The following is a 72,089-nucleotide window of genomic DNA, read 5'->3' on the forward strand; positions in this document are numbered from 1 at the left end:
TTAGAGTTGTATGCTTCGTTGTCATGGTGCCTAATATTCTAGAAGGTTGTAGAATATACTAGTGCCTAGACTATTTTACATTCCAGAATGATCTAAGAGACCCAGGGCATTTGAGCGATAAACCTAGAATATTCCAGATAGATCTTTTTGCATTGATATTTATTTGTCCCCTCAGAGACCAGAGATTGAAATTATAATGTATTATGAATCGTATTATACACAGTACACTTTGTTATAGACGACTTGCATATCATTTGCTACTTTGATGAACACAACAATGTCATTCCAACACTGGTGGAATGACCTCATTGATGAACACAATAAAGTCATTCCAACACTGGTATATATTTAGAGAGAGGCTTAACTGATTCCGGCATTTTCGTCATGCTTTGGGTTATTTGCTGCATTTTGATTCAGGAAATCCTCAGCTTCAAAGGGTGTATATGGACCTGACCTGCGGCCGTTGGTGCCCAAGAATGATAACAGCGCCGGATATGCTAGCCATGGCTTGTAGCCGGCTTTGTACAGCTTTTGCATCACTTCTTTGTATGGTTGACGTCGGATGATGGCCTCTCTGCTCAAATCTTCGTAGATAAATATTGGTTTATCACCATACTTCAGCTTCCCACGTTGGTTGCGACCAACGTGGTTGCGTTGGTACAACCATCTCTTATGCATTTCATGATTGTTAAACAAGGTGAAAATGGCCAAGAGAACATTAAATATTTAATCTATGAACATAATACTGTTCTGACAATATTGATGTAATTAAGTTTGCAGATTTTATTTTGTAATGCATAGGTTTATACAATAGGCAGAATTAATTGGATTTATGTCCAGTATGAATGCGCTGTTGAGTATATAGATTCATGAACGCTTTTGATATTGCAGTTGCTGACATTTTCACTAGAGGGCAGCACATAAGAATGAACGGACACCCCCATGAGAGACTTCATTTAGCACTAAATGCAGTCCATTTACACTTTACCATGAGTACAGCCCTGTTCTCATACAATAGAGCCAAGAGTTGAGCAGTTAGCTGCTTGGAACTGATTGGCCAACATTGTGGTCTTTATTCAGTGCGCGTGCACGTATGCGAGATAGTGCAGAGAGCGATGCCGAGCGTCGCTATACTAACAGAACTTGGTTATAGTCATAACCTAACGTTAGCTGCTTGGAACTGATTGGCCAATCAGAAGAAGAATAGACTCCCCACCCATCAAACACATGGTGATATTTCCTCCTCCAATCACCTTGGAAGACAACTATTAGGCTACACTTTGTACAATCACTATGCATCACGGCACTATCTGCATATATTTTAGTTTAATTTGTACATATTTCACTTCAAATATATAAATACTCTTTCTCTTACAATATACTGGTTGAGCTGATCAGAGGCAAATTGAAGTTCAATTTTAAGCTATTGCCCATGAGAGGTATTACCCTAACCCTAATCAACAAGCGAAGAAAATAAACCATGTGGAGCTAGACTGCATTACCAGGGAAGTTAGTGTAGAGTTATGTGTAAAAAGAGGAAATTGTCAAAAAATAAACAGGCAAATTATTAATAAACCACCACTAGACACAAACCAAATCAAAATTGTTATACAACAGTCAAATGTACCTACTCTCAGCAATCTAAGTGACTCAAAGCACAATGAAACAAGATGGCTACTTTTTATTGTAGTTGGTTCATGGTACAAATTCAATGTAACTATCAATAACATGAACTAGTTATTTTTGGATCTCGATAGCTAATTGTATCGTTAGCGCCCTGATGTGCCTGATCAGCCTCTAGATACCAAAGCAGACAGGGCCAAACCCATAGTTTAGGTTGTACCAAACTCGTAGCCATATTGTAAGAAAGAAAACTACACAAGATTCTGTGCAAAGCCCTCTATTTCTTAGCCCAGGGCTACATTTGTGAATGCTATTGTTAATCCTGCATTGGGTCTAATCCTGCTTTAGAGCAAGTCTTGCTAGCTCAAGGCTAAAGTCAGGATTATCCCAGTTTAGAACGTGCCAGTGAGAAATCTCTTACAGAAAAGTATCATGGTATTTATGTCAATAAAAAATTATGTAAACACCATATTACCATCAGTATCATCGTTTAAATTGGATTATACAGTGGTATTATTTAACTACAAAGGTGGTACCAAGGCTATACATGCCTTTTACCATGGCAGTAACTGTAGTTCCAATACCAATTAACATGTGATAGGGCAACAAAAAACATCCTTGTTCATGTGTTTTTTATTAGATGTTAAGACAATTTCCTCTTTTTACACATAACTCTACACTAACTTCCCTAGTAGTGCAGTTTAGCCCCACATGGTTTATTTTCTTTGATTGTTCATACATTGTTTATTTGAGTTATGTATATTACATCCAGTTGACTGCATCCCTCCTTCATTGTGGTCTGCATTTAGGCCTTGTATGAACACAGCAGAAGAAAGGTCAGAGCATAGTCATGGACCTGCTGTCTACAACACCTGTTCTACATCTCCTCCTGCTGAACATCTCAAACACTTTCAATGTTGCCATCAAACTGAACACAGGGGGAGGTGGGCTAGCTCGTTTTAAGGCTGCTAGCCAGCCTTTGAGGGCTAGTTTACGTTTGAAAGGCAATGAGTTGTAAATTAAATCAAATGTATTTGTAAAGCCCAAGATCACAAGGTAATGCCCCCATGGGCTGGACCAGTCTTGTCAAGAAGAAACACCACAATCAATCAAGAACAAAAAACACCATACAATCCAAATATGCAACACTCCCAGACAAAATTACCCTTTAAATACACTTTTTGATATTGCAATTGCTGACATGTTCACTAGAGCACATCATAATGAATGGAAACTCCCATAAGAGACTTCACTGTGGATAAAAGCGCTATATAAATGCAGAGTACTTCAGTCTGGAAAACAGCCCGGTTCTCATACAAGCCATTCGAGCCAATAGTTGAGCAGTTCGCTGATTTGAACTGATTGGCCAATCAGAATAGACACCCCATCCATCAAACACAAGGCGATATTTCCTCCTACAATCCTCTTGGAAGATCATTATTAGGCTACACTTTGTACACTCACTATGCATCACTGCAATATCTGCATATATTTTACTTTAATTCTTCACATATTTTAGCAATCTTCTCTCTCTTGCAATAAACTGGGTAAGCTAATCAGAGGCAAATTAAATCATTACGTAAGTCGAACACTGTTGAGAGGGTTGATGGGGACATGTTCAATCACATGTATTTCCTTCTAAAAACACAACATTACTGATGACATACCAGAGCCAATGGCCTGAGCATAACGTAATAAGCATTTGTATAGCAGTGGGATACACTCCTCTTAATTTATTTGCAATTGAAAAGTTAATGGGAGCAGACTGGAGCACCCTACAGATGGTCGAATGGCTGAAATGGTGGTAGTATTGTTCTCACAGAAAAGCTACCAAATACCTCTGATGGGCAATAGCTTAACATTACGCCTAAATTTACATGACAGTCTGCCATCCTTTCCTTCCAATGCTCGGTGCCGCGCCCCTACTCTGCCTCTGACCCTCATCCCCAGGTGGGATGACAATAGGGAACATATCACGGCCTGTATTGATTCTAAATAGAACTCAAGATTTAATTGTCAAAGACGGGACAATTCTGTATTTTATGAGAGTCTTCTAGGCACTAGTTCTTGTCTAATATTAGTTGTACTTTAAATAACAAAAGTGTAGTTTACTGTTGCAAATTAATAGTTTGTTTCTCACTTGCAAATCTGTTGTTGTATTTGGACTATTGTTCACTATTAAAAATACTGAAATTGTAAAAGGAAAATATCAAAAAAAATGTATCTAAAGCATTTGATACAGTGGATCATCCTTTGCTCTTATGAAATGATATAACATTGATATGAAAAGCCTGTGACTTGTTTCAGAATAATTGAAAAATGCCAAATCAGAATTCTTACAGATAACAAAGGGTGTTGCACAGTGTTCCATCCTGGGTCCAGTCCTCTACACCTTTATATAAATGATATTGTCCATTTACACGTGGATGATGGCCTGGGGATAGAAGCTCCTTCTGAGTCTCTGTGCTTGCCATGAGACTCCGGTATCGCTTGCCTGACCGCAGCAGTTCAAAGAGGCAGTTGTTTGGGTGGCTGGAGTCTTTGATTATTCTCTTAGCCTTCCCCCTGCACCGCTTGTTGTAAATGTCCTGGAGAGTGGGAAGCCCCCCTCCAATTGTGCGTTCGGCTGAACGGGCCACTCTCTGTAGTCTGCTACGGTCTTGTGCAGTGCTATTCCCAAACCAGGAGGTGATATTGCCAGTCAGGATGCTCTCTATTGTGCATGAGTAGAAGTTCTTAAGGATCTTCATGGTACAATGGGTACAATAGAGTACGGCTCATTACAGACAATTGTTAAGGGGATGCAGACCAGAGAAAGACTTTCGTCTTGTTTACATTAGGTAACGTTTAACTTATCATCTAAGTATTCTCTCTTGTTTGCTTATGAATGTCTCTGCTAAGTAAACAACTTTATCTTCCTCATTTATATATTAGATTTGATTATAATTGTATAGGGTACAATGAGTATGAAGTATACATCTAACCAGACTAAGGAACAGCAAAGTGCATTGTAGTAAATAGGAGTAAATATGCTAAGCTAATGTGTGTACAGTATTATTATAAACAGTAGGATGAATATGCATACACTATAACCAATCTAGCCAGTGGTTTAAATAATAGAGTAAGAGTATATATATGTATATACAGTGTGTACAGTGTTACATGGATAAGCTATAGCTCTGTTGCCTATACTCAATTTAAATACCTACCTACTGCTTTCACTGTCTACAGCTGCCCTACACTGTCATCATAACAATCACAACTACCTGCCTCATACTATAGTCTAACCATATAACTCTCCAAAGACTCTGTAATGAAGCATGTGGCAATACAGGCCAAGGATGTTTAGGGTTTCCACCCGTCTCATAAAATACAGAATTGTATTTGACAATTAAATCTTGAGTTCTTAAAACATGTAAAAAAGTAAGAACTAATGTAAAAGCTAGATGTGTTTACATTTTGGGAGTTAAACTATGGAATAGCCTTAGTGACGGGTTGTTGAAGTTCAAAATAAACTATATAAATTCAGTTCCATTTAGAATCAATACAGGATGTGATATGTTCCCTATTGTCATCCCAGCTGGGGATGATGGTCAGAGACAATCAGAGGCAGAGTAGGGGCAGATTGTAGGATGGCAGATTGTCATGTAAATTGAGGCGTAACGTTAAGCTATTGCCCATCAGAGGTATTTGGGTAGCTTTTCAGTGCAAACAATGCTACCACAATTTCAGCCTGGTTTGGTTTCAGTGCCATTAAACCATCTGTAGGGTGCTCCAGTCTGCTCCCATTGACTTTTCAATTGCAAATAAATTAAGAGGAGTGTATCCCACTGCTATACAAATGAGTATTACATTATGCTTGGGCCATTGGCTCTGGTATGTCATCAGTATTGTTGTGTTTTTAGAAGGAAATACATGTGATTGAACATGTCCCCATGAATCCTCTCAACAAAACGAAAACAAATAAAAAATGCTTTATAAAACATCAATAATCTAATGGAATCTTTAACTTGTTCAACATAGTACTTACATATTTTCATCCTAAATCTAGTAATACTGAGTTGAGACTTTTCAATGGAAGAACCAAGAACATATCATTCATCAATTATGTAATTTTACATAATGAATAAATGTGAGGCTTAACAAGTCCTCCACCTGTCCTAGGAAGGCAGAGTGCATCTCATTCTGGAGTGACAAACCCTCTTCACCCTGAGACCTGAAGACATACAAACTTCTCTTAGGCATTTCCTGGTTGTTAAACAAGGTGAAATGGCCAATAGAGAACGTTAAATACTTCATCTACAAAATAACACTGTTCTAACAGGACAGTAATGATGTAAGAGGGAGATTTGCAGATTTTATTTTTAATTTGCATACAGTCATCAAATAGGCAGAGGTAAAACACAGTCCAGGTTTGCTCAACAACAAAAATAAATGATGGAATAATGACACTGGCCTCTGATAGCACATGGTCTTAAGAAGGTTTGGAAATGTGAAACATAGTGTCAATTTTAACCATTTCCAGAATGACTGAAGCCCTTCCTACATTGGTCACAGTGGTAGGGACTCTCTCATGATAAGCATCATATTTTGAGTAACATAATGAAACAATTGTAAAAGGCATATTGTATTATTATATTTTATTATAGCATATAGTTATTTGGCTTAAAGATGCACTATGGAGTTTTCTTTTCATTTATAATAACACAAGAGAGAAGAAAAACAGTAAATGTATTTAGCAGGCTCTGCAAACAAACAAAAAACTTTCAGAAACTGCGTAGTGCACATTTAAAATAATATCTAAAATGGAAGACATTTCCTTTAAAATGAAACCATTGGCACATTTTTTAAATCAATTATGGATTTTAGTGAAAACGGTGAAACAGTGAACATTTTTTAATTTCATGCATGGATTACTAGATTTCAAATAAAGTATATACAGCAGTATTTTAGGCATTTCCTGGTTGTTAAACATGAAAATGGCAAAATAATTTAAATGCATATGTTTATACAATAGACAGAGGAATGTTTTATATATGTCCAGTCTGAATGCGCTGTTGAGTATGTAAAAGGTTTTAAGCAGATTTATACTTATTTTTAGTGTTTGACACCTGTATGAATACGCTGGTGTCTCTTTAAGTTTCCATACCTGCTGAAGCTCTTCCCACACTTGTCACAGGGATAGAACTTCTCTCCTGTATGACGGTTCTGGTGTTTCTTTAAGTTTCCAGACTCACTGAAGCTCATCCCACATTGGTCACAGTGGTAGGGCTTCTCTCCTGTATGAATATGCTGGTGTGTCTTTAAGGTTCCAGAGTGACTGAAGCCTTCCCCACACTGGTCACAGTGGTAGGGCTTCTCTCCTGTATGAATACGCTGGTGTGTCTTTAAGGTTCCAGACAGACTGAAGCCTTCCCCACATTGGTCACAGTGGTAGGGCTTCTCTCCTGTATGAATACGCTGGTGTCTCTTTAAGTCTCCAGACTTACTGAAGCTCTTCCCACATTGGTCACAGCAGTGAGGCCTTGACTCAGCCATTATTGTATTTGTTGTTGGGGAACAATTGTATCTGGAATAGAGAGAAACATTGCAATGAAGATTTCAGATTGGTAGAATGTGTAATTCCGTATTGTTTATATATTTAGTTTTTTTTTCTGATGTGTGGGTTGGAGTTTAGTAACATATTATAGTTTCTCCAGACCTCTCTTGGCAGAGCCTGAGGTGTGTCCAGCCATAGCAACACCTTCCTTATCCCTACTCAATTACAAGCCACACATCAGAGAAACATGTGCACTATGGGCAGTGCAGTATCAAGCAGGGCTCATTTACCTAGAGGTCACTGTTTGGTGGCATTACAGATTCTACATTTGAAAGTGAATCTGCTCCATGGATGGGTATTGAAAACAGCATTAGCTAAAATACGGTGCACAACCCAATGGACAGTTATCTTTAATTTGTCATTGTGGTTGTTACTGTACAAATATACCTTTACATATACATATATTGAAGAGAAATAAACAACAGATTCAAACTATTAGACAGCATATTTAGACAGAAAATAAGTGAGACTCTGCAATGCCATGGAAACAATCAAATACATAATTATACTTACTGATGTTGTGGTGTCAAAAGTCTGATATATGTTATCAGAAGCAAGTTTGGATCCAGATGGTTTTAGTATAAAGTCTTGTTCCAGTAGAGAATGTGTTCTGCCACAGAGAGGGGTTCAAGTCAACCAGCAGACTATCCAGTGTTTTTGGTTGAATGAGTAGTTCAGTCTGGAAAACAGCCTGTTCTTATACAACAGAGCCAATAGTTGAGCAGTTAGCTGCTTTGAACCGATTGGCCAATCAGAATAGACACCCCATCCATCAAACACAAGGTGATAGGTCCTCTTATAATCATCTAGGAAGACAACTGTTATGATTTGTACAATCACTATGTATGTATACAGTATTTACAACTGCATATATTTTTATACTTTCATTATTTCAATCTTCTCTCTTACAAGATACTGGATGATCAGAATTTTGGATTTAGAACAAATCACAGCACTATTTCAGCGGTCACATTAATTACAAATGACATTATATCTGCCTTAGATAACAATAAGCATTGGGCTGCTCTTTTTGTAGATATATCTAAAGCATTTTATACAGTGGGTCATCCTTTGCTCTTACAGAAATGATATACCATTGAGTATGAACAGCAAAGTATGAACAAGTATTCATCAAATAGTACAACCATCTCTTATGCATTTCATGATTGTTAAACAAGGTGAAAATGGCCAAGAGGACATTAAATATTTAATCTATGAACATAATACTGTTCTGACAATATTGATGTAATTAAGTTTGCAGATTTTATTTTGTAATGCATAGGTTTATACAATAGGCAGAAATAATTGGATTTATGTCCAGTATGAATGCACTGTTGAGTATATAGATTCATGAACGCTTTTGATATTGCAGTTGCTGACATTTTCACTAGAGGGCAGCACATAAGAATGAACGGACACCCCCATGAGAGACTTCATTTAGCACTAAATGCAGTCCATTTACACTTTACCATGAGTACAGCCCTGTTCTCATACAATAGAGCCAAGAGTTGAGCAGTTAGCTGCTTGGAACTGATTGGCCAATCAGAAGAAGAATAGACTCCCCATCCATCAAACACATGGTGATATTTCCTCCTCCAATCACCTTGGAAGACAACTATTAGGCTACACTTTGTACAATCACTATGCATCACGGCACTATCTGCATATATTTTAGTTTAATTTGTACATATTTCACTTCAAATATATAAATACTCTTTCTCTTACAATATACTGGTTGAGCTAATCAGAGGCAAATTGAAGTTCAATTTTAAGCTATTGCCCATGAGAGGTATTACCCTAACCCTAATCAACAAGCGAAGAAAATAAACCATGTGGGGCTAGACTGCATTACCAGCTGTCTACAACACCTGTTCTACATCTCCTCCTGCTGAACATCTCAAACACTTTCACTGTTGCCATCAAACTGAACACAGGGGGAGGTGGGCTAGCTCGTTTTAAGGCTGCTAGCCAGCCTTTGAGGGCTAGTTTACGTTTGAAAGGCAATGAGTTGTAAATTAAATCAAATGTATTTGTAAAGCCCAAGATCACAAGGTAATGCCCCCATGGGCTGGACCAGTCTTGTCAAGAAGAAACATCACAATCAATCAAGAACAAAAAACACCATACAATCCAAATATGCAACACTCCCAGACAAAATTACCCTTTAAATACACTTTTTGATATTGCAATTGCTGACATGTTCACTAGAGCACATCATAATGAATGGAAACTCCCATAAGAGACTTCACTGTGGATAAAAGCGCTATATAAATGCAGAGTACTTCAGTCTGGAAAACAGCCCGGTTCTCATACACGCCATTCGAGCCAATAGTTGAGCAGTTAGCTGATTTGAACTGATTGGCCAATCAGAATAGACACCCCATCCATCAAACACAAGGCGATATTTCCTCCTACAATCATCTTGGAAGATCATTATTAGGCTACACTTTGTACAATCGCTATGCATCACGGCACTATCTGCATATATTTTAGTTTAATTTGTACATATTTCACTTCAAATATATAAATACTCTTTCTCTTACAATATACTGGTTGAGCTAATCAGAGGCAAATTGAAGTTCAATTTTAAGCTATTGCCCATGAGAGGTATTACCCTAACCCTAATCAACAAGCGAAGAAAATAAACCATGTGGGGCTAGACTGCATTACCAGGGAAGTTAGTGTAGAGTTATGTGTAAAAAGAGGAAATTGTCAAAAAATAAACAGGCAAATTATTAATAAACCACCACTAGACACAAACCAAATCAAAATTGTTATACAACAGTCAAATGTACCTACTCTCAGCAATCTAAGTGACTCAAAGCACAATGAAACAAGATGGCTACTTTTTATTGTAGTTGGTTCATGGTACAAATTCAATGTAACTATCAATAACATTAACTAGATATTTTTGGATCTCGATAGCTAATTGTATCGTTAGCGCCCTGATGTGCCTGATCAGCCTCTAGATACCAAAGCAGACAGGGCCAAACCCATAGTTTAGGTTGTACCAAACTCGTAGCCATATTGTAAGAAAGAAAACTACACAAGATTCTGTGCAAAGCCCTCTATTTCTTAGCCCGGGGCTACATTTGTGAATGCTATTGTTAATCCTGCATTGGGTCTAATCCTGCTTTAGAGCAAGTCTTGCTAGCTCAAGGCTAAAGTCAGGATTATCCCAGTTTAGAACGTGCCAGTGAGAAATCTCTTACAGAAAAGTATCATGGTATTTATGTCAATAAAAAATTATGTAAACACCATATTACCATCAGTATCATTGTTTAAATTGGATTATACAGTGGTATTATTTAACTACAAAGGTGGTACCAAGGCTATACATGCCTTTTACCATGGCAGTAACTGTAGTTCCAATACCAATTAACATGTGATAGGGCAACAAAAAACATCATTATTCATGTGTTTTTTATTAGATGTTAAGACAATTTCCTCTTTTTACACATAACTCTACACTAAATTCCCTAGTAGTGCAGTTTAGCCCCACATGGTTTATTTTCTTTGATTGTTCATACATTGTTTATTTGAGTTATGTATATTACATCCAGTTGACTGCATCCCTCCTTCATTGTGGTCTGCATTTAGGCCTTGTATGAACACAGCAGAAGAAAGGTCAGAGCAGAGTCATGGACCTGCTGTCTACAACACCTGTTCTACATCTCCTCCTGCTGAACATCTCAAACACTTTCACTGTTGCCATCAAACTGAACACAGGGGGAGGTGGGCTAGCTCGTTTTAAGGCTGCTAGCCAACCTTTGAGGGCTAGTTTACGTTTGAAAGGCAATGAGTTGTAAATTAAATCAAATGTATTTGTAAAGCCCAAGATCACAAGGTAATGCCCCCATGGGCTGGACCAGTCTTGTCAAGAAGAAACATCACAACCAATCAAGAACAAAAAACACCATACAATCCAAATATGCAACACTCCCAGACAAAATTACCCTTTAAATACACTTTTTGATATTGCAATTGCTGACATGTTCACTAGAGCACATCATAATGAATGGAAACTCCCATAAGAGACTTCACTGTGGATAAAAGCGCTATATAAATGCAGAGTACTTCAGTCTGGAAAACAGCCCGGTTCTCATACAAGCCATTCGAGCCAATAGTTGAGCAGTTAGCTGATTTGAACTGATTGGCCAATCAGAATAGACACCCCATCCATCAAACACAAGGCGATATTTCCTCCTACAATCCTCTTGGAAGACTATTATTAGGCTACACTTTGTACAATCACTATGCATCACGGCACTATCTGCATATATTTTAGTTTAATTTGTACATATTTCACTTCAAATATATAAATACTCTTTCTCTTACAATATACTGGTTGAGCTAATCAGAGGCAAATTGAAGTTCAATTTTAAGCTATTGCCCATGAGAGGTATTACCCTAACCCTAATCAACAAGCGAAGAAAATAAACTATGTGGGGCTAGACTGCATTACCAGGGAAGGTAGTGTAGAGTTATGTGTAAAAAGAGGAAATTGTCAAAAAATAAACAGGCAAATTATTAATAAACCACCACTAGACACAAACCAAATCAAAATTGTTATACAACAGTCAAATGTACCTACTCTCAGCAATCTAAGTGACTCAAAGCACAATGAAACAAGATGGCTACTTTTTATTGTAGTTGGTTCATGGTACAAATTCAATGTAACTATCAATAACATTAACTAGATATTTTTGGATCTCGATAGCTAATTGTATCGTTAGCGCCCTGATGTGCCTGATCAGCCTCTAGATGCCAAAGCAGACAGGGCCAAACCCATAGTTTAGGTTGTACCAAACTCGTAGCCATATTGTAAGAAAGAAAACTAAACAAGATTCTGTGCAAAGCCCTCTATTTCTTAGCCCGGGGCTACATTTGTGAATGCTATTGTTAATCCTGCATTGGGTCTAATCCTGCTTTAGAGCAAGTCTTGCTAGCTCAAGGCTAAAGTCAGGATTATCCCAGTTTAGAACGTGCCAGTGAGAAATCTCTTACAGAAAAGTATCATGGTATTTATGTCAATAAAAAATTATGTAAACACCATATTACCATCAGTATCATCGTTTAAATTGGATTATACAGTGGTATTATTTAACTACAAAGGTGGTACCAAGGCTATACATGCCTTTTACCATGGCAGTAACTGTAGTTCCAATACCAATTAACATGTGATAGGGCAACAAAAAACATCATTATTCATGTGTTTTTTATTAGATGTTAAGACAATTTCCTCTTTTTACACATAACTCTACACTAACTTCCCTAGTAGTGCAGTTTAGCCCCACATGGTTTATTTTCTTTGATTGTTCATACATTGTTTATTTGAGTTATGTATATTACATCCAGTTGACTGCATCCCTCCTTCATTGTGGTCTGCATTTAGGCCTTGTATGAACACAGCAGAAGAAAGGTCAGAGCAGAGTCATGGACCTGCTGTCTACAACACCTGTTCTACATCTCCTCCTGCTGAACATCTCAAACACTTTCACTGTTGCCATCAAACTGAACACAGGGGGAGGTGGGCTAGCTCGTTTTAAGGCTGCTAGCCAGCCTTTGAGGGCTAGTTTACGTTTGAAAGGCAATGAGTTGTAAATTAAATCAAATGTATTTGTAAAGCCCAAGATCACAAGGTAATGCCCCCATGGGCTGGACCAGTCTTGTCAAGAAGAAACATCACAATCAATCAAGAACAAAAAACACCATACAATCCAAATATGCAACACTCCCAGACAAAATTACCCTTTAAATACACTTTTTGATATTACAATTGCTGACATGTTCACTAGAGCACATCATAATGAATGGAAACTCCCATAAGAGACTTCACTGTGGATAAAAGCGCTATATAAATGCAGAGTACTTCAGTCTGGAAAACAGCCCGGTTCTCATACAAGCCATTTGAGCCAATAGTTGAGCAGTTCGCTGATTTGAACTGATTGGCCAATCAGAATAGACACCCCATCCATCAAACACAAGGCGATATTTCCTCCTACAATCCTCTTGGAAGATCATTATTAGGCTACACTTTGTACACTCACTATGCATCACTGCAATATCTGCATATATTTTACTTTAATTCTTCACATATTTTACTTTAAATATAGCAATCTTCTCCCTCTTGCAATAAACTGGGTAAGCTAATCAGAGGCAAATTAAATCATTACGTAAGTCGAACACTGTTGAGAGGGTTGATGGGGACATGTTCAATCACATGTATTTCCTTCTAAAAACACAACAATACTGATGACATACCAGAGCCAATGGCCCGAGCATAACGTAATAAGCATTTGTATAGCAGTGGGATACACTCCTCTTAATTTATTTGCAATTGAAAAGTTAATGAGAGCAGACTGGAGCACCCTACAGATGGTCTAATGGCTGAAATGGTGGTAGTATTGTTCTCACAGAAAAGCTACCAAATACCTCTGATGGGCAATAGCTTAACGTTACGCCTAAATTTACATGACAGTCTGCCATCCTTTCCTTCCAATGCTCGGTGCCGCAGCCCTACTCTGCCTCTGATTGGCCCCAGGTGGGATGACAATAGGGAACATATCACGGCCTGTATTGATTCTAAACAGAACTCAAGATTTAATTGTCAAAGACGGGACAATTCTGTATTTTATGAGAGTCTTCTAGGCACTAGTTCTTGTCTAATATTAGTTGTACTTTAAATAACAAAAGTGTAGTTTACTGTTGCAAATTAATAGTTTGTTTCTCACTTGCAAATCTGTTGTTGTATTTGGACTATTGTTCACTATTAAAAATACTGCAATTGTAAAAGGAAAATACCAAACTTTTTTTTACCTGCATTCCAGCCACTTAAAGGGGAATACCACCCATTTTCAACACTGAAATATGTATTTGTTCGTTCATTATTATCCTCTAGTGAAAATGTCAGCAACTGCAATATAGAAAGCTGTATTTAAAGGGCTATTCTACTGAAATCTACTCTTAGGTTGTAATTCCAAGTACATGTAATAACAATAATAATATAATACAATTGTATTTGTATAGCAAGTTTCATAAAGGAACTGCAGTTTCAAATTGCTTCACAACAGAAAAAAGACAGGAAAATGAGCACATAAAGTGCAGATATATAAAATCACAGTTTTTCACATTAGGATAGGACTGATATTGTAAACAGTTGCATAATAATAATGTGTCAGAGCCAGGAGTGAAATAATTGAGCAGCATTTCAGCACCCGCCCAATTATTTTTACAAACGAAAAGCTAACCTTTCCAATCTTTTAGTCAAAACTGATCTTCCCATAAGGAAACCCACACATTTTATGTCCAACATCCCTGATGGTAATTTCCCCTGTCAGGCCTGTGTACAATGCCACGGCATGATTAAAGATAGATTCTATGCACACCCAAAAACAGGCAAGCGTATACCTGTCAAAGGGCGTATTACTTGTAATTCCTCAAATCTAGTGTATCTGTTGAAATGTCCTTGCAATTTTTCTTATGTGGGTAAAACAACTAGAGCTTTTAAATCTAGAATCAGTGAACACAAATGTTCAGTCAGAAATCTAGATGTCAAGTCATCCGTAGCTCTCAATTTTTCCAAATGCAATCATACTGTCAACGATCTGAAATATATGGGACTCGAGCTAGTCAACAGGCCCTCTAGAGTGGGAGACAGGCATAAGCTGCTATTGCAATGCAAATGTTATTATATTCATTTGTTTAATTGTATAGAACCAAAGGGAATGAATGAAGATAATGTGTTATCCTGTTTCCTATAATAAGTTACTTTTACCATCATTATTAGGATTATATTATTATTATTATTTTTACGAATGAGGAAATGTTTTCCTTCTGTTTTTGTTGTTATTTTCTTTGAAAATTTTGGTTTACAAATATTGCAATTGGCTCATTTATTTAGAGCTATGGTGAAGTTTATTTTGTTTCTGGTATTTTATTTTGAGTTGACACATTATAATGTCCTTCCTACGGTCAAAGTTGACTAGTAATTCCAGGCACCTCTGCATTGATGTCACTTCCTGCCCACCTTGTACATAGCCACCATCTTTACAAGCTCACATTGCTAGCCATTAACACTGACGAAGGAACACCTGTTCCGAAACATGTTTGTATTCGGCTGCGATTAAAACTTGTTGAACCTGAGAGTGCTGGTCCGGCTTCCTGCTTTCTTCAACTTTAATCTTCGGGATTGCAGCACCCAGTGTCAAATATTGAGAGCGTGGTCTATCTTGACTTTCATTTTCACTAAATAAATGTAACTCTGCTATAAGAACAGCTAAATCCAGCTTCTATCTGGACCAATTCACAACCTCATATACAAACTTGACAATCTTCTGGAAGGTGGTTCATCAGCAAAAACAGGTTGAATGTGGTGGCTGTTTTCACTCCATAGACTCCAGTTAGATTGAATGGACTTTCGGCTCTAGTTATTGCAGAACAGTTAGTTAGCGTATGTATTTAATATTTCTATTTCAACGGGCGAGTTTCCTTATGCTTGGAAATTTACCAATGTGACGCCCCTTCATAAGAGTGGAGATAGAAGTTACTTAAACAATTACACCCAATATTCAAGCTACCATGCTTGTCTAAAATCATGGAAAGAAGTCTTCAACCAGCAGACTATCCAGTGTTTTGGTTGAATGAGTTACTTCAGTCTGGAAAACAGCCTGTTCTTATACAACTGAGCCAATAGTTGAGCAGTTAGCTGCTTTGAACCGATTGGCCAATCAGAATAGACACCCCATCCATCAAACACAAGGTGATATTTCCTCTTATAATCATCTAGGAAGACAACTATTATGCTTTGTACAATCACTATGTATGTATACAGTATTTACACCTGCATATATTTTTATACTTTCATTATTTCAACCTTCTCTCTTACAATATACTGGATGATCAGAATTTTGGATTTAGAACAAATCACAGAACTATTTCAGCGGTCACATTAATTACAAATTGCATTACATCTGCCTTAGATAACAAGAAGCATTGTGCTGCTCTTTTTGTAGATCTATCTAAAGCATTTGATACAGTGGATCATCATTTGCTCTTATGAAATGATATAACATTGATATGAAAAGCCTGTGACTGGTTTCAGAATAATTGAAAAATGCCAAATCAGAATTCTTACAGATAACAAAGGGTGTTCCACAGTGTTCCATCCTGGGTCCAGTCCTCTACACCTTTATATAAATGATATTGTCCATTTACACGTGGATGATACAATTATAACAAGTCCTCCACCTGTCCTAGGAAGGCAGAGTGCATCTCATTCTGTAGTGACAAACCCTCTTCACCGTGAGACCTGAAGACATACAAACGTCTCTTAGGCATTTCCTGGTTGTTAAACAAGGTGAAATGACCAATAAAGAATGTTAAATAATGAATCTACAAAATAACACTGTTCTAACAGGACAGTAATGATGTAAGAGGGAGATTTGCAGATTTTATTTTTTATTTCCATACAGTCATCAAATAGGGAGAGGTAAAGCACAGTCCAGGTTTGATCAACAACAAAAATAAATCATGGAATAATGAGACTGGGCTCTGATAGCACATGGTCTTAAGAAGGTTTGGAAATGTGAAACATAGTGTACATTTTAACCATTTCCAGAGTGACTGAAGCCCATCCTACATTGGTATTTTACGTCTACAAGGCTTACAACTTGTGGGTATAAATCATTTACATATGCAATTAGGTGATCTTACGGTTATTTGGCTTGAAGATGCACTATGGAGTTTTGTTTTCGTTTTTAATAACACAAGAGAGAAGAAAAACAGTAAATGTATTTAGCAGGCTCTGCTAAACCCCTTTCTCAGAAACTGCGTAGTGCCCCTTTAAAATAATATTTCAAATGGAAGAATCATTTCCACAAATCATTCCACAAATCAATGATGGATAAGTACATGCAATAATCTCTTGAAAATAATATTAAAGCTGCAATAATTATTTTCTGACAAGTAGAGGGCAGCAAGGAGCCATTGTCATTGCCTCTCTTTCTCCCAAAACAAACACCTTGCTTTGTCTCACTAAAGTGAACATTGTATCATGTATAAACATAACCCTACCTTGGTGGTACAATAGTGTTGTAACTAGAGAACAAAATCAGTGAAAAAAAAGTCAGTTTCATGCATGGATTACTAGATTTCAAATAAAGTATATACAATGTTCTTTTAGGCGTTTCCTGGTTGTGGCAACATTTTTAAATGCATAGGTTTATACAATAGACAGAGGAATGTTTGATTTATGTCTCGTATGAATGCGCTGTTGAATTTGTAAATGTTTTAAGCAGTTTCTACTTATTTTTGGTGTTTGACACCTCTATGAATACGCTGGTGATTCTTTAAGTTTCCAGAGTGAACAAAGCTCTTCCCACACTGGTCACAGGGATAGTGCTTCTCTAAAGAATGCATGTTTGGTGTCTCTTTAAGTGTCCAGATGTAATGAAGATCTTCCCACATTGGTCACATTGGCTTCTCTCCTGTATGAATACACTGGTGTTTCTTTAAGCTGACAAAGTGTCTGAAGCTCTTCCCACACTGGCCACAGGGATAGAACTTCTCTCCTGTATGAATGTTCTGGTGTGTCTTTAAGTTACACAGGTGTCTGAAGCTCTTCCCACACTGGTCACAGTGGTACGGCTTCTCTCCTGTATGAATACGCTGGTGTGTCGTTAAGGTTCCAGGCAGACTGAAGCATTCCCCACATTGGTCACAGTGGTAGGGCTTCTCTCCTGTATGAATATGTTGGTGTATTTTTAAGGTTCCAGAGTGACTGAAGCCTTCCCCACATTGGTCACAGTGGTAGGGCTTCTCTCCTGTATGAATACGCTGGTGTCTCTTTAAGTCTCCAGACTTACTGAAGCTCTTCCCACATTGGTCACAGCAGTGAGGCCTTGACTCAGCCATTATTGTATTTGTTGTTGGGGAACAATTGTATCTGGAATAGAGAGAAACATTGCAATGAAGATTTCAGATTGGTAGAATGTGTAATTCCGTATTGTTTATATATTTAGTTTTTTTTTCTGATGTGTGGGTTGGAGTTTAGTAACATATTATAGTTTCTCCAGACCTCTCTTGGCAGAGCCTGAGGTGTGTCCAGCCATAGCAACACCTTCCTTATCCCTACTCAATTACAAGCCACACATCAGAGAAACATGTGCACTATGGGCAGTGCAGTATCAAGCAGGGCTCATTTACCTAGAGGTCACTGTTTGGTGGCATTACAGATTCTACCTTTGAAAGTGAATCTGCTCCATGGATGGGTAAAATACAGTGCACAACCCAATGGACAGTTATCTTTAATTTGTCATTGTGGTTGTTACTGTACAAATATACCTTTACATATACATATATTGAAGAGAAATAAACAACAGATTCAAACTATTAGACAGCATATTTAGGCAGAAAATAAGTGAGACTCTGCAATGCCATGGAAACAATCAAATACATAATTATACTTACTGATGTTGTGGGGTCAAAAGTCTGATATATGTTATCAGAAGCAAGTTTGGATCCAGATGGTTTTAGTATAAAGTCTTGTTCCAGTAGAGAATGTGTTCTGCCACAGAGAGGGGTTCAAGTCAACCAGCAGACTATCCAGTGTTTTTGGTTGAATGAGTAGTTCAGTCTTGAAAACAGCCTGTTCTTATACAACCGAGCCAATAGTTGAGCAGTTAGCTGCTTTGAACTGATTGGCCAATCAGAATAGACACCCCATCCATCAAACACAAGGTGATAGGTCCTCTTATAATCATCTAGGAAGACAACTGTTATGATTTGTACAATCACTATGTATGTATACAGTATTTACAACTGCATATATTTTTATACTTTCATTATTTCAATCTTCTCTCTTACAAGATACTGGATGATCATAATTTTGGATTTAGAACAAATCACAGCACTATTTCAGCAGGTCACATTCATTACAAATGACATTATATCTGCCTTAGATAACAATAAGAATTGGGCTGCTCTTTTTGTAGATATATCTAAAGCATTTTATACAGTGGGTCATCCTTTGCTCTTACAGAAATGATATACCATTGAGTATGAACAGCAAAGTATGAACACGTATTCATCAAATAGTACAACCATCTCTTATGCATTTCATGATTGTTAAACAAGGTGAAAATGGCCAAGAGAACATTAAATATTTAATCTATGAACATAATACTGTTCTGACAATATTGATGTAATTAAGTTTGCAGATTTTATTTTGTAATGCATAGGTTTATACAATAGGCAGAATTAATTGGATTTATGTCCAGTATGAATGCGCTGTTGAGTATATAGATTCATGAACGCTTTTGATATTGCAGTTGCTGACATTTTCACTAGAGGGCAGCACATAAGAATGAACGGACACCCCCATGAGATACTTCATTTAGCACTAAATGCAGTCCATTTACACTTTACCATGAGTACAGCCCTGTTCTCATACAATAGAGCCAAGAGTTGAGCAGTTAGCTGCTTGGAACTGATTGGCCAATCAGAAGAAGAATAGACTCCCCATCCATCAAACACATGGTGATATTTCCCCCTCCAATCACCTTGGAAGACAACTATTAGGCTACACTTTGTACAATCACTATGCATCACGGCACTATCTGCATATATTTTAGTTTAATTTGTACATATTTCACTTCAAATATATAAATATTCTTTCTCTTATAATATACTGGTTGAGCTAATCAGAGGCAAATTGAAGTTCAATTTTAAGCTATTGCCCATCAGAGGTATTACCCTAACCCTAATCAACAAGCGAAGAAAATAAACCATGTGGGGCTAGACTGCATTACCAGGGAAGTTAGTGTAGAGTTATGTGTAAAAAGAGGAAATTGTCAAAAAATAAACAGGCAAATTATTAATAAACCACCACTAGACACAAACCAAATCAAAATTGTTATACAACAGTCAAATGTACCTACTCTCAGCAATCTAAGTGACTCAAAGCACAATGAAACAAGATGGCTACTTTTTATTGTAGTTGGTTCATGGTACAAATCCAATGTAACTATCAATAACATGAACTAGATATTTTTGGATCTCGATAGCTAATTGTATCGTTAGCGCCCTGATGTGCCTGATCAGCCTCTAGATACCAAAGCAGACAGGGCCAAACCCATAGTTTAGGTTGTACCAAACTCGTAGCCATATTGTAAGAAAGAAAACTACACAAGATTCTGTGCAAAGCCCTCTATTTCTTAGCCCAGGGCTACATTTGTGAATGCTATTGTTAATCCTGCATTGGGTCTAATCCGTCTTTAGAGCAAGTCTTGCTAGCTCAAGGCTAAAGTCAGGATTATCCCAGTTTAGAACGTGCCAGTGAGAAATCTCTTACAGAAAAGTATCATGGTATTTATGTCAATAAAAAATTATGTAAACACCATATTACCATCAGTATCATCGTTTAAATTGGATTATACAGTGGTATTATTTAACTACAAAGGTGGTACCAAGGCTATACATGCCTTTTACCATGGCAGTAACTGTAGTTCCAATACCAATTAACATGTGATAGGGCAACAAAAAACATCCTTATTCATGTGTTTTTTATTAGATGTTAAGACAATTTCCTCTTTTTACACATAACTCTACACTACCTTCCCTAGTAGTGCAGTTTAGCCCCACATGGTTTATTTTCTTTGATTGTTCATACATTGTTTATTTGAGTTATGTATATTACATCCAGTTGACTGCATCCCTCCTTCATTGTGGTCTGCATTTAGGCCTTGTATGAACACAGCAGAAGAAAGGTCAGAGCAGAGTCATGGACCTGCTGTCTACAACACCTGTTCTACATCTCCTCCTGCTGAACATCTCAAACACTTTCACTGTTGCCATCAAACTGAACACAGGGGGAGGTGGGCTAGCTCGTTTTAAGGCTGCTAGCCAGCCTTTGAGGGCTAGTTTACGTTTGAAAGGCAATGAGTTGTAAATTAAATCAAATGTATTTGTAAAGCCCAAGATCACAAGGTAATGCCCCCATGGGCTGGACCAGTCTTGTCAAGAAGAAACATCACAATCAATCAAGAACAAAAAACACCATACAATCCAAATATGCAACACTCCCAGACAAAATTACCCTTTAAATACACTTTTTGATATTGCAATTGCTGACATGTTCACTAGAGCACACCATAATGAATGGAAACTCCCATAAGAGACTTCACTGTGGATAAAAGCGCTATATAAATGCAGAGTACTTCAGTCTGGAAAACAGCCCGGTTCTCATACAAGCCATTCGAGCCAATAGTTGAGCAGTTAGCTGATTTGAACTGATTGGCCAATCAGAATAGACACCCCATCCATCAAACACAAGGCGATATTTCCTCCTACAATCCTCTTGGAAGATCATTATTAGGCTACACTTTGTACACTCACTATGCATCACTGCAATATCTGCATATATTTTACTTTAATTCTTCACATATTTTACTTTAAATATAGCAATCTTCTCCCTCTTGCAATAAACTGGGTAAGCTAATCAGAGGCAAATTAAATCATTACGTAAATCAAACACTGTTGAGAGGGTTGATGGGGACATGTTCAATCACATGTATTTCCTTCTAAAAACACAACAATACTGATGACATACCAGAGCCAATGGCCCGAGCATAACGTAATAAGCATTTGTATAGCAGTGGGATACACTCCTCTTAATTTATTTGCAATTGAAAAGTTAATGGGAGCAGACTGGAGCACCCTACAGATGGTCTAATGGCTGAAATGGTGGTAGTATTGTTCTCACAGAAAAGCTACCAAATACCTCTGATGGGCAATAGCTTAACGTTACACCTAAATTTACATGACAGTCTGCCATCCTTTCCTTCCAATGCTCGGTGCCGCGCCCCTACTCTGCCTCTGATTGGCCCCAGGTGGGATGACAATAGGGAACATATCACGGCCTGTATTGATTCTAAATAGGGATGTCCGATATTATCGGCCGACCGATATTATCGGCCGATATCCGCAGTAAAATGTGATATCGGAAAATATCGGTATCGGTTTAAAAACCAAAAAAAACAATAACAATATTTGTTATATATATATCCAGTGAAATTATTAGTTACCTGAAATTATTCAGTTTTTTGGACGGGGAAACCCTGCATATATCGGTATCGGTTGATATCGGTTGATATCGGTATCGGAAATTAAGAGTTGGACAATATCGGAATATCGGTATCGGTAAAAAAGCCAATATCGAGCATCCCTAATTCTAAACGGAACTCAAGATTTAATTGTCAAAGACGGGACAATTCTGTATTTTATGAGAGTCTTCTAGGCACTAGTTCTTGTCCAATATTAGTTGTACTTTAAATAACAAAAGTGTAGTTTACTGTTGCAAATTAATAGTTTGTTTCTCACTTGCAAATCTGTTGTTGTATTTGGACTATTGTTCACTATTAAAAATACTGAAATTGTGACTGGTTTCAGAATAATTGAAAAATGCCAAATCAGAATTCTTACAGATAACAAAGGGTGTTCCACAGTGTTCCATCCTGGGTCCAGTCCTCTACACCTTTATATAAATGATATTGTCCATTTACACGTGGATGATACAATTATAACAAGTCCTCCACCTGTCCTAGGAAGGCAGACTGCATCTCATTCTGTAGTGACAAACCCTCTTCACCCTGAGACCTGAAGACATACAAACGTCTCTTAGGCATTTCCTGGTTGTTAAACAAGGTGAAATGACCAATAAAGAATGTTAAATAATGAATCTACAAAATAACACTGTTCTAACAGGACAGTAATGATGTAAGAGGGAGATTTGCAGATTTTATTTTTTATTTCCATACAGTCATCAAATAGGGAGAGGTAAAGCACAGTCCAGGTTTGATCAACAACAAAAATACATCATGGAATAATAAGACTGGGCTCTGATAGCACATGGTCTTAAGAAGGTTTGGAAATGTGAAACATAGTGTAAATTTTAACCATTTCCAGAGTGACTGAAGCCCATCCTACATTGGTATTTTACGTCTACAAGGCTTACAACTTGTGGGTATAAATCATTTACATATGCAATTAGGTGATCTTACGGTTATTTGGCTTGAAGATGCACTATGGAGTTTTGTTTTCGTTTTTAATAACACAAGAGAGAAGAAAAACAGTAAATGTATTTAGAAGGCTCTGCTAAACCCCTTTCTCAGAAACTGCGTAGTGCCCCTTTAAAATAATATTTCAAATGGAAGAATCATTTCCACAAATCATTCCACAAATCAATGATGGATAAGTACATGCAATAATCTCTTGAAATGTGTATTAGAAAATAATATTAAAGCTGCAAAGGTGGGATGACAATAGGGAACATATCACGGCCTGTATTGATTCTAAACGGAACTCAAGATTTAATTATCAAAGACGGGACAATTCTGTATTTTATGAGAGTCTTCTAGGCACTAGTTCTTGTCTAATATTAGTTGTACTTTAAATAACAAAAGTGTAGTTTACTGTTGCAAATAAATAGTTTGTTTCTCACTTGCAAATCTGTTGTTGTATTTGGACTATTGTTCACTATTAAAAATACTGAAATTGTAAAAGGAAAATATCAAAAAAAAATTACCTGCATTCCAGCCACTTAAAGGGGAATACCGCCAATTTTCAACACTGAAATATGTATTTGTTTGTTCATTATTATCCTCTAGTGAAAATGTCAGCAAGTGCAATATAGAAAGCTGTATTTAAAGGGCTATTCTACTGAAATCTACTCTTAGGTTGTAATTCCAAGTACATGTAATAATAATAATAATATAATACAATTGTATTTGTATAGCACATTTCATACAGAAACTGCAGTTCAAATAGCTTCACAACAGAAAAAAGACAGGAAAATGAGCACATAAAGTGCAGATATATAAAATCACAGTTTTTCACATTAGGATAGGACTGATATTGTAAACAGTTGCATAATAATAGTGTGTCAGAGCCAGGAGTGAAATCATTGAAAAGTCAGACAATATAGGGGGAACTTTGTCAGACATTATTCCAATTTATTTTGCAAATCAGAAACACTTTGGAAACTTTGGAAACACTCAAATAACATGCAGTGTCAGCTATACAGTATATAATTGTATCATCCACCTGTAAATTGACAATATAATTTATATAAAGGTGATGAGGACAGGACCCAGGATGGAACCCTGTGGAAAACCCTTTGTTATCTGTAAGAATACTGATTGGGCATTTTTCAATTATTCTGAAACCAGTCACAGGCTTTTCTACCCATACCAATGTCATATCATTTCATAAGAGCAAAGGATGATCCACTGTATCAAATGTTTTAGATATATCTACATAAAGAGCAGCCCAATGCTTCTTGTTATCTAATGCAGATATAATGTAATTTGTAATGAATGTGAAATCGTGCTGTGATTTGTTCTAAATCCAGATTGATGCAGATTTAAAACTGAATGAGTTGAAATAAATGATTTGAGTTAGTTCTCAATCAAGGATTCCATGATTTTAGACAAGCAATGTAGAATATTGGGCCTTATTGTTTAAGTAACTTATATCTTCACTCTTATGAATGTGGGTCACATTGGCTAATTTCCAAGCATAAGGACACTCACCCGTTGAAATAGAAAGATTAAATACATGTGCTGACTGTTCTGAACTGTTCTGCAATAACTGTGTGGAAAGTCCATCCAATCCACCTGTAGTCCATGGAGTGCAAACAGCCACCATATTCAACCTGTGTATAGTTGGTCCTGTTTTTGCTAGATGAACCACCTTCCACAATTGTGTCAGGTTTGTATATGAGGGTGTGAATTGGTCCAATTATAAGCTAAATGTTGCTGTTGTTCTAGCAGAGGTAAATTTATTTCGTGAAAATTAAGCAATGAGCATGATCCCCCGAGTGTCAGGCTTGAGCCCAGGCAGAATCCCTGTCACTAAGCAGAGTTGTTAGTTGTCCCGGCATAACGTAATAAGCTTTTGTATAGTGGGATACACTCCTCCTAATTGATTTGCAATTGAAAAGTGAATTGGAGCAGACTGGAGCAGATCGTTCAATGGCACTGAAACCAAACTAGGCTGAAATGGTGGTAGGATGGTTCTCACTGAAAAGCTACCAAATACCTCTGATGGGCAATAGCTTAACGGTATGCATAATTTACATGACAGTCTGCCATCCTTTCCTTCCAATGCTCGGTGCCACGCCCCTACTCTGCCTCTGATTGGCTCTGACCCCCATCCCCGGGTGGGATGACAATACGGAACATATCACGTCCTGTATTGATTCTAAATGGAACTGAATGAATATAGTTTATTTTCTGTCTTTGTTTAAAACAAATCATAAACACACGTGTGTGGACTTACAAAAAGAAAAAATCACAAATGTACATATTCAAAGTAAGCTCACACACTGAAAAAGGAATAGGCTGAACCACATGCTTATTTTTTTTGTATCATTTAAAATTCTTAAAAACAAAATATATTTTAACATTAAAAAACCTTATAATATATAAGAAGTACACAATTTCAACCCGTCACTAAGGCTATTCCATAGTTTAACTCCCAAACTTTAAACACATCTAGCTTTTACATTAGTTATTTTATTTTTAATTTTTTTTCATGTTTTAAGAACAAAACATGTAATTGTCAAATACAATTCTTACAAGAGTCTTTGGAGCAGCAGCATCAAGACTTTCAGGTGATTCCATGATGGTAATTTCAAATTGAAGTTAATCAACAAATTTGTTCGGTAGGCCTGGGAATGCTGATCCATTGTTGGAAATTCATTCATCAATATCAAATTTAAATACATCACGTCAACATTTGATCAAATAAACCGGTTATGTTTCATGCATCTTGAAATTAAATCTTCAACCAGATTACTCTATGTCAGACAATATCTTGGTCTGACAAATTCCCTTTTTTTAATCTGATGCCATAATCTCTTCATTCACCAGCCAACTGGATGGTCAGTAATGTAAGTAATTGTTAAAAACACTGAAATAATTTAAAAGTCAGGCAATATAGATGGATCTTTGTCATACATTACTCCATTTTATTTTGCAAAACAGAAACACTTTGGAGTTCTGTAGCTCATTCATTTGGAAACACTCAACTAACATGCAGTGTCAGCTATACAGTATATAATTGTATCATCCACATATAAATGGGCAATATAATTTATATAAATTGTGAAGAGGACTGGACCCAGGATGGAACCCTGTGGAACACCCTATTTTATCTGTAAGAATTCTGATTGGGCATTTTTCAATTATTCTGAAACCAGTCACAGGCTTTTCTACCCATACCAATTAGGGATGTCCCGGTCCGATCACGTGACTTTCCGAAGATCGGGATCGGCAAAAAAAAAAAAAAAAAACAGGAATCTTTTTTTTTTAATATTTTTTTTTATTCAACAAACATGACCATGTTCACGTCTTAAACTCATACTGAGGCCTTCGTTTTGGTTTTAAATTGCATATCATCATTCATTTATTTATTGTCACACAGAGCAGAAGAATTTTGCCAAAAAACACCATACAATCCAAATATCCAACACTCCCAGACAAGATTACCCTTTAAATACACTTTTTGATATTGCAATTGCTGAAATTTTCACTAGAGCACACCATAATGAACGGAAACCCCCATAAGAGACTTCCAGTACTTCAGTCTGGAAAACAGCCCTGTTCTCATACAAGCCATTCAAGCCAATAGTTGAGCAGTTAGCTGATTTGAACTGATTGGCCAATCAGAATAGACACCCCATCCATCAAACACAAGGTGATATTTCCTCCTCCAATCCTCTTGGAAGACTATTATTAGGCTACACTTTGTACACTCACTATGCATCACTGTGATATCTGCATATATTTTACTTTAATTCTTGACATATTTTACTTTAAATATAGCAATCTTCTCTCTCTTGCAATAAACTGGGTAAGCTAATCAGAGGCAAATTAAAGTTCAATGTTAAGCTATTGCTCATCAGAGGTATTTGGGTAGCTATTCAGTGAGAACAATACTACCACCATTTCAGCCTCTGCACACCTGTGTGTACAGTGTTCAGTGCCATAAATATGTTCATGAGGTCCTACAATCTGCTCCCATTGACTTTTCAATTGCAAATCAATTAGTAGCAGTGTATCCCACTGCTATACAAATTCTTATTACGTTATGCCCGGGCCATTGGCTCTGGTATGTCATCAGTGTTGTTGTGTTTTATTTGTAAATTGATCTGTGGGTAGACATATAGCCAGGTAAATTAAGTTTGGGCAGCATTGAGTTTTACTTTTTTATAAGTAATAAGCAATAAGGACACTCACCCGTTGAAATAGAAAGATTAAATACATGTGCTGACTGTTCTGAACTGTTCTGCAATAACTGTGTGGAAAGTCCATCCAATCCACCTGTAGTCCATGGAGTGCAAACAGCCACCATATTCAACCTGTGTATAGTTGGTCCTGTTTTTGCTAGATGAACCACCTTCCACAATTGTGTCAGGTTTGTATATGAGGGTGTGAATTGGTCCAATTATAAGCTAAATGTTGCTGTTGTTCTAGCAGAGGTAAATTTATTTCGTGAAAATTAAGCAATGAGCATGATCCCCCGAGTGTCAGGCTTGAGCCCAGGCAGAATCCCTGTCTCTAAGCAGAGTTGTTAGTTGTCCCGGCATAACGTAATAAGCTTTTGTATAGTGGGATACACTCCTCCTAATTGATTTGCAATTGAAAAGTGAATTGGAGCAGACTGGAGCAGATCGTTCAATGGCACTGAAACCAAACTAGGCTGAAATGGTGGTAGGATGGTTCTCACTGAAAAGCTACCAAATACCTCTGATGGGCAATAGCTTAACGGTATGCATAATTTACATGACAGTCTGCCATCCTTTCCTTCCAATGCTCGGTGCCACGCCCCTACTCTGCCTCTGATTGGCTCTGACCCCCATCCCCGGGTGGGATGACAATACGGAACATATCACGTCCTGTATTGATTCTAAATGGAACTGAATGAATATAGTTTATTTTCTGTCTTTGTTTAAAACAAATCATAAACACACGTGTGTGGACTTACAAAAAGAAAAAATCACAAATGTACATATTCAAAGTAAGCTCACACACTGAAAAAGGAATAGGCTGAACCACATGCTTATTTTTTTTGTATCATTTAAAATTCTTAAAAACAAAATATATTTTAACATTAAAAAACCTTAAAATATATAAGAAGTACACAATTTCAACCCGTCACTAAGGCTATTCCATAGTTTAACTCCCAAACTTTAAACACATCTAGCTTTTACATTAGTTATTTTATTTTTAATTTTTTTTCATGTTTTAAGAACAAAACATGTAATTGTCAAATACAATTCTTACAAGAGTCTTTGGAGCAGCAGCATCAAGACTTTCAGGTGATTCCATGATGGTAATTTCAAATTGAAGTTAATCAACAAATTTGTTCGGTAGGCCTGGGAATGCTGATCCAATGTTGGAAATTCATTCATCAATATCAAATTTAAATACATCACGTCAACATTTGATCAAATAAACCGGTTATGTTTCATGCATCTTGAAATTAAATCTTCAACCAGATTACTCTATGTCAGACAATATCTTGGTCTGACAAATTCCCTTTTTTTAATCTGATGCCATAATCTCTTCATTCACCAGCCAACTGGATGGTCAGTAATGTAAGTAATTATTAAAAACACTGAAATAATTTAAAAGTCAGGCAATATAGATGGATCTTTGTCATACATTACTCCATTTTATTTTGCAAAACAGAAACACTTTGGAGTTCTGTAGCTCATTCATTTGGAAACACTCAACTAACATGCAGTGTCAGCTATACAGTATATAATTGTATCATCCACATATAAATGGGCAATATAATTTATATAAATTGTGAAGAGGACTGGACCCAGGATGGAACCCTGTGGAACACCCTATTTTATCTGTAAGAATTCTGATTGGGCATTTTTCAATTATTCTGAAACCAGTCACAGGCTTTTCTACCCATACCAATTAGGGATGTCCCGGTCCGATCACGTGACTTTCCGAAGATCGGGATCGGCAAAAAAAAAAAAAAAAAACAGGAATCTTTTTTTTTTAATATTTTTTTTTATTCAACAAACATGACCATGTTCACGTCTTAAACTCATACTGAGGCCTTCGTTTTGGTTTTAAATTGCATATCATCATTCATTTATTTATTGTCACACAGAGCAGAAGAATTTTGCCAAAACAAACCAATATTATCCAGCTGCAGACCAGCCACACTCTCAGACCCAAATAAAAAAAAAAATATATATATATATATATATATATATATATATATATATATATATATTTAATCCCAATTTCTCACATTACATTCACCCTGAATGTTGACGTTATCCAAGTGAAAAGTTAACTTCATTCAAGCGAGGCATTGCAATCCTTTTGATGTATAATTAAATCAAAGGAAATGCGTTTGGGTCTGAGAGTGTGGCTGGTCTGCCATTCTGCAGCTGGATACTATTGGTTTGTTTCACAAGGTAATGCCCCGATGGGCTGGACCAGTCTTCTTTAATTAAACAAATCAAGAAGAAACATCACAATCAATCAAGAACAAAAAACACCATACAATCCAAATATGCAACACTCCCAGACAAGATTACCCTTTAAATACACTTTTTGATATTGCAATTGCTGAAATTTTCACTAGAGCACACCATAATGAACGGAAACCCCCATAAGAGACTTCCAGTACTTCAGTCTGGAAAACAGCCCTGTTCTCATACAAGCCATTCAAGCCAATAGTTGAGCAGTTAGCTGATTTGAACTGATTGGCCAATCAGAATAGACACCCCATCCATCAAACACAAGGTGATATTTCCTCCTCCAATCCTCTTGGAAGACTATTATTAGGCTACACTTTGTACACTCACTATGCATCACTGTGATATCTGCATATATTTTACTTTAATTCTTGACATATTTTACTTTAAATATAGCAATCTTCTCTCTCTTGCAATAAACTGGGTAAGCTAATCAGAGGCAAATTAAAGTTCAATGTTAAGCTATTGCTCATCAGAGGTATTTGGGTAGCTATTCAGTGAGAACAATACTACCACCATTTCAGCCTCTGCACACCTGTGTGTACAGTGTTCAGTGCCATAAATATGTTCATGAGGTCCTACAATCTGCTCCCATTGACTTTTCAATTGCAAATCAATTAGTAGCAGTGTATCCCACTGCTATACAAATTCTTATTACGTTATGCCCGGGCCATTGGCTCTGGTATGTCATCAGTGTTGTTGTGTTTTATTTGTAAATTGATCTGTGGGTAGACATATAGCCAGGTAAATTAAGTTTGGGCAGCATTGAGTTAGAGGAAGGGAAGTTCAAGTTCTTTATAAAAGTTCTTTATTTGTCAAATATACAACAATACAGGCACATTGCAACAATGCACAATTAAGAAACAATGCATACAAGAATGGTAACAATAAGTAATAGTAGTAAGATCAAATAAAATATGAAATGAGGTAATATAAAATTAAATAGTCAATGTTTACAGAAAGTGTCTTGCGTATAAGTGTATGTGCATATTAATGTGAAGTGCAGGGTGTGTGTGTTTGTGTGTGTGTGTTCAAGAGTTTTTATCAGGTGTGTGTGTTCAAGAGTCTTTAATAGGGATATCTCCTGTTCTTGTCCTTGTTCAGGAGTCTTGTGGCTTGTGGGATAAAACTGCCCCTGAACCTACTGGTTCTTGTGCAGATGTTCTGGTTTCTCAGCTAGGGAAGAAAACTGAAAAAAAATCATATTCATGCATGGATAAAATAAAGTACATAAAACCATCTCTTAGGCATTTTCTGGTTAGTTAGACAAGGTGAAAAACGCCAAGAGAACATTAAATATTTAATCTACAAACATAATACTGTTCTGACAATATTGATGTGATTACGTTTGCAGATTTGATCTCTTATCGCATAGGTTTATACAATACATTACTTAAAGTACCAATAAGTTGAAAACAGATCAAGTACCTTTTAACATCACTTTTACTCTAGGATCCAGTAAAACTTATGGTGCCTTACAGAAAAAGTGTAAATTGTTATTTTATGTCTACAAGGCTTACAACTCAAGAATGTATGGGTATATACAATTTACATATTCAAGATTATGTTACAGTTATTTGGTTTAAAGGTGCACTATGTAATTTTGTGAGTAAGATAAGTTAATAATGTTCTGACAGCACAATAGTGTTGTAATTAGGACGAAAAAATGCATAGGTTTATACAATAGACTATTGTCTAATATGTAAACGTTTTTAAGCAGATTTCTACTTATTTACAGTTTTTGACAACTGTATGAATATGATGGTTCTTTAAGTTTCCAGAGTGACCAAAGCTCTTCCCACACTGGTCACAGGGATAGTGCTTCTCTCAAGAATGAATGGTGGCATGGCAGTTCCAGATTTTTTACAATATTTTAAGGCTTTCACATTAAGACCATTGAAAATATGGTTTGATCCCCAGGCTTTGGTATCATGGAGAGAATTAGAAGAAAACATAGTAGCCCCACAGAGACTGAAAGACATAGCACACACTAAACTTTCAATCAAGCATTGTGAGCGGGAATTTGGCCCCATAATTACCCATGCAATCAGAACATGGCGGGAAACACAAAAGAAATATCCTAACCCTCAAAAATGGCATAATCACACTCCCATATTCAATAACAATGCACTCTTAATGGGAAAACGCCCTATAAGATTCCCTATATGGGAAGAGCAAGGCATACACTCATTAGGGGATATTTTTAATAACCAGGGCTTCTGCAGTTATGTCGAAATATGCACAAAGTTTAACCTCACCGAGTCCACATGGCTTTTTTACATACAGTTAAAGCTATGTCTGAGGTCTCACGGTGTTCCATTACTCATACCAATCGAACACCACAGATACCACAAATTTTTCTATGAAAGAGAAACATTGGGAGGTTTTGTATCAGGTTTTTATTATCAATTACTAACGTCCTCGTATGAAACCCTTCAACTAGACACTGTCTGGAGGAGGGATATACCAGACCTGGAAAATGACTTTGATTGGCAAGGAGCCTGGGCAAATGTCCGACTTACATCAAGGAACCCGGATCATCAACAAATCAATCTGAACTATATTCACAGGACATACTTGACTCCTATAAGGCTGTGCAAAATGGGGCTTAAACAAGACTCCAAATGCTCCCAATGTACAAATGGGGACGAAGGAACATTTATGCACATGTATTGGGACTGCCCACCAGTTAAGGCATTCTGGAAAGATGTGTCCCAACAATTATCAATACTCGTATCTTGGAATATACCTGTACACCCCTCGGTATTACTATTGAATGATGTTTTTGAGTTTGCAGTGAATCCACAGCTAAAGAGATTGGTTTTATCGGGTATCACAGTAGCTAAAAAACTGATCGCATCACGCTGGTTTCAACCGGAAAAAATGTGCCTGAGAGTTTGGTTCCTTACATATCTCGATGTGATATATCAAGAAATATCTACAGCAAGAATTCTGGGTCTCAATGAATCCAAAATGTCAATGTGGGTAGAAGTGGTGGAGAGAATAAAAGCTAGCTTATAGTGGTAGTGTCTGGTTAGGAGTGAGGGATAATGGAGGTACTATCCAAGAGGGGGTCCGGGAGGGGGGGGTTCGAGCTGGAGCATATGTGTGTAGGGTTTTAGAAAATAGGTATTAGGGGTATATTCTATACTAACAGTTATATAATAGTAATTTCGCGGGATATACACTGTATACGGTTAAAATGTTATTATAGACTATTTTTGTTTTATCTTGTTTCTGTACTTGCATGTATTTTAACCACCTTGACTGAAAGTTTCATTATGCATTGTGTGTTGAGTACTGACTTTTAATAATTTGTTTTGCAATAATAAAAAAAATATAAAAAAAAAAATGAATATTCTGTTGTCTATTTAAGTGTCCAGATGTAATGAAGATATTCCCACATTGGTCACATTGGATTCTCTCCTGTGAATGAATACACTGGTGTCTCTTTAAGCTGAAGCTCTTCCCACACTGGCCACATGGATAGAACTGCTCTCCTGTATGAATGTGTCTTTAAGTTACTAAAGTGTCTGAAGCTCTTCCCACACTGGTCACAGTGGTATGGCTTCTCTCCTGTATGAATACGCTGGTGTGTTTTAAGGTTCCAGACTCAGTGAAGCCTTCTCCACATTGGTGACAGTGGTAGGGCTTCTCTCCTGTATGAATACGCTGCTGTATTTTTAAGGTTCCAGAGTGACTGAAGCCTTCCCCACATTGGTCAAAGTGTTGGGCTTCCCTTGTGTATGAATACGCTGGTGTGTCTTTAAGTTTCCAGACTGCCTGAAGCTCTTCCCACACTGGTCACAGTGGTAGGGCTTCTCTCCTGTATGAATATGCAGGTGTATCTTTAAGGTTCCAGAGCAACTGAAGCCTTCCCCACATTGGTCACAGTGGTAGGGCTTCTCCCCTGTATGAATATACTGGTGTCTCTTTAAGCTGAAAAAGTGTCTGAAGCTCTTCCCACACTGGCCACAGGGATAGAACTTCTCTCCTGTATGAATGTTCTGGTGTTTCTTTAAGATACTCAATTGTCTGAAGCTCTTCCCACACTGGTCACAGTGGTAGGGCTTCTCTCCTGTATGAATACGCTGGTGTGTCTTTAAGGTTCCAGAGTGACTGAAGCCTTCTCCACACTGGTCACAGTGGTAGGGCTTCTCTCCTGTATGAATACGCTGGTGTTTCTTTAAGGTTCCAGAGTGACTGAAGCCTTCCCCACATTGGTCACAGTGGTAGGGCTTCTCTCCTGTATGAATACGCTGGTGTTCCTTTAAGTTTCCAGAGCGACTGAAGCCTTCCCCACATTGGTCACAGTAGTACAGCTTCTCTCCTGTATGAATACGCTGGTGTCTCTTTAAGTCTCCAGACTTACTGAAGCTCTTCCCACATTGGCCACAGCAGTGACGCCTTGACTCAGCCATGATTGTATTTGTTGTTTGGGAACAATTGTATCTGGAATAGAGAGAAACATTGCAATGAAGATTTCAGAATCTGTAATACCATATTGTTATTTAGTTTTGGTCTCATGTGTGGATTGGAGTTTAGTAACTTAATATAGTGTGAGTTTCTTGGCAGAGCCTGAGGTGTGTCCAGCAATAGCAACACCTTCCTTATCCCCACTCAATTACAAGCCACACATCAGAGAAACATGTGCAGTATGGGCAGTGCAGTATCAAGCAGGGCTCTTTTACCTAGAGGTCACTGTTTGGTGGCATTACAGATTCTACCTTTGTAGAATCTGTCTAAGTGAATCTGCTCCATGGATGGGTATTGCATAATAATAATAATAATAATAATAATAATAATAATAATAATAATAATAATAATAATAATAATAATAATAATAATAATAATAATAATAATAATAATAATAATAATAATAATAATAATAATAATAATTGGTCAGCATTAGCTAAAATACGGGTGCACAACCCAATGGACAGATACATATATTGAAGAGAAATAAACAACATTCAAAATATTAGACAGCATATTTAGACAGAAAATAAGAGAGACTATGCAATGCCATCGAAACAATCAAATAAATAATTGTACCTACTGATGTTGTGGTGTCAAAAGTCTGATATATGTTATCAGAAGCAAGTTTGGATCCAGTAGAGAATGTGTTCTGCCACAGAGAGGGGTTCAAGTCAACCAGCAGACTATCCAGTGTTTTTGGTTGAATGAGTACTTCAGTCTGGATAACAGCCTGTTCTTATACAACGGAGCCAATAGTTGAGCAGTTAGCTGCTTTGAACTGATTGGCCAATCAGAATAGACACCCCATCCATCAAACACAAGGTGATATTTCCTCTTATAGTCATCTAGGAAGACAACTATTATTCTTTGTACAATCACTATGTATGTATACATTATTTACAACTGCATATATTTTTATACTTTCATTATTTCAATCTTCTCTCTTACAAGATACTGGATGATCAGAATTTTGGATTTAGAACAAATCACAGCACTATTTCAGCTGTCACATTCATTACAAATTACATTATAATAGTATTGAGATCTGAGTATTGAGATCCCAATCAGCCCGACTGCCATAACTGCTTGCTTTGGTGTCTCTATTTCCCCTACTACCCTGTCTCTGCCACGATATAAAGCTGACCTGGTGGCATTTGTTACTCTCCTGGCTAGACGTCTCATTCTACTGCATTGGAAGTCACACACTCCTCCATCTCACTCTATGTGGCTCAGGGATATTTTGCACTTCCTTAAGATGGAGAAAATAAGGTGTGTCATAAGGGGTTCTACAGCTAGATTTTATAAAACATGGGGTGCAAATGTAACCTGATGTCTACCTTCTCATTTAAAAAAAAAAATGTGTTCCATTCCCCTATTCCTGCTGTACAGTGCTTGTCCTGAGTGTACACATCTGTTTAATTGACTGTATGCCCGAAACAATATCTATATTTATTTTGTGGTGTACTATCCTTAGTCTATACATTCAACAGACCTATACTTTGACTACTTATACGTAGCCATGTGCAATATGTATATTATTTACATTCAACAGACCTATATTTTGTTTATTTATACATAGCTTTGTGCAATAGGTATATTGTTTATCCAACAGACCTATATTTTGACTAACTATATGTAGCTTTGTGCAATATGTATATTGTCTACATTCAACAGACCTATATTTTGACTACTTATATGTAGATATGTGCAATATGTCTGGCATATATGTGTACAATTTGACCTTGTGCTCATCTCATATTGCAATGAAAAAACTTCAATAAACAAAGTTTTGAAAAAAACAAATGACATTATATCTGCATTAGATAACAAGAAGCATTGGGCTGCTCTTTTTGTAGATATATCTAAAGCATTTTATACAGTGGATCATCCTTTGCTCTTACAGAAATTATATACCATTGGTATGGATAGAAAAGCCTCTGACTGGTACAACTGGGCAAGATGTGGTCAAGTATATACACTAATTAGAATGAAATAACAATACAGTGGGATGGGATAATTTAGCAGGGCTGTGCAATTGGGCAGTTATGTGCAAAGAGTATGAACAGCAAAATATGAACAATATTCATCAAATAGTACAACCATCTCTTATGCATTTCCTGGTTGTTAAACAAGTTGAAAATGGCCAAGAGAACATTATACTTAATATATGAACATAATACTGTTCTGACAATATTGATGTAATTAAGTTTGCAGATTTTATTTTGTAATGCATAGGTTTATACAATAGGCAGATTTAATTGGATTTATGTCCAGTATGAATGCGCTGTTGAGTATATAGATTCATGAACACTTTTGATATTGCAGTTGCTGACATTTTCACTAGAGGACAGCACATAAGAATGAACGGACACCCCCATGAGAGACTTCACTTAGCACTTTGGATAAAAGCGCTAAATGCAGTCCATTTACCCTTTACCATGAGTACTTCAGTAAAACAGCACTGTTCTCATAGCATAGAATCAATAGTTAGCTGCTTGGAACTGATTGGCCAATCAGAAGAAGAATAGACTCCCCATTTTAGAATGGTATTTATGTCAATCAAAAATTATGTAAACACCATATTACCATCAGTATCATCGTTTAAATTGGATTATACAGTGGTATTATTTAACTACAAAGGTGGTACCAAGGCTATACATGACTTTTACAATGGCAGTAACTGTAGTTCCAATACCAATTAACATGTGATAGGGCAACAAAAAACATCCTTATGCATGTGTTTTTTATTAGATGTTAAGACAATTTCCTCTTTTTACATATAACTCTACACTAACTTCCCTATTAGTGCAGTTTAGCCCCACATGGATTATTTTCTTTGATTGTTCATTCATTTTTTCTTTGAGTTATGTATATTACATCCAGTTTACTTGTATTTGTAAAGCCCAAGATCACAAGGTAATGCCTCCATGGGCTGGACCAGTTCACTATTGTTCACTATTAAAAATACTGAATTGTAAAAGGAAAATACCAAACTTCTTTTACCTGCATTCCAGCCACTTAAAGGGGAATACCACCAATTTTCAAAACTGAAATATGTATTTGTTCGTTCATTATTATCCTCTAGTGAAAATGTCAGCAACTGCAATATAGAAAGCTGTATTTAAATCTACTCTTAGGTTGTAATTCCAAGTACATGTAATAATAATAATAATAATATAATACAATTGTATTTGTATAGCACGTTTCATACAGAAACTGCAGTTCAAATTGCTTCACAACAGAAAAAATGACAGGAAAATGAGCACATAAAGTGCAGATATATAAAATCACAGTTTTTCACATTAGGATAGGACTGATATTGTAAACAGTTGCATAATAATAATGTGTCAGAGCCAGGAGTGAAATCATTGAAAAGTCAGACAATATAGGGGGAACTTTGTCAGACATTATTCCAATTTATTTTGCAAATCAGAAACACTTTGTAAACTTTGTAAACACTCAAATAACATGCAGTGTCAGCTATACAGTATATAATTGTATCATCCACGTGTACATTTACAATATAATTTCTATAAAGGTGAAGAGGACTGGACCCAGGATGGAACCCTGTGGAAAACCCTTTGTTATCTGTAAGAATACTGATTGGGCATTTTTCAATTATTCTGAAACCAGTCACAGGCTTTTCTACCCATACCAATGTCATATAATTTCATAAGAGCAAAGGATGATCCACTGTATCAAATGCTTTAGATATATCTACATAAAGAGCAGCCCAATGCTTCTTGTTATCTAATGCAGATATAATGTACTTTGTAATGAATGTGAAATAGTGCTGTGATTTGTTCTAAATCCAGATTGATGCAGATTTAAAACTGAATGAGTTGAAATAAATGATTTGAGTTAGTTCTCAATCAAGGATTCCATGATTTTAGACAAGCAATGTAGAATATTGGGCCTTATTGTTTAAGTAACCTATATCTTCACTCTTATGAATGTGGGTCACATTGGCTAATTTCCAAGCATAAGGACACTCACCTGTTGAAATAGAAAGATTAAATACATGTGCTGACTGTTCTGAACTGTTCTGCAATAACTGTGTGGAAAGTCCATCCAATCCACCTGTAGTCCATGGAGTGCAAACAGCCACCATATTCAACCTGTGTATAGTTGGTCCTGTTTTTGCTAGATGAACCACCTTCCACAATTTTGTCAGGTTTGTATATGAGGGTGTGAATTGGTCCAATTATAGGCTAAATGTTGCTGTTGTTCTAGCAGAGGTACATTTATTTCGTGAAAATTAACCAATGAGCATGATCCCCTGAGTGTCGGCTTGAGCCCAGGCAGAATCCCTGTCTCTAAGCAGAGTTGTTAGTTGTCCCGGCATAACGTAATAAGCTTTTGTATAGCAGTGGGATACACTCCTCCTAATTGATTTGCAATTGAAAAGTGAATTGGAGCAGACTGGAGCAGATCGTTCAATGGCACTGAAACCAAACTAGGCTGAAATGGTGGTAGGATGGTTCTCACTGAAAAGCTACCAAATACCTCTGATGGGCAATAGCTTAACGATATGCTGCAATTTACATGACAGTCTGCCATCCTTTCCTTCCAATGCTCGGTGCCGCGCCCCTACTCTGCCTCTGATTTGCTCTGACCCTCATCCCCGGGTGGGATGACAATAGGGAACATATCACGTCCTGTATTGATTCTAAATGGAACTGAATGAATATAGTTTATTTTCTGTCTTTGTTTACAACAAATCATAAACACACTTGTGTGGACTTACAAAAAGAAAGAATCACAAATGTACATATTCAAAGTAAGCTCACACACAAAATCCCAACTCAATGACTGAAAAATGAATAGGCTGAACCACATGCTTATTTTTTTTGTATCTTTTAAAATTCTTAAAAACAAAATATATTTTAACATTAAAAAACCTTAAAATATGCTGCAAGAAAAAAAGAAGATATTTTACTCAAAACTGTACTCCTGAATTATTTTAATTTTTAAGGCTTTTTTAAATCTCCCCTAAGAAGTACATAATTTCAACCCGTCACTAATGCTATTCCATAGTTTAACTCCCAAACTTTAAACACATCTAGCTTTTACATTCGTTTTTTTTGTACATGCTTTAAGAACAAAACATGTAATTGTCAAATACAATTCTGAGTCTTACAAGAGTCTTTGGAGCAGAGTGTCCACATAGTTTGAAATAGCAGCAGCATCAAGACTTTCAGGTGATTCCATGATGCGTTTGGGTCTGAGAGTGTGGCTGGTCTGCCATTCTGCAGCTGGATACTATTGGTTTGTTTCACAAGGTAATGCCCCCATGGGCTGGACCAGTCTTCTTTAATTAAACAAGTCAAGAAGAAACATCACAATCAATCAAGAACAAAAAACACCATACAATCCAAATATGCAACACTCCCAGACAAGATTACCCTTTAAATACACTTTTTGATATTGCAAATGCTGACATTTTCACTAGAGCACATCATAATGAACGGAAACCCCCATAAGAGACTTCCAGTACTTCAGTCTGGAAAACAGCCCGGTTCTCATACAAGCCATTCGAGCCAATAGTTGAGCAGTTAGCTGATTTGAACTGATTGGCCAATCAGAATAGACACCCCATCCATCAAACACAAGGCGATATTTCCTCCTACAATCCTCTTGGAAGATCATTATTAGGCTACACTTTGTACACTCACTATGCATCACTGCAATATCTACATATATTTTACTTTAATTCTTCATATATTTTACTTTAAATATAGCAATCTTCTCTCTCTTGCAATAAACTGGGTAAGCTAATCAGAGGCAATTTAAAGTTCAATGTTAAGCTATTGCTCATCAGAGGTATTTGGGTAGCTATTCAGTGAGAACAATACTACCACCATTTCAGCCTCTGCACACCTGTGTGTACAGTGTCCAGTCCCATGAATATGTTCATGAGGTCCTACAATCTGCTCCCATTGACTTTTCAATTGCAAATCAATTAGTAGCAGTGTATCCCACTGCTATACAAATGCTTATTACGTTATGCCCGGGCCATTGGCTCTGGTATGTCATCAGTGTTGTTGTGTTTTATTTGTAAATTGATCTGTGGCTAGACATATAGCCAGGTAAATTAAGTTTGGGCAGCATTGAGTTAGAGGAAGGGAAGTTCAAGTTCTTTATAAAAGTTCTTTATTTGTCAAATATACAACAATACAGGCACATTGCAACAATGCACAATTAATAAACAATGCATACAAGAATGGTAACAATAAGTAATAGTAGTACGATCAAATAAAATATGAAATGAGGTAATATAAAATTAAATAGTCAATGTTTACAGAAAGTGTCTTGCGTATAAGTGTATGTGCATATTAATGTGAAGTGCAGGGTGTGTGTGTTTGTGTGTGTGTGTGTTCAAGAGTTTTTATCAGGTGTGTGTGTGTTCAAGAGTCTTTAATAGGGATATCTCCTGTTCTTGTCCTTGTTCAGGAGTCTTGTGGCTTGTGGGAAAAAACTGCCCCTGAACCTACTGGTTCTTGTGCAGATGTTCTGGTTTCTCAGCTAGGGAAGAAAACTGAAAAAAATCTTATTCATGCATGGATAAAATAAAGTACATAAAACCATCTCTTAGGCTTTTCTGGTTAGTTAAACAAGGTGAAAAACGCCAAGAGAACATTAAATATTTAATCTACAAACATAATACTGTTCTGACAATATTGATGTGATTACGTTTGCAGATTTGATCTCTTATCGCATAGGTTTATACAATACATTACTTAAAGTACCAATACGTTGAAAACAGATCAAGTACCTTTTAACATCACTTTTACTCTAGGACCAGTAAAACTTATGGTGCCTTACAGAAAAATTGTAAATTGTTATTTTATGTCTACAAGGCTTACAACTCAAGAATGTATGGGTATATACAATTTATATATTCAAGATTATGTTATAGTTATTTGGTTTAAAGGTGCACTATGTAATTTTGTGAGTAAGATAAGTTAATAATGTTCTGACAGCACAATAGTGTTGTAATTAGGACGAAAAAATGCATAGGTTTATACAATAGACTATTGTCTAATATGAATGCGCTGTTGAGTATGTAAACGTTTTTAAGCAGATTTCTACTTATTTACAGTTTTTGACAACTGTATGAATACGATGGTTCTTTAAGTTTCCAGAGTGACCAAAGCTCTTCCCACACTGGTCACAGGGATAGTGCTTCTCTCAAGAATGAATATTCTGTTGTCTATTTAAGTGTCCAGATGTAATGAAGATATTCCCACATTGGTCACATTGGATTCTCTCCTGTGAATGAATACACTGGTGTCTCTTTAAGATGAAGCTCTTCCCACACTGGCCACATGGATAGAACTGCTCTCCTGTATGAATGTTCTGGTGTGTCTTTAAGTTACTAAAGTGTCTGAAGCTCTTCCCACACTGGTCACAGTGGTATGGCTTCTCTCCTGTATGAATACGCTGGTGTGTTTTAAGGTTCCAGACTCACTGAAGCTATTAACTATTGTTCACTATTAAAAATACTGAAATTGTAAAAGGAAAATACCAAACTTTTTTTACCTGCATTCCAGCCACTTAAAGGGGAATACCACCAATTTTCAAAACTGAAATATGTATTTGTTCGTTCATTATTATCCTCTAGTGAAAATGTCAGCAACTGCAATATAGAAAGCTGTATTTAAATCTACTCTTAGGTTGTAATTCCAAGTACATGTAATAATAATAATAATATAATACAATTGTATTTGTATAGCACGTTTCATACAGAAACTGCAGTTCAAATTGCTTCACAACAGAAAAAAAGACAGGAAAATGAGCACATAAAGTGCAGATATATAAAATCACAGTTTTTCACATTAGGATAGGACTGATATTGTAAACAGTTGCATAATAATAATGTGTCAGAGCCAGGAGTGAAATCATTGAAAAGTCAGATAATATAGGGGGAACTTTGTCAGACATTATTCCAATTTATTTTGCAAATCAGAAACACTTTGTAAACTTTGGAAACACTCAAATAATATGCAGTGTCAACTATACAGTATATAATTGTATCATCCACCTGTAAATTGACAATACAATTTATATAAAAGTGAAGAGTACAGGACCCAGGATGGAACCCTGTGGAAAACCCTTTGTTATCTGTAAGAATACTGATTGGGCATTTTTCAATTATTCTGAAACCAGTCACAGGCTTTTCTACCCATACCAATGTCATATCATTTCATAAGAGCAAAGGATGATCCACTGTATCAAATGCTTTAGATATATCTACATAAAGAGCAGCCCAATGCTTCTTGTTATCTAATGCAGATATAATGTAATTTGTAATGAATGTGAAATAGTGCTGTGATTTGTTCTAACTCCAGATTGATGCAGATTTAAAACTGAATGAGTTGAAACAAATGATTTGAGTTAGTTCTCAATCAAGGATTCCATGATTTTAGACAAGCAATGTAGAATATTGGGCCTTATTGTTTAAGTAACTTATATCTTCACTCTTATGAATGTGGGTCACATTGGCTAATTTCCAAGCATACGGACACTCACCCGTTGAAATAGAAAGATTAAATACATGTGCTGACTGTTCTGAACTGTTCTGCAATAACTGTGTGGAAAGTCCATCCAATCCACCTGTAGTCCATGGAGTGCAAACAGCCACCATATTCAACCTGTGTATAGTTGGCCCTGTTTTTGCTAGATGAACCACCTTCCACAATTTTGTCAGGTTTGTATATGAGGGTGTGAATTGGTCCAATTATAGGCTAAATGTTGCTGTTGTTCTAGCAGAGGTACATTTATTTCGTGAAAATTAACCAATGAGCATGATCCCCTGAGTGTCGGCTTGAGCCCAGGCAGAATCCCTGTCTCTAAGCAGAGTTGTTAGTTGTCCCGGCATAACGTAATAAGCTTTTGTATAGCAGTGGGATACACTCCTCCTAATTGATTTGCAATTGAAAAGTGAATTGGAGCAGACTGGAGCAGATCGTTCAATGGCACTGAAACCAAACTAGGCTGAAATGGTGGTAGGATGGTTCTCACTGAAAAGCTACCAAATACCTCTGATGGGCAATAGCTTAACGATATGCTTCAATTTACATGACAGTCTGCCATCCTTTCCTTCCAATGCTCGGTGCCGCGCCCCTACTCTGCCTCTGATTTGCTCTGACCCTCATCCCCGGGTGGGATGACAATAGGGAACATATCACGTCCTGTATTGATTCTAAATGGAACTGAATGAATATAGTTTATTTTCTGTCTTTGTTTACAACAAATCATAAACCCACTTGTGTGGACTTACAAAAAGAAAGAATCACAAATGTACATATTCAAAGTAAGCTCACACACAAAATCCCAACTCAATGACTGAAAAAGGAATAGGCTGAACCACATGCTTATTTTTTTTGTATCTTTTAAAATTCTTAAAAACAAAATATATTTTAACATTAAAAAACCTTAAAATATGCTGCAAGAAAAAAAGAAGATATTTTACTCAAAACTGTACTCCTGAATTATTTTAATTTTTAAGGCTTTTTTAAATCTCCCCTAAGAAGTATATAATTTCAACCCGTCACTAATGCTATTCCATAGTTTAACTCCCAAACTTTAAACACATCTAGCTTTTACATTCGTTTTTTTTTTACATGTTTTAAGAACAAAACATGTAATTGTCAAATACAATTCTGAGTCTTACAAGAGTCTTTGGAGCAGAGTGTCCACATAGTTTGAAATAGCAGCAGCATCAATACTTTCAGGTGATTCCATGATGCGTTTGGGTCTGAGAGTGTGGCTGGTCTGCCATTCTGCAGCTGGATACTATTGGTTTGTTTCACAAGGTAATGCCCCCATGGGCTGGACCAGTCTTCTTTAATTAAACAAGTCAAGAAGAAACATCACAATCAATAAAGAACAAAAAACACCATACAATCCAAATATGCAACACTCCCAGACAAGATTACCCTTTAAATACACTTTTTGATATTGCAATTGCTGACATTTTCACTAGAGCACATCATAATGAACGGAAACCCCCATAAGAGACTTCCAGTACTTCAGTCTGGAAAACAGCCCTGTTCTCATACAAGCCATTCGAGCCAATAGTTGAGCAGTTAGCTGATTTGAACTGATTGGCCAATCAGAATAGACACCCCATCCATCAAACACAAGGCGATATTTCCTCCTACAATCCTCTTGGAAGATCATTATTAGGCTACACTTTGTACACTCACTATGCATCACTGCAATATCTGCATATATTTTACTTTAATTCTTCATATATTTTACTTTAAATATAGCAATCTTCTCTCTCTTGCAATAAACTGGGTAAGCTAATCAGAGGCAATTTAAAGTTCAATGTTAAGCTATTGCTCATCAGAGGTATTTGGGTAGCTATTCAGTGAGAACAATACTACCACCATTTCAGCCTCTGCACACCTGTGTGTACAGTGTCCAGTCCCATGAATATGTTCATGAGGTCCTACAATCTGCTCCCATTGACTTTTCAATTGCAAATCAATTAGTAGCAGTGTATCCCACTGCTATACAAATGCTTATTACGTTATGCCCGGGCCATTGGCTCTGGTATGTCATCAGTGTTGTTGTGTTTTATTTGTAAATTGATCTGTGGCTAGACATATAGCCAGGTAAATTAAGTTTGGGCAGCATTGAGTTAGAGGAAGGGAAGTTCAAGTTCTTTATAAAAGTTCTTTATTTGTCAAATATACAACAATACAGGCACATTGCAACAATGCACAATTAATAAACAATGCATACAAGAATGGTAACAATAAGTAATAGTAGTACGATCAAATAAAATATGAAATGAGGTAATATAAAATTAAATAGTCAATGTTTACAGAAAGTGTCTTGCGTATAAGTGTATGTGCATATTAATGTGAAGTGCAGGGTGTGTGTGTTTGTGTGTGTGTGTGTTCAAGAGTTTTTATCAGGTGTGTGTGTGTTCAAGAGTCTTTAATAGGGATATCTCCTGTTCTTGTCCTTGTTCAGGAGTCTTGTGGCTTGTGGGAAAAAACTGCCCCTGAACCTACTGGTTCTTGTGCAGATGTTCTGGTTTCTCAGCTAGGGAAGAAAACTGAAAAAAATCATATTCATGCATGGATAAAATAAAGTACATAAAACCATCTCTTAGGCTTTTCTGGTTAGTTAAACAAGGTGAAAAACGCCAAGAGAACATTAAATATTTAATCTACAAACATAATACTGTTCTGACAATATTGATGTGATTACGTTTGCAGATTTGATCTCTTATCGCATAGGTTTATACAATACATTACTTAAAGTACCAATACGTTGAAAACAGATCAAGTACCTTTTAACATCACTTTTACTCTAGGACCAGTAAAACTTATGGTGCCTTACAGAAAAATTGTAAATTGTTATTTTATGTCTACAAGGCTTACAACTCAAGAATGTATGGGTATATACAATTTATATATTCAAGATTATGTTATAGTTATTTGGTTTAAAGGTGCACTATGTAATTTTGTGAGTAAGATAAGTTAATAATGTTCTGACAGCACAATAGTGTTGTAATTAGGACGAAAAAATGCATAGGTTTATACAATAGACTATTGTCTAATATGAATGCGCTGTTGAGTATGTAAACGTTTTTAAGCAGATTTCTACTTATTTACAGTTTTTGACAACTGTATGAATACGATGGTTCTTTAAGTTTCCAGAGTGACCAAAGCTCTTCCCACACTGGTCACAGGGATAGTGCTTCTCTCAAGAATGAATATTCTGTTGTCTATTTAAGTGTCCAGATGTAATGAAGATATTCCCACATTGGTCACATTGGATTCTCTCCTGTGAATGAATACACTGGTGTCTCTTTAAGATGAAGCTCTTCCCACACTGGCCACATGGATAGAACTGCTCTCCTGTATGAATGTTCTGGTGTGTCTTTAAGTTACTAAAGTGTCTGAAGCTCTTCCCACACTGGTCACAGTGGTATGGCTTCTCTCCTGTATGAATACGCTGGTGTGTTTTAAGGTTCCAGACTCACTGAAGCTATTAACTATTGTTCACTATTAAAAATACTGAAATTGTAAAAGGAAAATACCAAACTTTTTTTACCTGCATTCCAGCCACTTAAAGGGGAATACCACCAATTTTCAAAACTGAAATATGTATTTGTTCGTTCATTATTATCCTCTAGTGAAAATGTCAGCAACTGCAATATAGAAAGCTGTATTTAAATCTACTCTTAGGTTGTAATTCCAAGTACATGTAATAATAATAATAATATAATACAATTGTATTTGTATAGCACGTTTCATACAGAAACTGCAGTTCAAATTGCTTCACAACAGAAAAAAAGACAGGAAAATGAGCACATAAAGTGCAGATATATAAAATCACAGTTTTTCACATTAGGATAGGACTGATATTGTAAACAGTTGCATAATAATAATGTGTCAGAGCCAGGAGTGAAATCATTGAAAAGTCAGACAATATAGGGGGAACTTTGTCAGACATTATTCCAATTTATTTTGCAAATCAGAAACACTTTGTAAACTTTGGAAACACTCAAATAATATGCAGTGTCAGCTATACAGTATATAATTGTATCATCCACCTGTAAATTGACAATACAATTTATATAAAAGTGAAGAGTACAGGACCCAGGATGGAACCCTGTGGAAAACCCTTTGTTATCTGTAAGAATACTGATTGGGCATTTTTCAATTATTCTGAAACCAGTCACAGGCTTTTCTACCCATACCAATGTCATATCATTTCATAAGAGCAAAGGATGATCCACTGTATCAAATGCTTTAGATATATCTACATAAAGAGCAGCCCAATGCTTCTTGTTATCTAATGCAGATATAATGTAATTTGTAATGAATGTGAAATAGTGCTGTGATTTGTTCTAACTCCAGATTGATGCAGATTTAAAACTGAATGAGTTGAAACAAATGATTTGAGTTAGTTCTCAATCAAGGATTCCATGATTTTAGACAAGCAATGTAGAATATTGGGCCTTATTGTTTAAGTAACTTATATCTTCACTCTTATGAATGTGGGTCACATTGGCTAATTTCCAAGCATACGGACACTCACCCGTTGAAATAGAAAGATTAAATACATGTGCTGACTGTTCTGAACTGTTCTGCAATAACTGTGTGGAAAGTCCATCCAATCCACCTGTAGTCCATGGGGTGCAAACAGCCACCATATTCAACCTGTGTATAGTTGGTCCTGTTTTTGCTAGATGAACCACCTTCCACAATTTTGTCAGGTTTGTATATGAGGGTGTGAATTGGTCCAATTATAGGCTAAATGTTGCTGTTGTTCTAGCAGAGGTACATTTATTTCGTGAAAATTAACCAATGAGCATGATCCCCTGAGTGTCGGCTTGAGCCCAGGCAGAATCCCTGTCTCTAAGCAGAGTTGTTAGTTGTCCCGGCATAACGTAATAAGCTTTTGTATAGCAGTGGGATACACTCCTCCTAATTGATTTGCAATTGAAAAGTGAATTGGAGCAGACTGGAGCAGATCGTTCAATGGCACTGAAACCAAACTAGGCTGAAATGGTGGTAGGATGGTTCTCACTGAAAAGCTACCAAATACCTCTGATGGGCAATAGCTTAACGATATGCTTCAATTTACATGACAGTCTGCCATCCTTTCCTTCCAATGCTCGGTGCCGCGCCCCTACTCTGCCTCTGATTTGCTCTGACCCTCATCCCCGGGTGGGATGACAATAGGGAACATATCACGTCCTGTATTGATTCTAAATGGAACTGAATGAATATAGTTTATTTTCTGTCTTTGTTTACAACAAATCATAAACCCACTTGTGTGGACTTACAAAAAGAAAGAATCACAAATGTACATATTCAAAGTAAGCTCACACACAAAATCCCAACTCAATGACTGAAAAAGGAATAGGCTGAACCACATGCTTATTTTTTTTGTATCTTTTAAAATTCTTAAAAACAAAATATATTTTAACATTAAAAAACCTTAAAATATGCTGCAAGAAAAAAAGAAGATATTTTACTCAAAACTGTACTCCTGAATTATTTTAATTTTTAAGGCTTTTTTAAATCTCCCCTAAGAAGTATATAATTTCAACCCGTCACTAATGCTATTCCATAGTTTAACTCCCAAACTTTAAACACATCTAGCTTTTACATTCGTTTTTTTTTTACATGTTTTAAGAACAAAACATGTAATTGTCAAATACAATTCTGAGTCTTACAAGAGTCTTTGGAGCAGAGTGTCCACATAGTTTGAAATAGCAGCAGCATCAAGACTTTCAGGTGATTCCATGATGCGTTTGGGTCTGAGAGTGTGGCTGGTCTGCCATTCTGCAGCTGGATACTATTGGTTTGTTTCACAAGGTAATGCCCCCATGGGCTGGACCAGTCTTCTTTAATTAAACAAGTCAAGAAGAAACATCACAATCAATCAAGAACAAAAAACACCATACAATCCAAATATGCAACACTCCCAGACAAGATTACCCTTTAAATACACTTTTTGATATTGCAATTGCTGACATTTTCACTAGAGCACATCATAATGAACGGAAACCCCCATAAGAGACTTCCAGTACTTCAGTCTGGAAAACAGCCCTGTTCTCATACAAGCCATTCGAGCCAATAGTTGAGCAGTTAGCTGATTTGAACTGATTGGCCAATCAGAATAGACACCCCATCCATCAAACACAAGGCGATATTTCCTCCTACAATCCTCTTGGAAGATCATTATTAGGCTACACTTTGTACACTCACTATGCATCACTGCAATATCTGCATATATTTTACTTTAATTCTTCACATATTTTACTTTAAATATAGCAATCTTCTCTCTCTTGCAATAAACTGGGTAAGCTAATCAGAGGCAATTTAAAGTTCAATGTTAAGCTATTGCTCATCAGAGGTATTTGGGTAGCTATTCAGTGAGAACAATACTACCACCATTTCAGCCTCTGCACACCTGTGTGTACAGTGTCCAGTGTCATGAATATGTTCATGAGGTCCTACAATCTGCTCCCATTGACTTTTCAATTGCAAATCAATTAGTAGCAGTGTATCCCACTGCTATACAAATGCTTATTACGTTATGCCCGGGCCATTGGCTCTGGTATGTCATCAGTGTTGTTGTGTTTTATTTGTAAATTGATCTGTGGCTAGACATATAGCCAGGTAAATTAAGTTTGGGCAGCATTGAGTTAGAGGAAGGGAAGTTCAAGTTCTTTCTAAAAGTTCTTTATTTGTCAAATATACAACAATACAGGCACATTGCAACAATGCACAATTAATAAACAATGCATACAAGAATGGTAACAATAAGTAATAGTAGTACGATCAAATAAAATATGAAATGAGGTAATATAAAATTAAATAGTCAATGTTTACAGAAAGTGTCTTGCGTATAAGTGTATGTGCATATTAATGTGAAGTGCAGGGTGTGTGTGTTTGTGTGTGTGTGTGTTCAAGAGTTTTTATCAGGTGTGTGTGTGTTCAAGAGTCTTTAATAGGGATATCTCCTGTTCTTGTCCTTGTTCAGGAGTCTTGTGGCTTGTGGGAAAAAACTGCCCCTGAACCTACTGGTTCTTGTGCAGATGTTCTGGTTTCTCAGCTAGGGAAGAAAACTGAAAAAAATCATATTCATGCATGGATAAAATAAAGTACATAAAACCATCTCTTAGGCATTTTCTGGTTAGTTAAACAAGGTGAAAAACGCCAAGAGAACATTAAATATTTAATCTACAAACATAATACTGTTCTGACAATATTGATGTGATTACGTTTGCAGATTTGATCTCTTATCGCATAGGTTTATACAATACATTACTTAAAGTACCAATAAGTTGAAAACAGATCAAGTACCTTTTAACATCACTTTTACTCTAGGACCAGTAAAACTTATGGTGCCTTACAGAAAAATTGTAAATTGTTATTTTATGTCTACAAGGCTTACAACTCAAGAATGTATGGGTATATACAATTTATATATTCAAGATTATGTTATAGTTATTTGGTTTAAAGGTGCAGAAACTGCGTAGTGCACCTTTAAAATAATATCTAAAATGGAAGACATTTTCCTTTAAAATGAAACCATTGGCACATTTTTTAAATCAATGATGGATTTTAGTGAAAACGGTGAAACAGTGAAAACATTTAAATTTCATGCATGGATTACTAGATTTCAAATAAAGTATATACAGCAGTATTTTAGGCATTTCCTGGTTGTTAAACATGAAAATGGCAAAATAATTTAAATGCATACGTTTATACAATAGACAGAGGAATGTTTGATTTATGTCCAGTCTGAATGCGCTGTTGAGTATGTAAAAGGTTTTAAGCAGATTTCTACTTATTTTTAGTGTTTGACACCTGTATGCATACGCTGGTGATTCTTTAAGTTTCCATAGTGAACAAAGCTCTTCCAACACTGGTCACAGATATAGTGCTTCTCTCAAGAATGAATATTCTGTTGTCTCTTTAAGCGTCCAGATGTAATGAAGCTCTTCCCAAATTGGTCACATTGGCTTCTCTCCTGTATGACTACACTGGTGTCTCTTTAAGCTGGAAGGGATAGAACTTCTCTCCTGTATGAATGTTCTGGTGTTTCTTTAAGTTACCAACGTTTCTGAAGCTCTTCCCACATTGGTCACAGTGGTACGGCTTCTCTCCTGTATGAATACGCTGATGTGTCTTTAAGGTTCCATACCTGCTGAAGCTCTTCCCACACTGGTCACAGGGATAGATCTTCTCTCCTGTATGAATGTTCTGGTGTTTCTTTAAGGTTCCAGACTCACTGAAGCTCATCCCACATTGGTCACAGTGGTAGGGCTTCTCTCCTGTATGAATACGCTGGTGTGTATTTAAGTTTCCAGACTGACTGAAGCCTTCCCCACATTGGTCACAGTGATAGGGCTTCTCTCCTGAATGAATACGCTGGTGTGTCTTTAAGGTTCCAGACTGACTGAAGCCTTCCCCACATTGGTCACAGTTCAAGTTTCAAGTTTCTTTAATAGTTGTCATACAGAAGTACAGAATACTTTTGTACAAAATGCTTCTTACTGTTGCGCTCCAGAGACTGTGCATGACAAGATAAGTATGAAATAAAAACATAGTAAAAATTAGAAGAAAAAAAAGAGGTCACAGTGTTCAGTTTAGACATATGTACAATGTTTGTAGACGTAGTTACCATACAATATACAATACTGTGCAGTGTACTAATATACAATACTATATAGTGCAAGGCATAAATGGACGAGGTGCAGTTTAGGTACAATCCACAGTAGGTGTACGAGTTGTAGTGCAAATCCTTTATCAATAAATATAAAGTGTAAGTGTGTTTGTGTGATCTAAGTGTGGAGAGTGGGTGCTGCAGTGTGTTGTTTGTTTGAGTGAGTGTGTGTGTGCGTGTGGGTGTGTGTGCTGTGTGCATTTGATGGTTGTTGCATAGTGATTATTGTTCGTTTAGCGATTATTGTTCGTTTAGCAGCCTGATGGCCTGGGGATAGAAGCTCCTTCTGAGTCTTTCTGTGCTCGCCATAAGACTCCGGTATCGCTTGCCTGACGGCAGCAGTTCAAAGAGGCAGTTGTTCGGGTGGCTCGAGTCCTTAATAATTCTCTTAGCCTTCCCCTTGCACCGCTTGTTGTAAATGTTCTGGAGGGTGGGAAGCCCCCCTCTAATTGTGCGTTCGGCTGAACGTGTCACTCTTTGTAGTCTGCTACGGTCTTGTGCAGTGCTATTCCCAAACCAGGAGGTGATGTTGCCGGTCAGGATGCTCTCTATTGTACATGAGTAGAAGTTCCTAAGGATCTTCTGGCTGACTTGGAACTTCCTTAGGCGCCTGAGGAAGTAGAGGCGTTGTCGTGCCTTCTTCACAACACTGTCAATGTGTGTGGTCCATGACAAGTCCTCGGATATGTGGGCTCCGAGGTACTTGAAACTGTTCACTCTCTCAACTGGTGCCCCGTCGATGCTGAGGGGGCTGTAGTCCTTGACCCCCGACCTCCTGAAGTCCACAATCATCTCTTTTGTTTTGCTGACGTTCAGGGAGAGGCAGTTCTCCTGACACCACTGTGACAGGTTCTCTACCTCTTCCAGGTAGGCCCTTTCGTCGTTGGCAGAGATCAGGCCCACCACTACTGTGTCATCAGCAAATTTGATGATGGTGTTGTTGTTCCGCTGTGCTACGCAGTCATGTGTGTACAGGGAGTAGAGGAGGGGGCTCAGAACACAGCCCTGGGGGGCCCCTATGTTGAGCGTGATGGATGAGGAGGTGCAGTTGCCGGCTCTTACCACCTGGGGTCTGCCCGTCAGGAAGTCCAGGACCCACTGGCACAGGTCATAGTTCAGGCCCAGGTCCCTGAGCTTGGCTATGAGTTTGGAGGGGACTATGGTATTGAATGCTGAGCTGTAGTCGATGAACAGCATTCTCACATAGTTCCCCTTCCTCTTGTCCAGATGTGATGCTGCTGTGTGCAGCACATGGGCTATGGCGTCCTCCGTGGACCTGTTGGGGCGATATGCAAATTGCAGAGGGTCCAGGTTGATGGGGAGGGAGGAACAGATGTAGCCCTTCACTAGCTTCTCAAAGCACTTCATGGCTATGGAGGTGAGGGCTACAGGGCGGTAGTCGTTGAGGCAAGCGGGCGTAGATTTTTTGGGTACAGGGATGATGGTGGACTTCTTCAGACAGGTGGGGATGACGGCCTGTTCCAAGGACAGGTTGAAGATGTCAGTGAAAACCGGGGCCAGTTGGTCGGCACAGACTTTTAGGACGCGGCCGGGGATGCCGTCCGGTCCTGCTGCCTTCCTGATATCCACTTTTTTAAAGATCCGTCTCACCTCATGCTCTGTTACCCTGAACACTGAGTCTCCATCAGCAGACCCCCCCCCCCCCATTGCCGTGGTTTGTAGGCTGGTGTTGTTATTCACAGCCTCAAACCTCGCATAGAAGGAGTTGAGATCATTTGCTAAGGAGATGTCACTGTTCAGTTTGAGGGGGGTTCCTTTGTAGTCTGTCATTGTTCTGAGGCCCTGCCACATGCCTCTAGAGTCAGCCTGTTCAAACTGAAGTTCAACTTTATCCCTGTAACGCCGTTTTGCCTCTATTACTGCTCTCCTGACGTTGTATCTTGCCATCTTGTGTTCTTCCATGTTGCCTGTCACCAGCCCGGTGTTGTATGCTGATGTGCGCACTTTCAGAGCCTCACGGACGGATTTGTCTACCCAGGGCTTTTGATTTGGGTAGATATTAATTTTGGTGGTGGGGATTATTACTTCTACCTGAGTACAGACATAGTCAATCACCGTTTCGGTGTATTCGTTAATATTGGCTGTGTTATCACGGAGTACACTCCATTCTGTGCTTCCCAGCACTGCTTGGAGTGACTCTACTGACGTCACGGTCCAACGCTTAACCTCTCGCGAGACCACCGGCGTTCGCTTGAGACACTGTTTGTACTTAGGCAAAAGAAAAATTGCGGCGTGATCGCTTTTACCGAATGGACTAAGAGCCTGTGACTTGTACCCATTCTTAAATTGCGAGTATACATGGTCTAATATGTTCTCGCCTCTGGTGGGACAGGTCACATGCTGATAGAAATTCGGCAGCACCTTTTTAAGACGCGCGCTGTTGAAATCCCCCAAGACCAAAATGGCCGCGTCAACGTTAGCTGCCTGGAGTTTGTTTACCTCGTCGTGAAGTTTTGAAAGTGCGACCTCAGTGTTCGCGTGTGGTGGAATGTACACTCCGATGAGGATGATGGACGTTAACTCTCTTGGGAGGAAGAAGGGTCGACATTTTATCGTGATAAACTCCAGGTCTGGGGAGCAGTGGTTAGACATTTCTTTTGTGTTGCCTAAATCGCACCACTCCTTGTTTATCATGAAGTGGTACGGCTTCTGTCCTGTATGAATACGCTGGTGTCTCTTTAAGGTTGCAGACTGACTGAAGCCTTCCCCGCATTGGTCACAGTGGTAGGGCTTCTCTCCTGTATGAATACGCTGGTGATTCTTTAAGGTTGCAGACTGACTGAAGCCTTCCCCACATTGGTCACAGTGGTAGGGCTTCTCTCCTGTATGAATACGCTGGTGTCTCTTTAAGTTTCCAGAGCGACTGAAGCCTTCCCCACACTGGTCACAGTGGTAGGGCTTCTCTCCTGTATGAATACGCTGGTGTGTCTTTAAGGTTCCAGACTCACTGAAGCCTTCCCCACACTGGTCACAGTGGTAGGGCTTCTCTCCTGTATGAATACGCTTGTGTGTCTTTAAGCTTCCAGACTGACTGAAGCTCTTCCCACATTGGTCACAGCAGTGAGGCCTTGACTCAGCCATTATTGTATTTGTTGTTGGGGAACAATTGTATCTGGAATAGAGAGAAACATTGCAATGAAGATTACAGATTGGTAGAACGTGTAATTCCGTATTGTTTATATATTTAGTTTTGGTCTGATGTGTGGGTTGGAGTTTAGTAACATATTATAGTTTCTCCAGACCTCTCTTGGCAGAGCCTGAGGTGTGTCCAGCAATAGCACCTTCCTTATCCCTACTCAATTACAACCCACACATCAGAGAAACATGTGCACTATGGGCAGTGCAGTATCAAGCAGGGCTCTTTTACCTAGAGGTCACTGTTTGGTGGCATTACAGATTCTACCTTTGAAAGTGAATCTGCTCCATGGATGGGTATTGAAAACAGCATTAGCTAAAATACGGTGCACAACCCAATGGACAGTTATCTTTAATTTGTCATTGTGGTTGTTACTGTACAAATATACCTTTACATATTGATTGATTGATTGATTGAAGTCTTTATTTCGAACATGCAATGAATACAACAAACAATAACAAAAAAAGAAAAAAACTCAATCTGCATGTTCGAAAAGGAGTAGGAAGAAGTATACACTTATTTAATCCTACCCCTTTTCCACTACTCAAATGAGTGTACTATTTTAAACATAAAAAAAAAAAAAAAAAAAAAAATATATATATATATATATATATATATATGCAAAACAAAAAACAAAAACTATATATGTATAAAATAAAATAAAATAGAAACAAAATAAAAATGTAAACACCTGTGAATATCAAGTCCCTTCTTCATCCCTGTACCTTGTGAACATAATTTCCTTATACATCAGTTTGAATTGTCTCATGTTTGGACATTGCTTTAACACCACATTAAGACTGTTCCACAGTTTCACTCCACATATTGAGATGCAGTGTTTTCTCATGGTAGTGCGTACGTTTAGCACCTTTAAATTGTGTTCTCCCCTCAGATTATAACCCCCCTCCCTATCAAAGAACAATTCTTGAATGTTTCTTGGAAGTGCATGACTTTTTGCTTTATACATTAATTGTGCCGTTTTAAATTCCACAAGATCATTTAACTTCAATGTCTTTGACTCCAGAAACAATATGTTAGTGTGATCACGATAACCTGCAATGTGAACTATCCTTATGGCCCTTTTTTGGAGTATAAAAAGTGGTTGTAGTGTAGACTTATAATTGTTTCCCCAGACTTCAGCACAGTAATTTAAATATGGTAAAACTAGTGAACAGTAGAGAATGTAGAGTGATTTTCCATCCAGGATGTGCTTTACTTTACTCATGACTGAAATGCTTCGTGAGAGTTTAGATTGGACATGTTTTATGTGAGGTTTCCAACAGATTTTATGGTCTATTATTACACCTAGGAATTTATTTTCATAAACTCTTTCAATAATCACATCATTTATTTTAACTTGTACCTGAGTATCCAATCTACAGTTTCCAAACAACATAATTTTAGTTTTGCTCAAGTTCAATGATAATTTGTTTCTATCAAACCATTCCTTCAATTTCTTCATTTCAGATGTGATGACCTCTAAAAGCTGCTGGACATTCTCACCAGAAAAAAAAAGATTAGTGTCATCCGCAAATAAAATACATTTAAATATATTGGATACTTTACATATCTCGTTAATGTACAAGATGAACAGTTTTGGACCCAACACTGACCCCTGGGGGACACCACAAGCAATGTCCAAACATTCAGATTTATAATCTCTCATTGTCACAAATTGTTGTCTTTTATTTAGATAGCTTCTTACCCAGTCCAATACTACCCCCCTGATCCCATATCTCTCCAATTTCCTGATTAATATATCATGATTAATAGTATCAAATGCTTTTTTTAGGTCAATGAATACTCCAGCTACATGTTTTTTTTGATCTATGGAATTTGTGATTTTTTCAATGAGTTCTATTAACGCTAGTGATGTTGACCGGTGTGTTCTGAATCCATACTGGCTATCGGTGAGTAAATTATGTTTATCAATGAATTTATCTAATCTGTTGTTGAAGAGTTTTTCTAATATTTTTGAAAACTGAGGAAGTAGAGAAACAGGCCTATAATTTGTGAAGTGGTGTTTATCTCCAGTCTTGAACAGAGGTATGACTTTTGCTATTTTCATTTTATTCGGAAATCGACCAGTTTTGAATGATAAATTGCAGATGTGCGTGAGTGGTTTTGAAATCCCAATAATGACATTTTTTACTATTTTCATATCTATTTCATTACTGTCTGTAGATGTCTTGTTTTTACATTTATTAGTAGTTTCTATAATTTCATTTTCATCTACCGCTTCCAGAAACATTGAACTAGGATTTCTTTCAATGTAATTGTCTTTTATGTCTTCAGGAGTCACTGGATCTGGGATTTTTCCCGCTAATTCTGGTCCAATATTTACCAAAAATGTATTAAAGTTGTTAACCACATCATCCATATTGCTAATAGTTTGATCCTCTTCCATAAAATACTGAGGATAGTTTATTTGTCTTGATCCATTCCTGATAATACCATTTAATATCTTCCAAACACCTTTAATATTATATTTGTTGTTATCTAATATTCTACTATAATGATCCTTCTTACATCTTCTCATAATATTAGTCAACTTGTTTTTATATTTCTTATATTTATTTTCTGCCTCTTTAGTTCTATGTTTTATAAATTCTCTATATAGTGTATTTTTCTTTTTACATGCATTCTGTAATCCCCTTGTGATCCATGGGCTGTCTGAGTGTTTATGTTTACTGCTATATTCTTTTATTGGACAATGTTTGTGATATAGTAAGTTAAATATAGATAAGAATGTTTCATATGCTTTATCAGTGTCATCCTCTTTATATACTATCTCCCAATTTTGTAGTAGCAAATCATTTTTGAAAGCGTTCATTGATTCTTCAGTCCTTACTCGTTTAAATTGTAGTTTATTGTCCTGCTTGTTTTCTGTGTAGTTGTTGTCATAAACTGTAAAAACTGGTAAATGGTCGCTGATGTCATTTATTAGTAATCCACTCACTGTATTGTTTTCTATAATGTTCGTAAATATATTGTCTATCAGAGTGGCACAATGGGATGTGATTCGGCTGGGTCTTGTGATTTTTGGATAAAGGCTCAAACTATACAATGTGTTGATGAATTCCTCAGTCATTTTATGTTTGTTTGGATTTAAAAGATCAATGTTAAAATCCCCACAGATGAAAATAGCCTTTTGATTATTGTTTATATACATTTCTTCCATCCAGTCCTTGAAAACTTCAATATTCGAACCTGGTGCTCTATATATACAGCTCACAATTATATTTTTCTTTTTTTCTACACATATTTCTATTGTTATACATTCTAATAAAGTATCAATCACATATACATATATTGAAGAGAAATAAACAACAGATTCAAACTATTAGACAGCATATTTAAACAGAAAATAAGTGAGACTCTGCAAGGCCATGGAAACAATCAAATACATAATTATACTTACTGATGTTGTGGGGTCAAAAGTCTGATATATGTTATCAGAAGCAAGTTTGGATCCAGATGGTTTTAGTATAAAGTCTTGTTCCAGTAGAGAATGTGTTCTGCCACAGAGAGGGGTTCAAGTCAACCAGCAGACTATCCAGTGTTTTTGGTTGAATGAGTAGTTCAGTCTGGAAAACAGCCTGTTCTTATACAACAGAGCCAATAGTTGAGCAGTTAGCTGCTTTGAACTGATTGGCCAATCAGAATAGACACCCCATCCATCAAACACAAGGTGATAGGTCCTCTTATAATCATCTAGGAAGACAACTATTATGATTTGTACAATCACTATGTATGTATACAGTATTTACAACTTTATATATTTTTATACTTTCATTATTTCAATCTTCTCTCTTACAAGATACTGGATGATCAGAATTTTGGATTTAGAACAAATCACAGCACTATTTCAGCAGGTCACATTCATTACAAATGACATTATATCTGCCTTAGATAACAATAAGCATTGGGCTGCTCTTTTTGTAGATATATCTAAAGCATTTTATACAGTGGGTCATCCTTTGTTCTTACAGAAATGATATACCATTGAGTATGAACAGCAAAGTATGAACAAGTATTCATCAAATAGTACAACCATCTCTTATGCATTTCATGATTGTTAAACAAGGTGAAAATAGCCAAGAGAACATTAAATATTTAATCTATGAACATAATACTGTTCTGACAATATTGATGTAATTAAGTTTGCAGATTTTATTTTGTAATGCATAGGTTTATACAATAGGCAGAATTAATTGGATTTATGTCCAGTATGAATGCGCTGTTGAGTATATAGATTCATGAACGCTTTTGATATTGCAGTTGCTGACATTTTCACTAGAGGGCAGCACATAAGAATGAACGGACACCCCCATGAGAGACTTCATTTAGCACTAAATGCAGTCCATTTACACTTTACCATGAGTACAGCCCTGTTCTCATACAATAGAGCCAAGAGTTGAGCAGTTAGCTGCTTGGAACTGATTGGCCAATCAGAAGAAGAATAGACTCCCCATCCATCAAACACATGGTGATATTTCCTCCTCCAATCACCTTGGAAGACAACTATTAGGCTACACTTTGTACAATCACTATGCATCACGGCACTATCTGCATATATTTTAGTTTAATTTGTACATATTTCACTTCAAATATATAAATACTCTTTCTCTTACAATATACTGGTTGAGCTAATCAGAGGCAAATTGAAGTTCAATTTTAAGCTATTGCCCATCAGAGGTATTACCCTAACCATAATCAACAAGCGAAGAAAATAAACCATGTGGGGCTAGACTGCATTACAAGGGAAGTTAGTGTAGAGTTATGTGTAAAAAGAGGAAATTGTCAAAAAATAAACAGGCAAATTATTAATAAACCACCACTAGACACAAACCAAATCAAAATTGTTATACAACAGTCAAATGTACCTACTCTCAGCAATCTAAGTGGCTCAAAGCACAATGAAACAAGATGGCTACTTTTTATTGTAGTTGGTTCATGGTACAAATTCAATGTAACTATTGTCGTGGAATATATTATCATGTCATTATGAGTCTCTGTTATTTTATCATGTCATACAGCTTGAGTTTCAGTCCAACCAGATTTACTGGTTAATGTGTGTATGTCTCTTTAAGATTACTCTATCATTCTCTCAGTCGTAACGAAGTTGCTGTTTCTACCAGCCATAGAGCCATAACCCAAGGTCATGGGAACTGTAAGATGGAGCTGTTTTCCTTCCAGGCTTAGCCATAACATAGTCGTATTATTAATTTCTCTAACCAGCCATTTTGTTTTCTTCTACGTAATTTCATGTATTCAATTGTATGTCTGACCAGGCCTCTAGGTCAGTCCCTGTCAGACGCTAGGGGGTAAACATGTCTGTCTCTGGCGGGTGACTGGCCTGGCAGCGTGGCCACGCTGTCATGAACTTTCTTTATTAAATAAACCTTCTTATTATTATTAATAATGACTCAGAATGATTAATGTAAACGGCTCATCGTTTGTCCTTTACATGTCCTAACCATGTGCTCTGCAGTGGTTTTTTTTTTTCATTGTATTGGTGTATTACTGTGCTTGGTAGACTGGCGATGGTTTTTCTATAGTTTCTCAATCTTGGTACGTCCCGAATGTATTAGGCAGGGATTAGGCTCGTGCCTTATAGACGGGGTGCGGGGGCCTACCACGAGTATAATAAAATATGTTGAGTTCAAGTCTGCATCCCGAAGAAGAGGGGTGGGGGTTTTTTGGGCTTCAAAATTATATATAGCGCTAGTTTCGCTCTGCAGGCTCTGTATTTGGCTTTTTCACATAGGGGCAGGAATTTGACTGCGCTGTGGGATTGTAAATGAGGGCTGTTAGTAGAGGGAGATAGCTGTGTGATCCTGAGAGAGGATTTGTTTTGGGGTTTTAAAGGGCCCTTTGGAACGCTGTGAATAGGTGTAAAGGAAAAAGAGTCAGTATGTTCCACAGGGGTTGATTATCTTTAATTATTTTACCTGGTAAGAACTAGGGTATAAGGGTACTTTCTCATGGGGTCATGGACAAGGGAGGCAGTGCTCTGAGGGTTAATTCCATTTTTGTTTGTCTGTACTATAAGGGTTTTTTTTTCTCACAAGAGGCGGGAACGCGGGACTGTGAGTCGGGAGAATTTACCTATGTTTTTCAGACCTACCCGTCATTTGCCATTCAGTCTGTTTTGACCTGTTCAGTACTTGCATGTTTATAGTAGCTGCTAGCAACGGCCATCATCTAATTTCATGTGACCTGCAGAAATCATTATGACCTGTTTGCCGACGAGACTCTTAGAGACGTTGTTTGTTGTTGTCATGACTTAGGGAATCTGCCTGCTCGTTGGAGCTGATCGAGGTACTATAGAATGTCCTAACTTCAAGCCTGGAGTGGACCCTTTCTACCGTTTTAGTGGATAACTGTCTATAATGTGTGATAACGGGCAAATGTTTTTTAAGCGTGGCTGAGAAAAAAAAAGAAAAAAAAAAAAAAAAATTGGAATAGTGAGATTACAGCCAGCCACTCATATCTCTCTTTTGTCTTTTCTCTCCCACATACACCTATGTATGTACCCCTCTCCTTTGTAGTTTCTCGGGGGGGTCCTCCATCTCTGTGCCAAACCAATGCCCGCCGGCCCTACTACTGCCCAGTGAGAGGAAGCTGTGCCCGGAGAGGTATATGCCAGCCTGCTCTGGCCTGCAGCTGGACACAACGACGCAGCTATGAGCTACATCAGACACTGCCCAACAGCTGACCACAGCTGGGCCATCACTGGCCGAGTCATTGGCCGAAGATAAAGAACTAAGACAGTTCAATCCTAACTGAACCAGGGGCAGTGCGAGAGAACAGGTCCATCGGCAACGACGAGGGAACCATCTGACTGGGTCGGCCCGGGGGTGTTTGGTGCGAGGAGAGGGGGGACCTGCCTGAGATTCAACAACTGATTAAGAGGCAAGTCTGACCCACATCACATTACATTATCTCAGAAATTTTGTTTTGGGAACACTGCCTCTGCATTATGTTTCATTAATTTTGCAAGTTTGTTTTGGTTTGTGCCATCTCTTTGCTCTGGGGAGTAGCAGCCTTGAGTCTCTCCTCTGCGGGGGGGATTGTTATTGTTCGGCAAAATACTTTCCTGGGTTTTGTTGTGTTCTTTCCAGCCTGGTGGTTGGTGATATCTGTATTCTGCACCCTTGACCGCCCAGAGCCTGGACACTGTGTTGTGAAATCCCGACCATCCAGACAGGGGTTTTGCCGGAGACCACCTGTTTACCTGTCATCCGTCATCATTCATTGATCGTGGATTTCGTTCTCCCTCTAGTGACTGTTTTTTAGATAATAAAAATAGTTTTTGCTGGGTTATTAGAATCTGTGTTTGAATGATAATATTTTTTGTTGTCTTTATGAAATGATAATGATTGTGATTAATAATTATCAAGAGGAGGGAACTGTCGTGGAATATATTATCATGTCATTATGAGTCTCTGTTATTTTATCATGTCATACAGCTTGAGTTTCAGTCCAACCAGATTTACTGGTTAATGTGTGTATGTCTCTTTAAGATTACTCTATCATTCTCTCAGTCGTAACGAAGTTGCTGTTTCTACCAGCCATAGAGCCATAACCCAAGGTCATGGGAACTGTAAGATGGAGCTGTTTTCCTTCCAGGCTTAGCCATAACATAGTCGTATTATTAATTTCTCTAACCAGCCATTTTGTTTTCTTCTACGTAATTTCATGTATTCAATTGTATGTCTGACCAGGCCTCTAGGTCAGTCCCTGTCAGACGCTAGGGGGTAAACATGTCTGTCTCTGGCGGGTGACTGGCCTGGCAGCGTGGCCACGCTGTCATGAACTTTCTTTATTAAATAAACCTTCTTATTATTATTAATAATGACTCAGAATGATTAATGTAAACGGCTCATCGTTTGTCCTTTAATAATTCCCATTACACTATCAATAACATTAACTAGATATTTTTGGATCTCGATAGCTAATTGTATCGTTAGCGCCCTGATGTGCCTGATCAGCCTCTAGATAACAAAGCAGACAGGGCCAAACCCATAGTTTAGGTTGTACCAAACTCATAGCCATATTGTAAGAAAGAAAACTACACAAGATTCTGTGCAAAGCCCTCTATTTCTTAGCCCAGGGCTACATTTGTGAATGCTATTGTTAATCCTGCATTGGGTCTAATCCTGCTTTAGAGCAAGTCTTGCTAGCTCAAGGCTAAAGTCACGATTATCCCAGTTTAGAACGTGCCAGTGAGAAATCTCTTACAGAAAAGTATCATGGTATTTATGTCAATAAAAAATTATGTAAACACCATATTACCATCAGTATCATCGTTTAAATTGGATTATACAGTGGTATTATTTAACTACAAAGGTGGTACCAAGGCTATACATGCCTTTTACCATGGCAGTAACATTTACATTTACATTTACATTTAGTCATTTAGCTGACGCTTTTATCCAAAGCGACTTACAAGTTCTGTACGACAAGCCATCAGGAAGGGCAGGTCCCTAAGAAGTGCGGTGACATGGGCCGACTTCGGTAGGTTTGAGATCAGGCGGGCCGCTGCGTTCTGAATGAGTTGAAGAGGCTTAGTGGCAGTGGCCGGGAGGCCAGCGAGCAGTGCATTGCAGTAGTCGAGGCGGGAGATGACTGTTGATTGGACGAGGAGTTGGGTGGCTTCTTTTGTCAGGAAGGGGCGGATCCTTCTGACGTTGCTCAGGAGGAATCGGCAGGTTCTGGTCGTCGCTGCGATGTGAGCACAGAAGTTCAACTGGTCGTCGAGGACAACACCAAGGTTCTTGGCAGTCGGGGACGCAGTCACAGCTGCATTCTCGACTGTGATTGAAAGGTCGGTTAGGGGGGAGGATTTGGCCGGCAGGTGGAGCAATTCTGTTTTGCTTAGGTTCAGTTTGAGGTGGTTGGACGTCATCCAGGCGGAGATGTCGGAGAGACAGGCCGAGATCCGCTCAGAGACGTGGATATCTGAGGGAGGGAAGGAGAGGAAGAGTTGAGTATCGTCGGCATAACAATGGTAGGAGAAGCCATGAGACGTGATAATGTTACCCAGTGATTTAGTGTAGAGGGAGAAGAGAAGGGGTCCTAAAACCGAGCCCTGGGGGACACCCGTCCGCAGGGGGCGGGTGGCCGACAGGGTCCCTCTCCATGACACTTGGTAGGAGCGGTCATTGAGGTATGATGACAGCCATGTCAGCGCAGAGCCAGCCACTCCCATTCCTGCGAGGGCCGCAAGGAGGATCTGGTGGTTGACTGTGTCGAAGGCTGCAGATAGATCTAGGAGAATCAGGACAGAGGAGAGGCCTTTCGCTTTTGCTAAGTGAAGTGCCTTTGTGACCGCAATGAGGGCTGTCTCTGTGGAGTGACCAGTCCTGAAGCCTGACTGATTAGGGTCTAGGAGGTCATTCTGTAAGAGATAAGCAGTAAGTTGGTTGGGTACAGCACGTTCAAGTGTTTTAGAAAGGAAGGAGAGAAGAGAGACAGGACGGTAGTTGCCTATGATGGTAGGGTTCAGGGTTGGTTTTTATATGAGCGGCGTGACTCTGGCTTGTTTTAGGGAGGTGGGGACCACCCCCGAGTTGAGTGAGGAGTTGATGGTTGCAGTTAGGAATGGGAGGATGTCTGGTGCTATGGTCTGGAGGAGTGGGGAGGGTAGCTGGTCCAGCTGGCAAGTAGTCGGACGGTTCGACGTTACCAGTGTCAGGGTATCTGCTTCTGTAATGGGAGAGAAAGATGACAGAGTGAAGGATGAGGTTCTCGATTCAGCATTTGGAATGGGTGGGGGTTGGGAGAAGGAGCTGCGGATGTTCTCCACTTTTTCCTCAAAGAAGATCGCAAAGTCTTCGGCAGAGAAAGATGAGGGAGGGGGGGGGTGGGGGGGAGTGAGGAGGGAGGACATGGTAGCATGCAGTTTGCGAAGATTCTTGACAGAGGCCTCGATCCTATGGTGGAAGAAAGAAGCTTTGGCATTAGTGATGATTTTGGAGAATGTTAACAAGAGGTTGTGATATGTGTCGATGTCAGCAGTGAGGCGTGACTTTCTATACTTCCTTTCAGCTGCTCTCAGGACCTGTCTTTGTTCTCTCACTGGATCTGTCAGCCATGGACTGGGTGGGGAACGGCGGGCAGGTTTCTCAACGAGGGGACAGAGCTTGTTGAAGGAGGTTGCAAGGGCTGAAAGGAGGGTGGAGGTTGCCATCTCTGTGGAGAGAGCAGAGAAGGTGTCACTCAAAGGTAGAGCGGATAGTATGTCAGAGGAGAGGGTGGAGGGGGATAGGGAGGGCAGGTTGCGTCTGAGTGAGACTGTTTGAGTTGGGGTGAAGACCTTTCGGTTAAGCATGAGAGTTAGTGAGAAGGATATGAAGGAATGGTCAGATACATGTAGGGGAGTTACCGTGGTGTTAATGATGCTGGAGTTATGGGAAAATATGAGATCCAAGGAGTTGCCTGCTTTGTGGGTGGGAGGCATGGCAGTGGGAGTCAGGTCAAACGATTGTAGGAGGGAGACTACTATGACTGACTGAGATGAGTCAGGCAGGTTGAAGTCGCCCAATAGAAGGAGAGGGGTACCATCTTCCGGTAAGGAGCTAAGAAGCATGTCCAGCTCATCTGTGAAGTGATCGAGTGTACCTGGAGGGCGGTAGAGTGTAACAATGGTGAGATTGAAAGGATTAGAGACAGATACTGCATGATATTCGAGAGAGGAGAGTGACAGTTCTGGGAGTGGTGTTACGTTTGTAGCCCATGAAGGAGATGTCATGAGGCCAGTGCCTCCACCCCGTCTGGAAGGTCGAGGTGTGTGAGTGAAGTTATAGTTTGTAGATAATGCTGCAGGTGTTGATGAGTTATTGGGGGTTATCCAGGTCTCAGTTAGAGCCAGGAGCTGCAGATTTAGACTATGGGCGTAGGCAGTAATGAAGTCAGCTTTCTTGACTGCTGATTGACAATTCCATAAGCCTCCCCATACTGTGACAGGTGTATTAGTGGCTGTAGGAGGGTAGGAGAGATTAGCCGGGTTGCTAGCAAACTGCCGTGGGTGGGTTACATCTGTTCTAGAGGAGCAGATTGTGGATATAGGTATGAGACACATTGTCTTGTCAAGAGTGGCAGGGAGGAAGTAGAGGAATAGCAGAGTGGGAGGAAAAGGATTTTTCAGAGTGGAGTGTAAGATAGGACTAGGGTGTACTTAGCACTAGGTGGATCGGTGGATCCCTCGGCGGAGAACTCCAGTAAAACTCCTCCTCTTTGTCCCTCTTCGTTTCTCGCCGCTTCGCTGACGCTACACCAGCAAGCCTTTAAATCTCTATCACTAATTAGTGCTGTCTTAACACCTGGCCCTTAATGGGGGCACTTAACAAAACAAAATGGCCGTTTTAAACACGCCCCTTTAATCAAGTCAGCTGGTTCCTCAGTAACTGTAGTTCCAATACCAATTAACATGTGATAGGGCAACAAAAAACATCCTTATTCATGTATTTTTTATTAGATGTTAAGACAATTTCCTCTTTTTACACATAACTCTACACTAACTTCCCTAGTAGTGCAGTTTAGCCCCACATGGTTTATTTTCTTTGATTGTTCATACATTGTTTATTTGAGTTATGTATATTACATCCAGTTGACTGCATCCCTCCTTCATTGTGGTCTGCATTTAGGCCTTGTATGAACACAGCAGAAGAAAGGTCAGAGCAGAGTCATGGACCTGCTGTCTACAACACCTGTTCTACATCTCCTCCTGCTGAACATCTCAAACACTTTCACTGTTGCCATCAAACTGAACACAGGGGGAGGTGGGCTAGCTCGTTTTAAGGCTGCTAGCCAGCCTTTGAGGGCTAGTTTACGTTTGAAAGGCAATGAGTTGTAAATTAAATCAAATGTATTTGTAAAGCCCAAGATCACAAGGTAATGCCCCCATGGGCTGGATCAGTCTTGTCAAGAAGAAACATCACAATCAATCAAGAACAAAAAACACCATACAATCCAAATATGCAACACTCCCAGACAAAATTACCCTTTAAATACACTTTTTGATATTGCAATTGCTGACATGTTCACTAGAGCACATCATAATGAATGGAAACTCACATAAGAGACTTCACTGTGGATAAAAGCGCTATATAAATGCAGAGTACTTCAGTCTGGAAAACAGCCCGGTTCTCATACAAGCCATTCGAGCCAATAGTTGAGCAGTTAGCTGATTTGAACTGATTGGCCAATCAGAATAGACACCCCATCCATCAAACACAAGGCGATATTTCCTCCTACAATCCTCTTGGAAGATCATTATTAGGCTACACTTTGTACACTCACTATGCATCACTGCAATATCTGCATATATTTTACTTTAATTCTTCACATATTTTACTTTAAATATAGCAATCTTCTCCCTCTTGCAATAAACTGGGTAAGCTAATCAGAGGCAAATTAAATCATTACGTAAGTCGAACACTGTTGAGAGGCTTGATGGGGACATGTTCAATCACATGTATTTCCTTCTAAAAACACAACAATACTGATGACATACCAGAGCCAATGGCCCGAGCATAACGTAATAAGCATTTGTATAGCAGTGGGATACACTCCTCTTAATTTATTTGCAATTGAAACGTTAATGGGAGCAGACTGGAGCACCCTACAGATGGTCTAATGGCTGAAATGGTGGTAGTATTGTTCTCACAGAAAAGCTACCAAATACCTCTGATGGGCAATAGCTTAACGTTACGCCTAAATTTACATGACAGTCTGCCATCCTTTCCTTCCAATGCTCGGTGCCGCGCCCCGACTCTGCCTCTGATTGGCCCCAGGTGGGATGACAATAGGGAACATATCACGGCCTGTATTGATTCTAAACGGAACTCAAGATTTAATTGTCAAAGACGGGACAATTCTGTATTTTATGAGAGTCTTCTAGGCACTAGTTCTTGTCTAATATTAGTTGTACTTTAAATAACAAAAGTGTAGTTTACTGTTGCAAATTAATAGTTTGTTTCTCACTTGCAAATATGTTGTTGTATTTGGACTATTGTTCACTATTAAAAATACTGAAATTGTAAAAGGAAAATATCAATTTTTTTTTATCTAAAGCATTTGATACAGTGGATCATCCTTTGCTCTTATGAAATAATATAACATTGATATGAAAAGCCTGTGACTGGTTTCAGAATAATTGAAAAATGCCAAATCAGAATTCTTACAGATAACAAAGGGTGTTCCACAGTGTTCTATCCTGGGTCCAGTCCTCTACACTTTTATATAAATGATATTGTCCATTTACACGTGGATGATACAATTATAACAAGTCCTCCACCTGTCCTAGGAAGGCAGAGTGCATCGCATTCTGTAGTGACAAACCCTCTTCACCCTGAGACCTGAAGACATACACACTTCTCTTAGGCATTTCCTGGTTGTTAAACAAGGTGAAATGGCCAATAGAGAACGTTAAATACTTCATCTACAAAATAACACTGTTCTAACAGGACAGTAATGATGTAAGAGGGAGATTTGCAGATTTTATTTTTTATTTGCATACAGTCATCAAATAGGCAGAGGTAAAGCACAGTCCAGGTTTGCTCAACAACAAAAATAAATGATGGAATAATGACACTGGCCTTAAGAAGGTTTGGAAATGTGAAACATAGTGTCAATTTTAACCATTTCCAGAATGACTGAAGCCCTTCCTACATTGGTCACAGTGGTAGGGACTCTCTCATGATAAGCATCATATTTTGAGTAACATAATGAAACAATTGTAAAAGGCATATTTTATTATTATATTTTATTATAGCATATAGTTATTTGGCTTAAAGATGCACTATGGAGTTTTATTTTCATTTATAATAACACAAGAGAGAAGAAAAACAGTAAATGTATTTAACAAAAAAACTTTCAGAAACTGCGTAGTGCACATTTAAAATAATATCTAAAATGGAAGACATTTTCCTTTAAAATGAAACCATTGGCACATTTTTTAAATCAATGATGGATTTTAGTGAAAACGGTGAAACAGTGAAAACATTTTAATTTCATGCATGGATTACTAGATTTCAAATAAAGTATATACAGCAGTATTTTAGGCATTTCCTGGTTGTTAAACATGAAAATGGCAAAATAATTTAAATGCATACGTTTATACAATAGACAGAGGACTGTTTGATTTATGTCCAATCTGAATGAGCTGTTGAGTATGTAAATGGTTTTAAGCAGATTTCTACTTATTTTTAGTGTTTGACACCTGTATGAATACGCTGGTGATTCTTTAAGTTTCCATAGTGAACAAAGCTCTTCCCACATTGGTCACAGATATAGGGCTTCTCTCAAGAATGAATGTCCTGGTGTCTCTTTAAGTCTCCAGACTGTCTGAAGCTCTTCCCACACTGGCCGCAGGGATAGAACTTCTCTCCTGTATGAATGTTTTGGTGTCTCTTTAAGTTACTAACGTCTCTGAAGCTCTTCCCACATGGGTCACAGTGGTACGGCTTCTCTCCTGTATGAATACGCTGGTGTGTCTTTAAGGTTCCATACCTGCTGAAGCTCTTCCCACACTGGTCACAGGGATAGAACTTCTCTCCTGTATGAATGTTCTGGTGTTTCTTTAAGTTTCCAGACTCACTGAAGCTCATCCCACATTGGTCACAGTGGTAGGGCTTCTCTCCTGTATGAATATGCTGGTGTGTCTTTAAGGTTCCAGAGCGACTGAAGCCTTCCCCACACTGGTCACAGTGGTAGGGCTTCTCTCCTGTATGAATACGCTTGTGTGTCTTTAAGGTTCCAGACTCACTGAAGCTCTTCCCACATTGGTCACAGTGGTAGGGCTTCTCTCCTGTATGAATACGCTGGTGTGTCTTTAAGTTTCCAGACTGACTGAAGCCTTCCCCACATTGGTCACAGTGGTAGGGCTTCTCTCCTGTATGAATACGCTGGTGTGTCTTTAAGCTGCCAGACTGACTGAAGCTCTTCCCACATTGGTCACAGCAGTGAGACCTTGACTCAGCCATGATTGTATTTCTTGTTGAGGAACAATTGTATCTGGAATAGAGAGAAACATTGCAATGAAGATTACAGATTGGTAGAATGTGTAATTCCGTATTGTTCATATATTTAGTTTTGGTCTGATGTGTGGGTTGGAGTTTAGTAACATATTATAGTTTCTCCAGACCTCTCTTGGCAGAGCCTGAGGTGTGTCCAGCTATAGCAACACCTTCCTTATTCCTACTCAATTACAACCCACACATCAGAGAAACATGTGCACTATGGGCAGTGCAGTATCAAGCAGGGCTCATTTACCTAGAGGTCACTGTTTGGTGGCATTACAGATTCTACCTTTGAAAGTGAATCTGCTCCATGGATGGGTATTGAAAACAACATTAGCTAAAATACGGTGCACAACCCAATGGACAGTTATCTTTAATTTGTCATTGTGGTTGTTACTGTACAAATATACCTTTACATATACATATATTGAAGAGAAATAAACAACAGATTCAAACTATTAGACAGCATATTTAAACAGAAAATAAGTGAGACTCTGCAATGCCATGGAAACAATCAAATACATAATTATACTTACTGATGTTGTGGTGTCAAAAGTCTGATATATGTTATCAGAAGCAAGTTTGGATCCAGATGGTTTTAGTATAAAGTCTTGTTCCAGTAGAGAATGTGTTCTGCCACAGAGAGGGGTTCAAGTCAACCAGCAGACTATCCAGTGTTTTTGGTTGAATGAGTACTTCAGTCTTGAAAACAGCCTGTTCTTATACAACTGAGCCAATAGTTGAGCAGTTAGCTGCTTTGAACTGATTGGCCAATCAGAATAGACACCCCATCCATCAAACACAAGGTGATAGGTCCTCTTATAATCATCTATGAAGACAACTGTTATGATTTGTACAATCACTATGTATGTATACAGTATTTACAACTGCATATATTTTTATACTTTCATTATTTCAATCTTCTCTCTTACAAGATACTGGATGATCAGAATTTTGGATTTAGAACTAATCACAGCACTATTTCAGCAGGTCACATTCATTACAAATGACATTATATCTGCCTTAGATAACAATAAGCATTGGGCTGCTCTTTTTGTAGATATATCTAAAGCATTTTATACAGTGGATCATCCTTTGCTCTTACAGAAATGATATACCATTGAGTATGAACAGCAAAGTATGAACAAGTATTCATCAAATAGTACAACCATCTCTTATGCATTTCATGATTGTTAAACAAGGTGAAAATGGCCAAGAGGACATTAAATATTTAATCTATGAACATAATACTGTTCTGACAATATTGATGTAATTAAGTTTGCAGATTTTATTTTGTAATGCATAGGTTTATACAATAGGCAGAATTAATTGGATTTATGTCCAGTATGAATGCGCTGTTGAGTATATAGATTCATGAACGCTTTTGATATTGCAGTTGCTGACATTTTCACTAGAGGGCAGCACATAAGAATGAACGGACACCCCCATGAGAGACTTCATTTAGCACTAAATGCAGTCCATTTACACTTTACCATGAGTACAGCCCTGTTCTCATACAATAGAGCCAAGAGTTGAGCAGTTAGCTGCTTGGAACTGATTGGCCATTCAGAAGAAGAATAGACTCCCCATCCATCAAACACATGGTGATATTTCCTCCTCCAATCACCTTGGAAGACAACTATTAGGCTACACTTTGTACAATCACTATGCATCACGGCACTATCTGCATATATTTTAGTTTAATTTGTACATATTTCACTTCAAATATATAAATACTCTTTCTCTTACAATATACTGGTTGAGCTAATCAGAGGCAAATTGAAGTTCAATTTTAAGCTATTGCCCATCAGAGGTATTACCCTAACCCTAATCAACAAGCGAAGAAAATAAACCATGTGGGGCTAGACTGCATTACCAGGGAAGTTAGTGTAGAGTTATGTGTAAAAAGAGGAAATTGTCAAAAAATAAACAGGCAAATTATTAATAAACAACCACAAACCAAATCAAAATTGTTATACAACAGTCAAATGTACCTACTCTCAGCAATCTAAGTGACTCAAAGCACAATGAAACAAGATGGCTACTTTTTATTGTAGTTGGTTCATGGTACAAATTCAATGTAACTATCAATAACATTAACTAGATATTTTTGGATCTCGATAGCTAATTGTATCGTTAGCGCCCTGATGTGCCTGATCAGCCTCTAGATACCAAAGCAGACAGGGCCAAACCCATAGTTTAGGTTGTACCAAACTCGTAGCCATATTGTAAGAAAGAAAACTACACAAGATTCTGTGCAAAGCCATCTATTTCTTAGCCCAGGGCTACATTTGTGAATGCTATTGTTAATCCTGCATTGGGTCTAATCCTGCTTTAGAGCAAGTCTTGCTAGCTCAAGGCTAAAGTCACGATTATCCCAGTTTAGAACGTGCCAGTGAGAAATCTCTTACAGAAAAGTAT

This window comes from Notolepis coatsorum (genome assembly GCF_963971535.1).
Source record: "Notolepis coatsorum genome assembly, chromosome: 1".
Classification (NCBI taxonomy): Eukaryota; Metazoa; Chordata; class Actinopteri; order Aulopiformes; family Paralepididae; genus Notolepis; species Notolepis coatsorum.